This window comes from Bombina bombina, chromosome 4 (genome assembly GCF_027579735.1).
Source record: "Bombina bombina isolate aBomBom1 chromosome 4, aBomBom1.pri, whole genome shotgun sequence".
NCBI classification, from domain to species: domain Eukaryota; kingdom Metazoa; phylum Chordata; class Amphibia; order Anura; family Bombinatoridae; genus Bombina; species Bombina bombina.
The window spans coordinates 821788858-821860946 of record NC_069502.1 but is presented as its reverse complement, the minus strand read 5'-3'; the positions used below and the strand labels follow the sequence as shown (position 1 = coordinate 821860946).

At 41.9% G+C, this 72089-nt stretch overlaps 6 protein-coding genes across 6 annotated transcripts; 4 read left to right on the top strand and 2 right to left on the bottom strand.

The window, feature by feature from the left end:
* The first annotated feature begins 36543 nt into the window (after positions 1-36543).
* On the top strand, positions 36544-37941 carry LOC128657116 (histone H1A-like). The gene has a single exon (XM_053711365.1). The coding sequence runs from the start codon at positions 36550-36552 to the stop codon at positions 37204-37206; it is 657 nt and encodes a 218-aa protein (XP_053567340.1). The 5' UTR covers positions 36544-36549; the 3' UTR covers positions 37207-37941.
* LOC128657121 (histone H4-like) lies at positions 37876-40103 on the top strand. Its single transcript, XM_053711370.1, has 2 exons — positions 37876-37908; positions 39786-40103. The coding sequence occupies exons 1-2, from the start codon at positions 37888-37890 to the stop codon at positions 40101-40103; spliced, it is 339 nt and encodes a 112-aa protein (XP_053567345.1). The 5' UTR covers positions 37876-37887.
* Positions 40104-42294: 2191 nt separating this feature from the next.
* LOC128657119 (histone H3) lies at positions 42295-42779 on the bottom strand. Its single transcript, XM_053711368.1, has one exon. The coding sequence runs from the start codon at positions 42765-42767 to the stop codon at positions 42357-42359; it is 411 nt and encodes a 136-aa protein (XP_053567343.1). The 5' UTR covers positions 42768-42779; the 3' UTR covers positions 42295-42356.
* A 9426-nt stretch (positions 42780-52205) lies between these two features.
* Positions 52206-52598, bottom strand: LOC128657117 (histone H2A type 1-like). The gene has a single exon (XM_053711366.1). The coding sequence runs from the start codon at positions 52596-52598 to the stop codon at positions 52206-52208; it is 393 nt and encodes a 130-aa protein (XP_053567341.1).
* A 295-nt stretch (positions 52599-52893) lies between these two features.
* LOC128657118 (histone H2B type 1-J-like) lies at positions 52894-53268 on the top strand. Its single transcript, XM_053711367.1, has one exon. The coding sequence runs from the start codon at positions 52894-52896 to the stop codon at positions 53266-53268; it is 375 nt and encodes a 124-aa protein (XP_053567342.1).
* A 1723-nt stretch (positions 53269-54991) lies between these two features.
* On the top strand, positions 54992-56940 carry LOC128657120 (histone H4-like). The gene is made up of 2 exons (XM_053711369.1): positions 54992-55024; positions 56623-56940. The coding sequence occupies exons 1-2, from the start codon at positions 55004-55006 to the stop codon at positions 56938-56940; spliced, it is 339 nt and encodes a 112-aa protein (XP_053567344.1). The 5' UTR covers positions 54992-55003.
* The last annotated feature ends 15149 nt before the right edge of the window (positions 56941-72089 follow it).

The following is a 72089-nucleotide window of genomic DNA, read 5'->3' as shown; positions in this document are numbered from 1 at the left end:
TGGAGCCATCTCCAATCAAGACTGCCCCTCTATTTGAAGAGCTTGGCAAAGAACAGAAGATGAATGCCTGGTTCACTGATGGTTCAGCTATTGTGACCCACAAAGGCAGACATTGGACTGCGGTAGCATACAATCCATGCCAACAGATTGTAATTCAAGAAAAAGGGACAGGAGGTTCCAGCCAGTATGCTGAACTGACTGCCATAGCCATACTGATGGAAGAGACTACAGATCCAGAAATTTACATCTACACTGACAGTTGGGCAGTATACAAAGCATGTACAACATGGATGCCGAATTGGAAGAACAACAGGTGGTTAATTCATGGAAAACCAGTTTGGGGAGGTGAAGACTTATGGGAGAAGATTTGGAAAACAGCCCATTTACGACTAATCCACATTGGACATGTGGACGCTCATATGAAAGACAGCATTGGAGAAGAGAACCCCAACAAGACTGCAGATGAATTAACCAGAATAAGAGCAGTGAAAAATATTGATCCAGTGGATCCAGTATTGCTTCGGATGGCAGAGTGGGCTCATGAAACATCAGGCCACAGGGGAAATACAGCAACACTAGAGTGGGCACGAGCCAGAGGGCTACCCATTACTCTCCCAATGGTTGTGCAAGCACAAATAGCATGTGAGACATGTAATGAGATCAAGAAGTGGCCACTCGCTAAACATGCCCGTGGACATTTGAACAGAGGAACCAAAGCGGGGCAGATCTGGCAAATGGACTACATTGGCCCATTACCAAAGGGCAGAGGAGGTTTAATGTATTGTTGTACCGCTGTGGACACATTCTCTGGGATATTGAGAGTACTACCCTGCAAGCATGCGAATCAAGCCTCAACCCTTCAAATGCTTCAGACTCTAGTAGCTGCCTATGGACTACCATCCGAAATCCAGACAGATAATGGAACCCATTTCACTGGACAACTTGTGCAGCAGTGGTCACATGACTCGGGCATTAAATGGATCTTTCACATCCCCTATCACCCTCAAGCCTCGGGGTTGATTGAAAGGTGCAATGGGCTTTTAAAAGATCAAATTCGGAAGCTATCCCCAAGTAGGACATTAAGGGGGTGGGATAGGGTCATTACACAGGCAGTTATGATGCTTAATAACAGGCCAATAGGGAGGTTCTCCCCATACGAGAGACTGACTGGACAGATGGAGACACTGACTGTGAATTTGCGACTGTGGTTCCATGGAACATCTCCCCAACAAGTGGGGAAGAACAAATTCAAAATAGTCAACCAACATTTATTAGAGGTTGCAGAGGGTGGTGGAGGGGGCAAGCACACCCTTCCCATGGGAGGTACCCTACCGGAGGAAGCTGAGGTAACATTTACATTAGCTGATGATTTAAGAGATAATGAATGGTTGACCACAGGGACTATTAGTGTAACAGAAAATCTGTGGGAGATCTTTTTGTCCAGGGGGTCACCAGGGCAGATCACACCAGGCACTGTTCTGGGTCTGGTATCTATCTGGATACCCCAACCAATCCTTGTTACTTGGGAACAAGGCAGCACTGTGCAGTCAGGATCCAAAGTGTGGGTATTACCCCGTGTGGGTGAACAGGTCAGGCAGAAAGGAGAAGTTTTATCAGATGGGCCTGGGGATACTAAAGTTGTATTGTTAAGTGGAGGTACACACCCTGTCTTTTATCCTTCCAACAGGTTAGTGGCAATATAGACCGGTCAGATTCATGGTCCTCCAACTCATTCTTGAACCTGCTGGCGAGATACTCAAAGGTGTCGAACAGCACTGACTGCTGGATATGTGGGGCCATCTCATTCAGTGAGGAGAGTGGATACCCTTTCATTGGAGTGCCATGGTCATTGGAGGAATTAAAGCACTATAATGCAACAGAATTTGGCTGGTACAGAGAAGTAGGGGAGCCACACTCGGAAGGAAGACTCCACATCATAAATATCCCACAGGAAGGTGCTGTTTGCATCAGCTCCCATAAAAATGGACTTAATGCCACTAGGTTGGGATATTCTAATTGCACATCTGCTTGGGTAAAAGGCTATGGTAATGACAAACATTGGGGAATGTCAGTGAATGAGTCTTCCCCTGTAATCAAAATTGTAACTTTCACTCCCCATGGTGCCATTAAACGCATGAACTTTCCTTTTATAGCCACTATCATGGATACGTGTTTTAGTGGGCCCCCTGATAATAGCTATAGTATCCTTCCCCGAGGCGTATATTTTCTATGTGGATCTTGGGCCTACAGGTGGTTACCACGCCAATGGGAGGGGGAGTGCTACATTGGATCTATCATCCCAGCAATAAGGAAAAGAGATCACCCTCCAGAATGCCTTATTAGAAATAAAAGATGGAGTGAATTCATAGGAACCCATGAAGCCAACTCAGGTGTGGTATTTCCAAGCTGGGGGGTATATTGGGCATTCAACAGAATTGAGGCACTCGTTAAATTGTTTGAAGATGCTCTGGATGCCTCAGTGGACTCAATCAATAAGCTAACCCAAGAAAAGGTGCAGATTAGGGCAGTGGCATTACAGAACAGACTAGCGCTGGATTATATTCTAGCTGCAAAAGGAGGGGTGTGTGCCTTGAAAGGAACTGAGTGCTGCACATACATTGTGAACAATGCTGGAGACATTTCTCATGACTTGTCCAAGATAACGGACATTAAAAAGAAGCTCCAAGAACCACCAAATATCGGGCTTTTTGGGTGGTTGGGGAATCTAGGGGCTACATTTATTCAAGGAGTAATAATGATTTTTGTTATTTGTGTAATTTTGTATGTTTTTGTAAAGTGGGTAACATGTATCGGGAAACAGATGACACATAGGGCTAGGCCCATAAGAGAGGTTTATGATTTATAGAGATTGCATACATATATAATGGGACCAACAGGTGGTTTGTATTGCCATTAGAAAATCCATTGCTCCCTTTATAGCATGCAATATTATGTCCCACCACTAGGTGTCCCTACTGAACAAAGGATGAGCTGTACATTTTCCAAAATGGAGATTCTTGGATCGTGCAGATGCCAAGTCCTACCAGAAAAGCTAAAGAACTGAGGGCCCAAGATGTGGCACGGAGTCACCCTCACATGTGTGTTTGTCTATTTCCTGCTATTTGGTGTAAGCTGCTGAACTCAATCGAAGCTAAGTAACTTAATGTTTTTCATTGTATTTAGATGCTATTTTTTCTAGATTTAATTACTTACAATCATATGTTTAATGTCTAATCACCATTTTATTAAAAATTGTTATTTTTAATCTTTACTGAGTTGTCTTCAATCCATATTAAATATAGCTGTTAATATATATATATATATATATATATATATATATATATATATATATATATATATATATATATATATGTATATAAACATATATATTTATATTTATTTATCATATGCGATTGGCTGAAATACCTTTTTTGGTAGCAGTGAACAAGTGCTACCATAGCACGAAACATGTATGCTCTCTGTGCGCCTGCAAAGCACAACATGGATTAGTCCTATACAGGACAACTTTTGTTTTTAAAAATGTTCTAATAAAAGTTCTCTTTTTATATCCTATAATTGGACTTTGAGCGCTTTTTGTGGCTTTACATTCTTGGACTCTCTCTCTCTCTCTCTCTCTCTCTCTCTCTCTATATATATATATATATATATATATATATATAAACATATATATATATTTATATTTATCATATGCGATTGGCTGAAATACCTTTTTTTTTTGTGTTACTGACTTTTACAGTTTCATATATTTTTCTTCAACCCCTTGAATTAAAGATAAGTCTGCACTTCAATTGCATCTTGGTTGTTTCATTTCAAATTCATTGTGTTGGCGTACAGTCAGAATTATGACAGCTGGGTCAGTTTCCAATTATTTATGGACCTAACTGTATATATACATGATTATACATAGGTGTGTGTGTATATATATATATATATATATATATATATATATATATAAATAACTATTTAAAAATACTTAAAACATATTCTGCTATGTGAAATATTTAAAGTAAATTCACAGTATAAGACTTTATTAAAAATGAATATTGAATAAATATTGTTTTTCATGTTTTCATCTACTTAATTGCAAAGGGCTCTAATGCACTTATGTGTATATACGTACAGTATACATATGTGTATATATTTATGTGTATATATGTCTGTAAATACATATATACACATATAAATACATATTTATATACCGTATTGTGCCGCATATAGGCCGCAACCTTAAAGCTTGGTGCCATTTTGAAGAAATTAAATTTTTTAAAGAAAACACACAAAATGTGCAAGCAATGAGTCCCAATGCAGGGTGTCAGCTCCCAAGGAATACTTGTTACAGAAGCATTAGTTATTTTGTTGTGAAGAGCTTATTTCCCAGCAGCAATGCCTGAACCAGCAAGCCAGCGCCTAAGAAGGGCTCCCAAAAAACCGTAACAAGTATCATTTCATAAAGAGTTAACTCTTTTTTTTTTCAGCTTTTAGAAACTATTGTCTAATCACCTCTGGAGCCAGACTGCTAATTGATAAGATGAACTTGTAAACTTGTTATCTTAAGTACTGTAATCCTATTGTGGCCTGTCAAAGGACAGTGCTCTCTATCTAAATGTGTGATGGGGGATTTTGTGCTTCCCCCCCTCTCCCCCTGGGAGTGCCCTGTGTGCATGTAACCTTAATAAAAAGCAGGCTGGGCATCCCAGTCCTGAGTTCTTGTTTGACCCTCAATCGCAGCGTTGACTCGTTTTTGTGGGCAGAAGGGTATCCTAGCTGTACTGCAGCTAAGGGAGATTATTCTATATTTGCGAGACTCATATAGAATACTATGGAAAGCAGCTTCTCCCCTCTTTAGCAATAGGGATCCAGGCTACTAAGCGGTCCATCTCTCAGCGAGACTAAGGGTAACCGTAACATTTGGCGGCAGCGGCGGGATCTTCCTGGATTTCCTAGGAGAGGTACAGAACGGATGGAGAGCGCTTACGAAAAATTGAAGCGTACAACCCTAAAGGATTTACTTGAAAGCAGAGGGGGGTACGCCAGCAACCGGCCAAGGAGAGAGCTGATCGCAGAATTGACCGAACTGGATCAGAGCTTCACAATGGCGGAAACACCGACCACGATTAGTGACGAAAAAACCAGGATTGTTCGGGAAAGGCTCTCATTATACGGGCCGAACCCCTCCATGGAATTGGTACAGCAGTTGATGGCGGAGGCGGACGAGGATATACGAGAGACTCGAGCCCACGAACTCAACCTAGCGAACGCACACCGCAATGCTGAAGCCCCGCAGGTAATCATCCCTGTCGAAAATGCTGGGAGGCCCAAGATACCCTATGCGGCATTTCGACCCTTCCTAGAGAGCGAGACAGGGATTGATGAATATTTGGCGGACTTCGAAAGGCAATGTGCCCTGCACCAGATTCCCAACAGAGAGTGGCCCACGATATTGTCTGGGAAACTATCTGGGCGAGCCCTGGAAGCCTTTCGTACTCTGGGTGCTGAGGAAGTGACACAGTATGAGCTAGTTAAGGAGACACTGTTGCGACGGTACGCTGTAACTCCGGACACGTATCGCCGACAGTTTCGGGGCACGGAAAAGAAGCCTAACGATACCCATATGGAATGGGCGCACCGAATGCGCAGAGCGGCAAATCACTGGCTGAGCGGAAGTAAAGCGGTGACTGGGGAGGAAATTTTACAATTGTTTCTCTTAGAACATTTTTATAATGGCATGGAACAGCAAGGGAAGGAATGGCTGCGAGACAGGCGGCCTTCTACCTTAGAAGAAGCAGCCAAATTGGCCGATGAACATTATGACTCCCGTCTTCACGAACCCATGAACTACCGAGCTCCAGCACGGGTCGAACCCAGAGAGGTTTACCGTGCACCCCCTCGTGCTGAATTCCGAGCCCCAGTGCCCACAGGGCCCGTCCGACACTCAGGACCACCCAATAACAGCTCTGAGCGTCCCAGACCGACTTGCCACCGATGCAAGCAACCAGGGCATTTCATGGCTAGCTGCCCCCTTAATACGCACCAGACACCCAGGAATTACAATTACCCCTCTGGGTCCTATCGTCCGGCCCGGGCCCTCTGTGTTAACCAAGAGGCCCCTATGGAGGGATATGTGGGGCCGCTTCACGAGGCAGACCCTGTATATGCTGCCTCAGATAACCGCCAGCACCATCGGCAGAGGGTATGGCTCGAGGGGCGATCTACCGAGGGATTGCGAGACACAGGGGCTACTATCACGCTGGTACAGAGTCATTTGGTGCCAGAGCACAAGCGATCCGGACAGACTGTGGCCGTTAGAGTGGCGGGGGGGGATGTGTACAAAATTCCAACAGCTACAGTGCATCTTGATTGGGGAGCGGGAAAGGGGGCTGTGAACGTGGGCCTAATGGATAATTTACCTGCCGAAGTACTACTGGGCAACGATTTGGGCCCCATGACTTCTGCCTATGCTCCAGTATGCAACAACGAGGCGGACCCAGTGACTACACGGGCCCAAGCCCGGACGGAGCGAGAGCTCTCACCAGTGCGGGAGACACAGGTAAGACCTACCCCGACCTTGCCTGACAGGTTAGGCCCCATACCCTGGGACACCCCAGATGCTTTCGAGGCAGAGTCTAAGACTGACCCGACCTTACAAAAGTACCGGGAACGAGCAGAGACCGGAGGGGGCGGGGCAGATAACGAAACATTCTTATGGGAAAAAGGGAAACTATACCGCTGGACAGAGAAAAGGGGACAGCGTAGGCGACAGCTGGTAGTGCCCCACAAATACCGTCAAGAAATCCTCAAAATAGGCCACGACATCCCCTTAGCAGGCCACCTAGCCGTTACCCGTACCCTACACCGCATTACTCACACGTTCTTTTGGCCAGGGGTGCACGCTGACGTTAGAACTTACTGTAACACCTGCGATGTGTGTCAACGAGTAGGAAGGCGAGGCGATCACCCTAAAGTCCAGCTAGTAAATATGCCCATTGTAGAGGAACCCTTCAGCCGGGTTGCTATTGACCTAGTGGGACCACTGGCTACCCCTAGTCCCTCCGGTAAGCGATACATTCTTACCGTAGTGGACTACGCTACCAGGTACCCAGAGGCTGTCGCCCTATCCAACATACAAGCGGATACGGTAGCGAATGCACTAGTACAGGTGTTCTCCCGGGTAGGATTTCCAAAAGAAATCCTATCCGACCGAGGCACCCAATTTACGGCTGAATTGACCCAACAACTCTGGCAGGTTTGCAAAATTAAGTCCCTCCTGAGCTCCCCATACCACCCCCAGACGAACGGGCTGTGTGAGAGGTTCAATGGGACCCTCAAGCAAATGCTCAAGACGTTCACTCAGGAATACCGAGACTGGGAACGCTTCCTGCCGCACCTCCTATTTGCTTATCGGGAGGTGCCCCAGGAAACGACAGGGTTCTCTCCCTTCGAGTTGCTCTACGGAAGAAAGGTACGGGGACCCCTAAACCTGATCCGGGAGCACTGGGAGGGAGAGATGGAGGCTGACGGTGTCCCAATTGTGCCATACGTGCTGGAACTCAGGGACCGAATGGAGCAATTAGCCAAATCCGTGCGGGCTAATCTCCAGTTGGCCCAGAGAAGACAGAAAGTATGGTACGATCGGGGGGCCCGAAAGAGAATCTTCACCATAGGACAAAAGGTGTTAGTACTTAAGCCGGTGAAGACAGACAAATTGCAGGCGTCCTGGCAGGGTCCCTACCAGATCGTAGAGAAAAGGGGAGACACCACTTATGTGATAGCTAGCTGCCACGACAACAATCTTAGAAAGACATTCCATGTAAACATGCTCAAGGAATATTTTGAGCGACCAGAGAACGTGACGGCCGTATGTTGTTCCCCTCAGGAAGACCCCGACAGTTTACCCATTCCAGACCTATTAGAAAAGAGCCTCCCCACAGGTATAGTGGCGCAGGTTCAGATAGGGAACCGACTTAGCCCCACTGAAAGGGAGCAGCTCAACCAACTCCTCCAGTCCAAACACCTCACCTTCTCCCCGAAGCCAGGGTACACTACTTTAACCACCCACCAGGTAGATACTCCGGGACAAGCTCCCTTGCGCCAGGCTCCATACCGAATCCCCGAAGCAGTTAGGACAGGAATGAAGAAGGAGATCGATGAGATGCTCCAGCTCAGGGTAATTGAGCCCTCCGATAGTCCCTGGGCCTCCCCAGTTGTCTTGGTGCCCAAGAAAGATGGGACCACCCGGTTCTGCGTAGACTATCGGAGGCTCAATGAAAATACCGTGACGGACGCTTACCCTATGCCCAGGGTAGACGAGCTACTCGATCGTATAGCCAGGGGAAATTACCTGACCACTATTGACCTCTGCAAAGGTTACTGGCAGATTCCCCTGGCCCCGGAGGCTATCCCCAAGTCGGCATTCGTCACCCCATTCGGCTTATATCAGTTTAGGGTAATGCCGTTTGGGATGAAGAATGCCCCAGCTACATTCCAGCGCTTGGTGGATAGGCTCCTGGATGGCTTCCAGAGTTTTGCTTGCGCCTACCTGGACGACATAGCGATCCACAGTGAGTCCTGGGAGGACCACTTAGCTCATGTGGGAATGGTTCTGGATCAGATCCGGGCTGCTGGCCTGACTCTGAAGCCAGAAAAATGCCACTTTGGGATGGCCGAGGTACAGTACCTGGGTCACCAGGTGGGGTGTGGAAAGCAGCGACCAGAGCCGGCCAAAATAGAAGCTGTCGCCAATTGGCCCACCCCCATCACTAAGACTCAGGTCCTAGCCTTCCTGGGCACGGCAGGGTACTATAGACGGTTCGTACCAGACTACAGCACACTTGCCAAACCCCTGACTGACTTGACCAAGAAGAACTTACCTCGACAGGTCCTGTGGTCTCCCCACTGTGAAACGGCTTTCCAGGCTCTCAAAAATGCTCTAATTAACGCTCCTGTCTTGGCGGCCCCAGCCCTCAACAAACGTTTTATCGTCCATACAGATGCTTCCATGTTCGGGCTGGGAGCCGTCCTCAGCCAAGTAGGCGAAGATGGAGGGGAGCATCCAGTTGCCTACATCAGCCGGAAGCTCCTGCCCCGTGAAGTCAGCTATGCAGCGGTCGAAAAGGAGTGTTTGGCTTTGGTGTGGGCATTAAAGAAATTGACTCCCTATTTATATGGTCAGGAGTTCACTCTGGTCACCGACCATAACCCGTTGGTGTGGCTGAACCGGGTCTCTGGAGATAACGGCAGGCTATTACGTTGGAGCTTATCGTTGCAACCCTTCAATTTCACCATTACTTACAGACCTGGGAAACAGAATGGCAACGCCGACGGGTTGTCCAGACAAACCGACCTCAGCCCCGCATAACCAGCGGTCTGGACAGCCTTAGTCTGCCCCGAAAAGGGGTCAGACCGTGTCTGCCAGAGTGTTCCACAGAAAGGGAGCACTGTTACAGAAGCATTAGTTATTTTGTTGTGAAGAGCTTATTTCCCAGCAGCAATGCCTGAACCAGCAAGCCAGCGCCTAAGAAGGGCTCCCAAAAAACCGTAACAAGTATCATTTCATAAAGAGTTAACTCTTTTTTTTTTTCAGCTTTTAGAAACTATTGTCTAATCACCTCTGGAGCCAGACTGCTAATTGATAAGATGAACTTGTAAACTTGTTATCTTAAGTACTGTAATCCTATTGTGGCCTGTCAAAGGACAGTGCTCTCTATCTAAATGTGTGATGGGGGATTTTGTGCTTCCCCCCCTCTCCCCCTGGGAGTGCCCTGTGTGCATGTAACCTTAATAAAAAGCAGGCTGGGCATCCCAGTCCTGAGTTCTTGTTTGACCCTCAATCGCAGCGTTGACTCGTTTTTGTGGGCAGAAGGGTATCCTAGCTGTACTGCAGCTAAGGGAGATTATTCTATATTTGCGAGACTCATATAGAATACTATGGAAAGCAGCTTCTCCCCTCTTTAGCAATAGGGATCCAGGCTACTAAGCGGTCCATCTCTCAGCGAGACTAAGGGTAACCGTAACAATACTTTTACACTTCCCCAAGAGTATAGAAAAAACAAAACAAAGGAAAGATGCTGCACTCCTCAGTAATTTAAAATGTGAAAAAAACCTTTATTCAACCATTAAAACTGTAATGGCTGAATAAAGGCTCTTTTCACATTTGAAATTACCAGTACTAAGGAGTACAGCATCTTTCCTTTTTTTATTTTAACATATTAAAGCTGCAATTTGGTATGTACTGGTACATTATTAGCAGGTTTCGCAGGTAGGATGTGATGGGGGGGAAAAAAAGCACTTTCTTACCTGACAATATCAATAGCAAAACTGACTCACATGAACTATTACAAGACGTTACAGAACTATCCAATCTGGTGGACTACAATCCCCATAAGGCCACAGGGTGCACCGGAAGTTTGGCTGTACAAGCCTGTTCTCCGAATTACACTGTGCTCAGCACAGTATTACCACATCTTCACACACCTTCACAGCGGTGGCTCCTGCATATGAGCATTCTGCTCATCATTCAAACCAATCAACTATTGCAAAACGTTGCAAAACTACCCAACTCCGGCAAACTACAATCCCCATAAGGCCACTGGGTGCACCGGAAGTTCGGCTGTACTGCGCAAGTGCAATTTTGCCGATAAGCACTCGACTATAGGCCGCGCCCTGCATATAGACCGCACTGCACATTTAAAGCTACAAATCAAGGGAAAAAAGTGCGGCCTATATGTGGAACAATACGGTATACAGTGGGGCAAAAAAGTATTTAGTCAGCCACCAATTGTGCAAGTTCTCCCACTTAAGAAGATGAGAGAGCCCTGTAATTTTCATCATAGGTATACCTAAACTATGAGAGACAAAATGTGGAAACAAATCCAGACAATCAGATTGTCTGATTTGGAAAGAAGTTATTTGCAAATTATTGTTATATAGCCTTTGCTGGCAATGACAGAGGTCAAACGTTTTCTGTAAGTCTTCAAAAGGTTGTCACACACTGTTGCTGGTATGTTGGCCCATTCCTGCATGCCTATTGTGACGAAACCAATCTCGCCACTGTACATTGGAGGGCCTGTTATGGAACATTCTTTGGGCTGGAGGTACATGGGCTTAAGGATACCCAGAGACTGCATGGAAATATGGAATTTTATATGCTGGACACCGCATGTACTTTCATAACTCTGTCTTATGTCTATGTCACCCTGTATCCATAAATACAGGATGGGTACAGGGTGTGAGTGCACCTTTTGGGAGCAATTGTGACTCTATAAAGCAATTGGGCATAAAAGACTTTATAGCTAATAAGAACTGTTCCTACATTCTGTAATAAGATGTATTCTATGTATGTTTCAGATCTGATTGTGTCTCAGGAGTCTGTCTGGGTAAACTGATTGTGTCCTTGTGTGATTATGTTAACTAGACTGCCCAACATCAGATTGTCTGAGTAAACGTTCTTCCCTAGTTAATTAACTTAATATGTTAATCTGTTTTACCTGTGAATAGACAATTGTTAGAGGTTTGATGCATTGTTCATATGTTTGCTTTACTGTTAAACCAATGCCCTTTGTAACCTGAACCCAGGGTGTATAAATCTGTGTGCTGCCTTGAAATAAAGGATATATTCTGTTTAAACCTGAAAACTGGCTGGTTTGTGAATTGCTGATTCCCTATGCAGGACGTTGTTCCCTGGTATTAACCCTTGGTACACTGTTGGTACCGTAACATTGGTGGCAGCGACGGAATGAACCTTATCGCCCAGAAGAGCAACTACACAAGCCAGTAACCTCAGGAAGAGGGGGATTATTACAATACTGACTAAGATGGAAAAGAGAAAAGTAAATTTTGCAGCTTTTAAAAACTTCCTGGAAACAGAAGGAGAGATTGATGGGTACCTTGCGGATTTTGAGAGGCAATGTGCACTACACAAGGTACCCGCAGAGGACTGGGTCATGATATTATCTGGAAAATTATCCGGCCGGGCCAGAGAGGCTTTTTGGGCCATTCCAGATGAGGAAGTCGGGGATTATAATACTGTAAAAGAGGCTCTGCTCTCCAGGTATGCGGTTACACCGGAGGCATACCGGAGACGGTTCAGAGACACTGTTAAATTAGCTGGAGATTCCTACCTTGAGTGGGCATGTAAGGTGCACCACACAGCAGCTCACTGGATAGCGGGGTGCCAAGCCATATCTGGGGAAGAGGTGCTGCAGCTATTCCTGTTGGAACATTGCTTCGACAAATTACCCGCAGGAGTTCGAGAGTGGGTTCGGGACCGTAAACCCTCCACCCGGCAGGAAGCGGCTCGCTTGGCAGATGAGTATACGGATGCCCGCAAACTGGACACTGCTACCACTAAGCCCCCTGCTAGAGTGGAGTACAGACCCCCAGTCACCCCAGCAGCTGCCAGTTACCAAACCCCGGCGCACCACTATACCACACGGCCTCCGGCCACGAACTACCCTCAGAGAGCCCTGCGGTGCTACTCACAACCTATTCGGTGCTTTAGATGTAAGCAACTAGGGCACAAAAGACCAGAGTGTCCCCTAAACGCAGCGAACCAAGCGCAGTCCTGGAGAAGACCCGCCGGCGGAATCCCACGTAATCCTCAGCCTGCGGCCCGCTACGTAGAGGCGCAAGAATGCTGGAGCATCCTACATGAGGCAGACCTTGTGCAAGCTGCCCACCGGAATAACCGGCAACTGGTTAAAGTGAATGGGAAGAAGGTCAGTGGTCTACGGGATACTGGTGCTACCATGACCTTGCTTCAAAAGAACTTGGTGTCTGAGAAACAGTACACTGGAGACACTGTGGCTGTGAGGGTAGCAGGGGGCGATGTGTTCAGCCTACCTGTTGCCAGGGTACATTTGGATTGGGGAGTGGGCGCTAGACCTGTGAATGTGGGGGTCAAGAAGGACTTACCTGCTGATGTTCTTCTTGGAAATGACTTGGCCCCCCTTGTTTCTGCCTACGCTCCTATGGGTCCCGCTGATGTTAACTCTGTGACTACCCGTGCTCAGATCCGTGCAGCAGAGACTGACCCACCTGCTGCTAAGCCCCAGGACGCTGAGCTCAGTAAATCTCTATCCGCTATTGATATGTGGAGGTCCCGTTACAATGCGCTGATGAAGGAGAAGAGGAGCGCAGAGGAAAAAGCATGTTTAGAACAGGAATCTCTGCTAGACAAGCTGCACCGACAGACTGCAGAAAACACCAGCTTGAGAGTGGAACATAAAACATTAAAGACAAACTTAGTGACACTGGAGGAGAAGCTGACGCTGGCTCATAGTGAGGTGCAGCAACTCAAGGGCACCCTATGTCAGTATGAAGGGATTGTGGATACCTATAAAGAGCAGGTACAGAAAACTCGTAAAGAAGCTGATGGGATTTTGAAGGACTGTTTGGCCCTGGTCTGGGCACTGAGGAATTTGAACCCTTGTTTGTATGGACAGGAATTCTCTCTCATAACGGGAATACAGATGGATTGTCCCAGCAAACTGACATGCCTACCAGGCGCTCTGGTGGTATATGGCACAGTATATACCCTGGACAGCCGAGCATGACAAACCAGAGGGAGAGGAGTTTGATGGTCCTGTCCCCCAGCAACACGGCTGTTTAGCCAAAGGGGAGACGATTGGTATCCCCCTCCAGCAGCACAGCTATGTATCCGAAGGGGAGACAGTCGGTCTTCCCCTCCAGCAACCAGGCTCCCACCAGGCTACTTCCATGGTAGTGCTGGCACCCGGGCAGAGTACAGCTGGTCTCTGCCCACCTCGCAACCCACCAATTCAGCGTACCAGTCCCCCACACAGCTGTGGTGAGGCACCTGGACATGGACAAGTTTTCCCCGTACTCAGGTGTAGTAACCATTTATTGTGGGTGGGCTGTACTACTAATTGTGTTTTATGGGTGGGTTGCTGGACTAACCAGGGCACTGACCGGCAGGAGGTCGGATACCCTGTTAGTCTGTTTGGAAAAGGGGAGAGATGTGACGAAACCAATCTCGCCACTGTACATTGGAGGGCCTGTTATGGAACATTCTTTGGGCTGGAGGTACATGGGCTTAAGGATACCCAGAGACTGCATGGAAATATGGAATTTTATATGCTGGACACCGCATGTACTTTCATAACTCTGTCTTATGTCTATGTCACCCTGTATCCATAAATACAGGATGGGTACAGGGTGTGAGTGCACCTTTTGGGAGCAATTGTGACTCTATAAAGCAATTGGGCATAAAAGACTTTATAGCTAATAAGAACTGTTCCTATATTCTGTAATAAGATGTATTCTATGTATGTTTCAGATCTGATTGTGTCTCAGGAGTCTGTCTGGGTAAACTGATTGTGTCCTTGTGTGATTATGTTAACTAGACTGCCCAACATCAGATTGTCTGAGTAAACGTTCTTCCCTAGTTAATTAACTTAATATGTTAATCTGTTTTACCTGTGAATAGACAATTGTTAGAGGTTTGATGCATTGTTCATATGTTTGCTTTACTGTTAAACCAATGCCCTTTGTAACCTGAACCCAGGGTGTATAAATCTGTGTGCTGCCTTGAAATAAAGGATATATTCTGTTTAAACCTGAAAACTGGCTGGTTTGTGAATTGCTGATTCCCTATGCAGGACGTTGTTCCCTGGTATTAACCCTTGGTACACTGTTGGTACCGTAACACCTATCTCCTCTAGAGCAGTGATGTTTTGGGGCTGTCGCTGGGCAACACAGACTTTCATCTCCCTCCAAAGGTTTTCTATGGGGTTGAGATCTGGAGACTGGCTAGGCCACTCCAGGACCTTGAAATGCTTCTTACAAAGCCACTCCTTCGTTGCCCGGCCGGTGTGTTTGGGATCATTGTCATGCTGAAAGACCCAGCCATGTTTCATCTTCAATGTCCTTGCTGATGGAAGGAGGTTTGTACTCAAAATCTCACAATACATGGCCCCATTCATTCTTTCATGTACATGGATCAGTCATCCTGTTCCCTTTGCAGAGAAACAGCCCCAAAGCATGATGTTGCCACCCCCATGCTTCACAGTAGGTATGGTGTTCTTTGGTTGCAACTCGGCATTCTCTCTCCTCCAAACACGACGAGTTGTGTTTCTACCAAACAGTTCTACTTTGGTTTCATCTGACCATATGACCTTCTCCCAATCCGCTTCTGGATCATCCAAATGCTCTCTAGCATACTTCAGACGGGCCTGGACATGTACTGGCTTAAGCAGAGGGACACGTCTGTCACTGCGGGATCTGAGTCCGTGGCGGCGTAGTGTGTTACTGATGGTAGCCTTTGTTATGTTGGTCCCAGCTCTCTGCAGGTCATTCACTAGGTCCCCCCGTGTGGTACTGGGATGTTTGCTCACCGTTCTTGGGATCATTTTGACCCCACGGGGTGAGATCTTGCGTGGAGCCCCAGATCGAGGGAGATTATCAGTGGTCTTGTATGTCTTCCATTTTCTAATTATTGCTCCCACAGTTGATTTCTTCTCACCAAGCTGCTTGCCTATTGCAGATTCAGTCTTCCCAGCCTGGTGCAGGTCTACAATTTTGTTTCTGGTGTCCTTTGACAGCTCTTTAGTCTTTACCATAGTGGAGGTTGGAGTGTGACTGTTTGAGGTTGTGGACAGGTGTCTTTTATACTGATAACAAGTTCAAACAGGTGCCATTAATACAGGTAATGAGTGGAGGACAGAGGAGCCTCTTAAAGAACAAGATACAGGTCTGTGAGAGCCAGAAATCTTGCTTGTTTGTAGGTGACCAAATACTTATTTTCCACCATAATATGCAAATAAATTATTATTAAATCAGACAATGTGATTGGCTGGATTTGTTTCCACATTTTGTCTCTCATAGTTGAGGTATACATATGATGAAAATGACAGGCCTCTCTCATCTTCTTAAGTGGGAACTTGCACAATTGGTGGCTGACTAAATACTTTTTTGCCCCACTGTATGTGTATATATATATATATATATATATATATATATACACTGTGTATGTATATATATATATCAAGGACATGCAGTCATAGGAGGCAGGGCCTCCCCTGCCATTTTGGCCCCCAAAGTTTATTTAAATTTAATATAAATGAAAAAAAAAATTGTGTTAAAAAAAAAAAATTACTTTTTTTTTCTCCCCCATGTTACGCTATGGAGATGCAGACAGTGTACTTTACATACTCCATTGCGCAACATGGGTGCATATTTTGGGCATTAGAGCAACAGCTTCTGGCTAACAAACAAAAAATATTAACCTTTTTTTTCTCCCCATGTTACGCTATGGAGAGGCAATGTACTTTTCTACTTCTCCATTGCGTAACATGGGTGCATTTTTTAAATTACACAGTAAGGAAGAGAACACCACCCACTGGCTGCCACAGGCTGACCGAACGTCAGTGTGGAAAAAATAGGCCAATAGGAGGCATCACTCGTAATGCCTCTTAGCGAGGGAGCCAATCAGAGACGGACATGTTCTCCTGGTGATTGACAGCACTAGGAGAACGTGAACGTTATAGATTGGCTCCCTGCGCATGCGCAAGATAGCATGATTTTGAGCGCAGCGCAGTACTGGCGGCAAAAGGGAACTGGGGAGGAGAGACTGCTGCAACCTGAGCTGTCATCCCATCTAGAGTCTGGACGGAGCCATCTACCTGGTCACTTTGGAGTTGGACTTGCTATACCGGATCGGTAAGCCAGGTGAGTAACTGAGACTGAGTGAGCGACCCCCTGGAAGAAACTTTGAAAGATCACTGCCAGCCGCCCTGGGGACATCTGAAATTTCTGTATCGCAGAGCATCTGCTGCAGGGATTCTCTTAGTGATAAGTGAATGACGTAAGGTAACGGTTATTACTATTATTTGTGCACATTATTTTTATTATAATTTACCTTGATGACATAAAGATATATTATAATAAAAATAATGTGCACAAATAATAGTTATATTCATTTCATTAGTACATTTAATTTTGGGTTAACAGTAGCACTGTAAGAGCGCGCTCCCTTTACATAACTTAACATGTCATGTGTCAGGCTGTCAGCTCTTATTTAGAGATATTTATCCACCGTGCTGCTATTAAGTCACGCTCCCAATTTGTGTTAGACTGTTAGTGCACTTCATGCATAGCACTCTTAAACTTAGATTTCTTCTGCTGACACAACTTTGTGCACCTTCATGTAAGGGGAACAATTCATTAAAGGTAATGTTAGTGATAGAAATGTGAGTGCCTGTGCCTGTCATCGTATCTGGATTATAATACAGATGTGATTGATAGGTAGTGGACCCGGTACTGTATTTAATGCATTGCATAGTATTGGAAATGAAAACCGGGAGATTAAAGACATGGGTGCACTGCAGGGGGAGGGAAATTTAATAGATTCATTGATTATTATTCACAGTTTATGGTAAGCTAAGATGAATGAGTGCACTGGTGACTGACACATACTATGGTACTGTACTGGTGCAATTTTTTTTTTCTCAACTTTTTTTTTTCTTGCGCCCTCCCCCTCTGTCTCTTTATCCCTCCCCATCTGTCTCTTTATCCCTCCTCCTCTGTCTCTCTCTCCTCTCTCTCTCTCCCTTCTGTCTCTCCCTTTCTCCATCCCCCTCTGTCTCTCTCTCTCCCCTCTCTCTCTCCCTTCTGTCTCTCCCTTTCTCCATCCCCTCTCTCTCTCCATTCTGTCTCTCCCTTTCTCCATCCCCTCTGTCTCTCTCTCTCCCATCTCTCTCTCTCCCCTCTCTCCTCTGTCTCTCTATCCCCCTCTGTCTCTCTATCCCTCCCCCTCTGTCTCTCTATCCCTCCCCCTCCGTCTCTTTATCCCTCCCCCTCTGTCTCTCTCTTTCTCTCTCACTTTCTCTCTCTCTCTCTCTCTCTCCCTTCTGTCTCTCCCTTTCTCCATCCCCCTCTGTCTCTCTCTCTCCCATCTGTCTCTCTCTCCCCTCTCTCTCTCCTCTGTCTCTCTCTCTCTCCCCTCTGTCTCTCTCTCTCCCCTCTGTCTCTCTCTCTCCCCTCTGTCTCTCTCCCTCCCCCTGTCTCTCCCTTTCTCCCTCCCCCTCTGTCTCTCCCTTTCTCCCTCCCCCTCTGTCTCTCTCTCTCTCCCCTCTGTCTCTCTCTCTCCCCTCTGTCTGTCTCTCTCTCTCCCCTCTGTCTTTCTCTCTCTCCCCCTCTGTCTCTCTCTCTCCCCCTCTGTCTCTCTCTCCCCCTCTGTCTCTTTCTTCTCTCTCTCTTTCTCCCCTCTGTCTCTCTCTCTCTCCCCTCTGTCTCTCTCTCTCTCCCCCCTGTGTCTCTCTTTCTCCCTCTCCCCCTCTCTCCCCTCTGTCTCTCTCTCTCTCCCCTGTCTCTCTCTCTCCCCCTGTCTTTCTCTCTCTCCCCCTGTCTCTCTCTCTCTCTCCCCCTGTCTCTCTCTCTCTCCCCCCTCTGTCTTTCTCTCTCTATCACTCCCCCCTCTGTCTCTCTCTCTCTCTCTCCCCCTGTCTCTCTCTTTCTCCCCTCTGTCTTTCTCTATCTCTCCCCCCCCTGTCTCTCTCTCTCCCCTCTGTCTTTCTCTCTCTATCTCTCCCCCTCTGTCTTTCTCTCTCTCTCCCCTCTGTCTGTCTCTCCCCCTCTGTCTCTCTCTCCCCCTCTGTCTCTCTTCTCTCTCTCTCTCTCTCTCCCCTCTGTCTCTCTCTCTCTCTCCCCTCTGTCTGTCTCTCTCTCTCCCCTCTGTCTGTCTCTCTTTCTCCCTCTCCCCCTCTCTCCCCTCTGTCTCTCTCTCTTCTCTCCCCTGTCTCTCTCTCCCCCTGTCTCTCTCTTTCCCCTCTGTCTTTCTCTCTCTATCACTCCCCCCTCTGTCTCTCTCTCTCTCCCCCTGTCTCTCTCTCTCTCTCCCCCTGTCTCTCTCTTTCTCCCCTCTGTCTTTCTCTATCTCTCCCCCCCCCGTCTCTCTCTCTCCCCTCTGTCTGTCTCTCTCTCTCCCCCCTGTGTCTCTCTTTCTCCCTCTCCCCCTCTCTCCCCTCTGTCTCTCTCTCTTCTCTCCCCTGTCTCTCTCTCTCTCCCCCTGTCTCTCTCTTTCCCCTCTGTCTTTCTCTCTCTATCACTCCCCCCTCTGTCTCTCTCTCTCTCCCCCTGTCTCTCTCTCTCTCCCCCTGTCTCTCTCTCTCTTTCTCCCCTCTGTCTTTCTCTATCTCTCCCCCCCCCGTCTCTCTCTCTCCCATCTGTCTCTCTCTCCCCTCTCTCTCTCCTCTGTCTCTCTCTCTCTCCCCTCTGTCTCTCTCTCTCCCCTCTGTCTCTCTCTCTCCCCTCTGTCTCTCTCCCTCCCCCTGTCTCTCCCTTTCTCCCTCCCCCTCTGTCTCTCCCTTTCTCCCTCCCCCTCTGTCTCTCTCTCTCTCCCCTCTGTCTCTCTCTCTCTCCCCTCTGTCTCTCTCTCTCCCCTCTGTCTGTCTCTCTCTCTCCCCTCTGTCTGTCTCTCTCTCCCCCTCTGTCTCTCTCTCTCCCCCTCTGTCTCTTTCTTCTCTCTCTCTTTCTCCCCTCTGTCTCTCTCTCTCTCCCCTCTGTCTCTCTCTCTCTCCCCCCTGTGTCCCTCTTTCTCCCTCTCCCCCTCTCTCCCCTCTGTCTCTCTCTCTTCTCTCTCTCTCCCCTGTCTCTCTCTCTCCCCCTGTCTTTCTCTCTCTCCCCCTGTCTTTCTCTCTCTCCCCCTGTCTCTCTCTCTCTCCCCCTGTCTCTCTCTCTCTCCCCCCTCTGTCTTTCTCTCTATATCACTCCCCCCTCTGTCTCTCTCTCTCTCTCTCTCTCTCCCTGTCTCTCTCTCTCTCCCCCTGTCTCTCTCTCTCTTTCTCCCCTCTGTCTTTCTCTATCTCTCCCCCCCTGTCTCTCTCTCTCTCCCCTCTGTCTTTCTCTCTCTATCTCTCCCCCTCTGTCTTTCTCTCTCTCTCCCCTCTGTCTGTCTCTCTCTCCCCCTCTGTCTCTCTCTCCCCCTCTGTCTCTCTCTTCTCTCTCTCTCTCTCTCTCTCTCTCCCCTCTGTCTCTCTCTCTCTCTCTCTCCCCTCTGTCTGTCTCTCTCTCTCCCCCCTGTGTCTCTCTTTCTCCCTCTCCCCCTCTCTCCCCTCTGTCTCTCTCTCTTCTCTCCCCTGTCTCTCTCTCTCTCCCCCTGTCTCTCTCTTTCCCCTCTGTCTTTCTCTATCACTCCCCCCTCTGTCTCTCTCTCTCTCTCCCCCTGTCTCTCTCTCTCTCTCCCCCTGTCTCTCTCTCTCTTTCTCCCCTCTGTCTTTCTCTATCTCTCCCCCCCCCCGTCTCTCTCTCTCCCCTCTGTCTTTCTCTCTCTATCTCTCCCCCTCTGTCTGTCTCTCTCTCCCCCTCTGTCTCTCTCTCTCCCCCTCTGTCTCTCTCTCTCCCCCTCTGTCTCTCTCTCCCCCTCTGTCTCTCTCTCTCTTCTCTCTCTCTCTCTCTCTCTCTCCCCTCTGTCTCTCTCTCTCTCTCCCCCCTCTGTCTGTCTCTCTCTCTCCCCCCTGTGTCTCTCTTTCTCCCTCTCCCCCTCTCTCCCCTCTGTCTCTCTTCTCTCCCCTGTCTCTCTCTCTCTCCCCAGTCTCTCTCTCTCCCCCCTGTCTCTCTCTCTCTCTCCCCCCTGTCTCTCTCTCTCTCTCTCCCCCTGTCTCTCTCTCTCCCCCTGTCTCTCTCTCTCCCCTCTATCTTTCTCTCTCTATCTCTCCCCCCTCTGTCTCTCTCTCTCCCCTGTCTCTCTCTATCTCTCCCCCCTCTGTCTCTCTCTCTCCCCTGTCTCTCTCTCTCTCTCCCCTCTGTCTCTCTCTCTCCCCCTCTGTCTCTCTCTCCCCCTCTGTCTCTCTCTCTCTCTCTCTCCCCCCTCTGTCTGTCTCTCTCTCTCCCCCCCTGTGTCTCTCTTTCTCCCTCTCCCCCTCTCTCCCCTCTGTCTCTCTTCTCTCCCCTGTCTCTCTCTCTCTCCCCAGTCTCTCTCTCTCCCCCCTGTCTCTCTCTCTCTCCCCCCTGTCTCTCTCTCTCCCCCTGTCTCTCTCTCTCCCCCTGTCTCTCTCTCTCCCCTCTGTCTTTCTCTCTCTATCTCTCCCCCCTCTGTCTCTCTCTCTCCCCTGTCTCTCTCTCTCTCCCCTCTGTCTTTCTCTATTTCTCCCCCCTGTCTCTCTCTCTCTCTCCCCCTGTCTCTCTCTCTCTCCCCTCTGTCTTTCTCTCTCTCTCCCCCCTCTGTCTTTCTCTCTCTATCTCTCCCCCTCTGTCTCTCTCTCTCCCCCCGGTTTCTCTTTCTCTCCCCTCTGTCTTTCTCTCTCTGTCTCTCTCTTTCTCCCCTCTGTCTCTCTATTTCTCCCCTCTGTCTCTCTATCCCTCCCCCTCTGTCTCTCTATCCCTCCCCCCTCTCTCTCTCTCCCCCTCCCCCTCTCTCTCTCTCCCCCTCTCTCTCCTCTCTGTCTCTCTCTCTCTCCCCTCTGTCTCTCTTTCTCCCCTCTGTGTCTCTCTCTCTCTCCCCTCTGTCTCTCTCTCTCCCTTCTGTCTCTCTCTCTCCCTCCCCCTGTCTCTCCCTTTCTCCCTCCCCCTCTGTCTGTCTCTCTCTCCCCCTCTGTCTCTCTCTCTCCCCCTCTGTCTCTCTCTCTCCCCCTCTGTCTCTCTCTCCCCCTCTGTCTCTCTCTCTCTCTTCTCTCTCTCTCTCTCCCCTCTGTCTCTCTCTCTCTCTCCCCCCTCTGTCTGTCTCTCTCTCTCCCCCTGTGTCTCTCTTTCTCCCTCTCCCCCTCTCTCCCCTCTGTCTCTCTTCTCTCCCCTGTCTCTCTCTCTCTCCCCAGTCTCTCTCTCTCCCCCCTGTCTCTCTCTCTCTCTCTCTCTCTCCCCCTGTCTCTCTCTCTCCCCTCTGTCTTTCTCTCTCTATCTCTCCCCCCTCTGTCTCTCTCTCTCCCCTGTCTCTCTCTCTCTCCCCTCTGTCTTTCTCTATTTCTCCCCCCTGTCTCTCTCTCTCTCTCTCCCCCTGTCTCTCTCTCTCTCCCCTCTGTCTTTCTCTCTCTCTCTCCCCTCTGTCTTTCTCTCTCTATCTCTCCCCCTCTGTCTCTCTCTCTCCCCCCGGTTTCTCTTTCTCTCCCCTCTGTCTTTCTCTCTCTGTCTCTCTCTTTCTCCCCTCTGTCTCTCTATTTCTCCCCTCTGTCTCTCTATCCCTCCCCCTCTGTCTCTCTATCCCTCCCCCCTCTCTCTCTCTCCCCCTCCCCCTCTGTCTCTCTCCCCCTCTCTCTCCTCTCTGTCTCTCTCTCTCTCCCCTCTGTCTCTCTTTCTCCCATCTGTGTCTCTCTCTCTCTCCCCTCTGTCTCTCTCTCTCCCTTCTGTCTCTCTCTCTCCCTCCCCCTGTCTCTCCCTTTCTCCCTCCCCCTCTGTCTCTCCCTTTCTCCCTCCCCCTCTGTCTCTCCCTTTTCTCCCTCCCCCTCTGTCTCTCTCCCCTCTGTCTCTCTCTCTCCCCCTCTGTCGCTCTCTCTCCCCCTCTGTCTCTCTCTCTTCTCTCTCTTTCTCCCCTCTGTCTCTCTCCCCTCTGTCTCTCTCTCTCCCCCCTGTGTCTCTCTTTCTCCCTCTCCCCCTCTGTCTTTCTCCCTCTCCCCCTCTGTCTCTCTCCTCTCTCCCCCCTGTCTCTCTCTCTCCCCCTGTCTCTCTCTCCCCTCTGTCTTTCTCTCTCTATCACTCCCCCCTCTGTCTCTCTCTCTCTCCCCCTGTCTCTCTCTCTCTTTCTCCCCTCTGTCTTTCTCTCTCTATCTCTCCCCCCCCTGCCTCTCTCTCTCTCCCCTCTGTCTTTCTCTTTCTATCTCTCCCCCCTCTGTCTTTCTCTCTCTCCCCTCTGCCTGTCTCTCTCTCCCCCTCTGTCTCTCTCTCCCCCTCTGTCTCTCTCTTCTCTCTCTCTTCTCTCTCTCTCTCCCCTCTCTCCCCCTCTGTCTCTCTCTCTCCCCCCGGTTTCTCTTTCTCTCCCCTCTGTCTTTCTCTCTCTGTCTCTCTCTTTCTCCCCTCTGTCTCTCTATTTCTCCCCTCTGTCTCTCTATCCCTCCCCCTCTGTCTCTCTATCCCTCCCCCGTCTCTCTCTCTCCCCTTCCCCCTCTGTCTCTCTCCCCCTCTCTCTCCTCTCTGTCTCTCTCTCTCTCTCCCCTCTGTCTCTCTTTCTCCCCTCTGTGTCTCTCTCTCTCTCCCCTCTGTCTCTCTCTCTCCCTTCTGTCTCTCTCTCTCCCTCCCCCTGTCTCTCCCTTTCTCCCTCCCCCTCTGTCTCTCCCTTTCTCCCTCCCCCTCTGTCTCTCCCTTTTCTCCCTCCCCCTCTGTCTCTCTCCCCTCTGTCTCTCTCTCTCCCCCTCTGTCGCTCTCTCTCCCCCTCTGTCTCTCTCTCTTCTCTCTCTTTCTCCCCTCTGTCTCTCTCCCCTCTGTCTCTCTCTCTCCCCCCTGTGTCTCTCTTTCTCCCTCTCCCCCTCTGTCTTTCTCCCTCTCCCCCTCTGTCTCTCTCCTCTCTCCCCCCTGTCTCTCTCTCTCCCCCTGTCTCTCTCTCCCCTCTGTCTTTCTCTCTCTATCACTCCCCCCTCTGTCTCTCTCTCTCTCCCCCTGTCTCTCTCTCTCTCTTTCTCCCCTCTGTCTTTCTCTCTCTATCTCTCCCCCCCCCTGCCTCTCTCTCTCTCCCCTCTGTCTTTCTCTTTCTATCTCTCCCCCCTCTGTCTTTCTCTCTCTCCCCTCTGCCTGTCTCTCTCTCCCCTCTGCCTGTCTCTCTCTCCCCCTCTGTCTCTCTCTCCCCCTCTGTCTCTCTCTTCTCTCTCTCTTCTCTCTCTCTCTCCCCTCTGTCTCTCTCCCCTCTGTCTGTCTCTCTCCCCCCTGTGTCTCTCTTTTTCCCTCTCCCCCTCTCTCCCCTCTGTCTCTCTCTTCTCTCCCCTGTCTCTCTCTCTCTCCCCTGTCTCTCTCTCTCCCCCCTCTCTCTCTCTCTCTCCCCCTGTCTCTCTCTCCCCCTGTCTCTCTCTCTCCCCTCTGTCTTTCTCTATCTCTCCCCCCTGTCTCTCTCTCTCTCTCCCCCCCTGTCTCTCTCTCTCTCTCCCCCCCTGTCTCTCTCTCTCTCCCCTCTGTCTTTCTCTCTCTCTCCCCCCTCTGTCTTTTTCTCTCCCCCGTTTCTCTTTCTCTCCCCTCTGTCTTTCTCTCCCCTCTGTCTTTCTCTCTCTGTCTCTCTCTTTCTCCCCTCTGTCTCTCTTTCTCCCCTCTGTCTCTCTATCCCTCCCCCTCTGTCTCTCTATCCCTCCCCCTCTCTCTCTCTCTCCCCCTCCCCCTCTCTCTCCTCTCTGTCTCTCTCTCTCTCCCCTCTGTCTCTCTCTCTCTCTCCCCTCTGTGTCTCTCTCTCTGTCTCTCTCTCTCCCCTCTGTCTCTCTCTCTCTCCTCTGTCTCTCTGTTCCTCCCCCTCTGTCTCTTCCTTTCTCCCTCCCCCTCTGTCTCTCCCTTTCTCCCTCCCCCTCTGTCTCTCCCTTTCTCCCACCCCCTCTGTCTCTCTCTCTCCCCTTTGTGTCTTTCTTTCTCTCTCCCCCTCTGTGTCTTTCTTTCTCTCTCCCCCTCTGTGTCTTTCTTTCTCTCTCCCCCTCTGTGTCTCTCTTTCTCTCTCCCCCTCTGTGTCTCTCTCTCTTCTCTCTCTCTCTCTCTCTCTCTTTTTCTGTCTCTCTCTATCTATCATCTCTCTCTCCCTGTCTCTCCCTCCCCCTCTGTCTCTATCCTTATGTGTCTCATTCTCCCCCATGGTCTCTTTCTCTGTGTCTCTACCCTCTGTCTCTCTTTGTCTCTCTCTCCTCTGTCTCTTTGTCTCTCTCCCTCCCTCTGTCTATCTCTATCTCCCTGTCTCTCCCACCCCCTCTGTCCAACTTAAATCTAATTTCCTTCATTTTCTTGATATCCTTTGTTGAAAATCATATCTAAATATGCTCAGTAGCTGCTGATTGGTGGCTGCACAATAGATACCTCATGTGATTGGCTCACCCATGTACATTGCTATTTCTTCAACAAAGGAAATCTAAAGAATGAAGGCATATCCTAGCCAGTGCCTCACCTGCCTCTGACCTCACTGCACATCACTGATATATATATATATATATATATATATATATATATATATATATATATATATATATATATATATATCAAAAAGAATAAGAAAGGCACTCTCCGTGATCAATAGTGAAATAACTTTACTTCGGTGAACATTTTCGGGGTCGCCCCCTTCCTCAGACCTTACAAAACAACTAAACAGTGAACTATTTAAGTGCTTACCCGGTGACGATCCTGCCAGAGTCTGTGGCGTCCTCCTAGCGCAACTGCGCATGTGCAAGAGTCAGTACAGAAGCCCTGGAGGTACAAAAAAGTCACCCAAGCAATATATATATATATTCCAAATATCTTTTACCTAAATGCTGTTTTAAAGGTTGTGCTGCATTCCCACTGGGAAAATGTGATTTTTCATTTTGAATGATTAGTATTCCTTTATGAACCACAATACAATTTAACAGCAGTTTATAATAGTGCTTTGAAGGGTCCAATAAAATAATAGAAACAAGGGGTTGACAAGAAATAAAAGCTATTAAAATGATTTTGCACTGTTTCCTCCATTTCAGTGTGTTCATAATGTGATCCATTTTACCTGATGGATTGGATTAAAATGGAAATGGCTGTTTTTTTTTTCTGTTGAAACCACAACCTGTACTTCAAAATTCCAAAATGCACATTTCTATTTTACTTTTATTATTATGTACTGCATTATTTTGGTATCCTTTGTTGAAGAGCATACCCAAGTGGGATGTGCACTTGTGTTTCTTGTGCACCGTATTGCAGCAGCTGTGTTCGCAGTATTGATAACTTTGTGTAAAACTTGTATGGTAAATTATTTCTATTTTTTTTTTTTTTTTTTTTTTTTTTTTTTAAGTTTAATAGTTTTTATTTGATTTAAAAGAAGAAGGTAACAATTGGGGACGCGCAGGACCCCTGCTCAAGTATCTGTAAACATGAAGTTCATACAAATATATCCAGGGAGGAATAACGTACATTAAACACACAGGAAAACAACTTTATATAAATCGTAGTTCCATACCCAATGAATAAGCAATAAAATTCAATTCTGTGAGAACGCATATTTTATAAAATAAGAAAGATTGAGGCGAAAGTAGTCCGCCTAGTTTGAACCCTGGAGTGGGTTCTGCTTTAGGGGGGGGAGGAGGTGGGCTAATGCTGGGTATCTCATGTCTATAAACATAAGGGTTGTTAGGCTGAACAGAGTATAAGAGGTAAAGATAGGTGTTGCTTGTTCTAGGCATAAAATAGTTTCCATAACTTTCTTTAAAACTAAAACGCATAACAAAAACCTGGGCATCCTACAAGGCTGAGAGCCCTTCTACCGTACTATGGGGCTTAGCTGTATAGCCTCTCTAGATTACATAGTTTAAGCTAAAATCAGTCTTGAGTGGATGTGTTTGTAGTACAATGTTCAGCTGCCGTATGCAACTTAGGGATCTCGTGATAATTAACAAAACGTGTGTATGTTCATGGGTTATGCTTCCTTTACAAGGACTCCCTCAGGGCCCTGGCCACTGGCCCAGAAGGAGAAACAAACATCGTGTAATTGTTATCTTGGGCTAAGTGTAATAATGATACTTAGGTTACGACACTGCTAGAAATATACTCGGCCCCCTCTCACCCCCAGAGCGGACAGACTCATAAGGATGATATGACAATTATCATTAAAAGTGTTGTGCTTATGACCCACAGTTGGTAGAATTATAATATCGCTGCCATGACATCAATTTCACAAATTTACGAAACTTCTCCCCCAGGGCTCTCCCCCAACCCACGGGAAGGATAAACAGATAAGATGTCCGCAACCTATATTGGAAATAGCCAACGGCAAACTGCATAGGCAAAGCAAACTACAAGATAGAGCAACATCAAGGTCCCACAATAATACCATCAGGGCTGACCCTAGGTGGGACTATATCATGCTCCCTGGGATGCCACCAACAAGTAAAATGGGGTGACCCAGACTGTATTATTATGCGCTTGAAACACCTATTTTTGGGGCGCTTAGTATGGTGAGCCAGAACATAGAACATGTTAACACTAGCATATTAAAAATGTAACACAATAGGAATGAACCTGAGCTAATGGTATCGACATAGGGACTTAAGGAAAGTTCCCGTAACAAATAATGGCATAGTGAGACAGCATTGGGGTAAGGGTTGTGAGCAGCAATAAACATGAAGTATGCTTACAGTAATTATGCAGGTAACATATATACAATAACAATCTGTATGAAGTGCACAATAACGTTATGCTACTAATATCTATGAGCCAGTATAAGCTCCTTATTGGGCAGTACCCGTTATGTAGCCAGGGAGACAGACCACTGAAATATCATTGTCATATATTTTAACACTAAATGTCTAGGTAGCGGGGGCTACATCCTCTGGCTAAAACATAGTGCATAAGACAAATGACCTCTTATATAAAACCAGGACTTACTAGTATTAATACAAACATTAAAGGCTTGATTCCTGCCTAGTCTCCCTCAGATAGGGCATATTCCTATATTATAGCCAAAGCATTTTTCTTCTCTTGCATATATAGATTATCCAGACTGAGCTCTAAAATAGGTCTTCAGAGCAGCAAGTAAGGCTATACAAAACATAAAGAGTAGACTGCAGTGCGGTCAATGTAAAAACAGCTGGGTTTAGAAATGTCCAACTTCTAATGAGGCATATTAATATAACCCCCGACGATTGCCTCATGAATCAGACACATAGGTCTTTATCGGGAGTAGAAAGTTTAAGCAGTAAGTACCTCAGCTGTCAAAAGGATGTTGGGGCAATACTTGACTCACACCGCCACCGGGATCGAAAGGCCAAAATGTACTACCTGCAAGGCCCTCTAACACAGGCTTCAGAAATTGGGCCATTAGATCTCGATCACTGAGGTTGTTGCGATATTCCATGACTGGACATGTTATAGGAATTGAGGCCGTTGTCACAGATGGAACCAGAAAGAACGTCTCTGCTTCACCCCGCCCTGGGGCCCCTTTACTTACATTCGTGGCAAAGCTAACATCAGTGTTCAGCAGTCCTGTGTGATTTTCCATAGCCGGTAAGAACTTCGCGATGATAACCTCTCTCAGGGGCTGCCTGTCCCCCACTTCAAGACACATAGCCTCCATAGTCGCAGGTTCACTCACTTTCCCTATAGTTGGCTGCCGGGACATGGTTGTGCGCTCAGCTGTGGCCATATTAGATCGCTGAATCAGAGCATCTTCCGTTCCCCCATCTGCTAGTAAGGCTCTCTCGGTGGTTTGCCCCATGCTCCGTTGGGGAACAATGAGGTCGGCCCGCTCCTGCTCTGACAAGACATGTTGTTTAGTAAAGCTTACCCTGATCAGTCGGTGGAGCTTTGCAAAATGATCCTCTAGCAGCCGAGTCAGAGTTGCTTCGAGGTTCTGCACCTCCATGGTTGTGGCGGATCTCTTTTATTTCAATGAGATTGTCTCATTAACTCCCACTTCTGGATGAGTAGTTATCCTAGTGCAGGATACAGTAGGTTAGACTTTAGCTGGGTTCATTCTGTACTTTTAATTGCTGCGTAGGCTAAAGAAGAAAGATGGCCGTTCTCAGGCGTCTCCACAGCAAAACATGCTCCGTGAAAGTGAGAAACCGTCTATCTATCATTCCCTGTTTGGAGCTGGGTTGTGCAGGTTTCATGGGCATCCAGAGTTCCCCCTTTTGAAGTCAAATATGAGCTTGAATGGGCACTAAGGTTACTTTTTTAGCATAACTTAGCTGGAGCTCTTATGATACACGTCCATTCAGCTCCACAGTTAGCTCCGCCCCCAATTATTTCTATTTTTACAATACAGTAGTGAGTAGAGAAGAGATTGTTTATCATTCTAATTGCTTAGTGTTACGGTACCAACAGTGTACCAAGGGTTAATACCAGATGAACAATGTCCTGCATAGGGAATCAGCAATTCACAACCTATCCAGTTTCCCTGCAAACATGAGACCAAGCTCCACATTTCAGGTTTTAAAAAAGAATAACTACTTTATTTGAAGGCAGCACACAGATTTATACACCCTGGCTTCAGGTTACAGAGGGCATTGGTTTAACAGTAAAGCAAACATATGAACAATGCATCAAACCTCTAACAATTGTCTATTCACAGGTAAAACAGATTAACATATTAAGTTAATTAACTAGGGAAGAACGTTTACTCAGACAATCTGATGTTGGGCAGTCTAGTTAACATAATCACACAAGGACACAATCAGTTTACCCAGACAGACTCCTGAGACACAATCATATCTGAAACATACATAGAATACATCTTATTACAGAATATAGGAACAGTTCTTATTAGCTATAAAGTCTTTTATGCCCACTTGGTTTATAGAGTCACAATTGCTCCCAAAAGGTGCACTCACACCCTGTACCCATCCTGTATTTATGGATACAGGGTGACATAGACATAAGACAGAGTTATGAAAGTACATGGGGTGTCCAGCATATAAAATTCCATATTTCCATGCAGTCTCTGGGTATCCTTAAGCCCATGTACCTCCAGCCCAAAGAATGTTCCATAACAGGCCCTCCAAGGCACAGTGGCGAGATTGGTCTCGTCACATATCTCCCCTTTTCCAAACAGACTAACAGGGTATCTGACCTCCTGCCGGTCAGTGCCCTGGTTAGTCCAGCAACCCACCCATAAAACACAATTAGTAGAACAGCCCACCCACAATAAATGGTTACTACACTTGAGTACGGGGAAAACTTGTCCATTTCCAGGTGCCTCACTACAGCTGTGTGGGGGACGGGTATGCTGAATTGGTGGGTTGCGAGGTGGGCAGAGACCAGCTGTACTCTGCCCAGGTGCCAGTACTACCATGGAAGTAGCCTGGTGGGAGCCTGGTTGCTGGAGGGGGAGACCGACTGTCTCCCCTTTGGATACATAGCTGTGCTGCTGGAGGGGGAGACCAATCGTCTCCCCTTTGGCTAAACAGCCGTGTTGCTGGGGGACAGGACCAACTGTCCCTACCCCTTGTAATGCAGCCTGCCGCTGGGGAATGGAGTCTGGGCTCCCAATTCCCTGTATATTCCTCTGCTGCTGGGGGACAGGACCATCAAACTCCTCTCCCTCTGGTTTGTCATGCTCAGCTGTCCAGGGTATATACTGTGCCATATACCACCAGAGCGCCTGGTAGGCATGTCAGTTTGCTGGGACAATCCATCTGTATTCCCGTTATGAGAGAGAATTCCTGTCCATACAAACAAGGGTTCAAAATCCTCAGTGCCCAGACCAGGGCCAAACAGTCCTTCAAAATCCCATCAGCTTCTTTACGAGTTTTCTGTACCTGCTCTTTATAGGTATCCACAATCCCTTCATACTGACATAGGGTGCCCTTGAGTTGCTGCACCTCACTATGAGCCAGCGTCAGCTTCTCCTCCAGTGTCACTAAGTTTGTCTTTAATGTTTCATGTTCCACTCTCAAGCTGGTGTTTTCTGCAGTCTGTCGGTGCAGCTTGTCTAGCAGAGATTCACGTTCTAAACATGCTTTTTCCTCTGCGCTCCTCTTCTCCTTCATCAGCGCATTGTAACAGGACTTCCACGTATCAATAGCGGGTAGAGATTTACTGAGCTCAGCGTCCTGGGGCTTAGCAGCAGGTGGGTCAGTCTCTGCTGCACGGATCTGGGCACGGGTAGTCACAGAGTTAACATCAGCGGGACCCATAGGAGCGTAGGCAGAAACAAGGGGGGCCAAGTCATTTCCAAGAAGAACATCAGCAGGTAAGTCCTTCTTGACCCCCACATTCACAGGTCTAGCGCCCACTCCCCAATCCAAATGTACCCTGGCAACAGGTAGGCTGAACACATCGCCCCCTGCTACCCTCACAGCCACAGTGTCTCCAGTGTACTGTTTCTCAGACACCAAGTTCTTTTGAAGCAAGGTCATGGTAGCACCAGTATCCCGTAGACCACTGACCTTCTTCCCATTCACTTTAACCAGTTGCCGGTTATTCCGGTGGGCAGCTTGCACAAGGTCTGCCTCATGTAGGATGCTCCAGCATTCTTGCGCCTCTACGTAGTGGGCCGCAGGCTGAGGATTACGTGGGATTCCGCCGGCGGGTCTTCTCCAGGACTGCGCTTGGTTCGCTGCGTTTAGGGGACACTCTGGTCTTTTGTGCCCTAGTTGCTTACATCTAAAGCACCGAATAGGTTGTGAGTAGCACCGCAGGGCTCTCTGAGGGTAGTTCGTGGCCGGAGGCCGTGTGGTATAGTGGTGCGCCGGGGTTTGGTAACTGGCAGCTGCTGGGGTGACTGGGGGTCTGTACTCCACTCTAGCAGGGGGCTTAGTGGTAGCAGTGTCCAGTTTGCGGGCATCCGTATACTCATCTGCCAAGCGAGCCGCTTCCTGCAGGGTGGAGGGTTTACGGTCCCGAACCCACTCTCGAACTCCTGCGGGTAATTTGTCGAAGCAATGTTCCAACAGGAATAGCTGCAGCACCTCTTCACCAGATATGGCTTGGCACCCCGCTATCCAGTGAGCTGCTGTGCGGTGCACCTTACATGCCCACTCAAGGTAGGAATCTCCAGCTAATTTAACAGTGTCTCTGAACCGTCTCCGGTATGCCTCCGGTGTAACCGCATACCTGGAGAGCAGAGCCTCTTTTACAGTATTATAATCCCTGACTTCCTCATCTGGAATGGCCCGAAAAGCCTCTCTGGCCCGGCCGGATAATTTTCCAGATAATATCGTGACCCAGTCCTCTGCGGGTACCTTGTGTAGTGCACATTGCCTCTCAAAATCCGCAAGGTACCCATCAATCTCTCCTTCTGTTTTCAGGAAGTTTTTAAAAGCTGCAAAATTTACTTTTTTCTTTTCCATCTTAGTCAGTATTGTAATAATCCCCCTCTTCCTGAGGTTACTGGCTTGTGTAGTTGCTCTTCTGGGCGATAAGGTTCATTCCGTCGCTGCCACCAATGTTACAGTACCTACAGTGTACCAAGGGTTAATACCAGATGAACAATGTCCTGCATAGGGAATCAGCAATTCACAACCTATCCAGTTTCCCTGCAAACATGAGACCAAGCTCCACATTTCAGGTTTTAAAAAAGAATAACTACTTTATTTGAAGGCAGCACACAGATTTATACACCCTGGCTTCAGGTTACAGAGGGCATTGGTTTAACAGTAAAGCAAACATATGAACAATGCATCAAACCTCTAACAATTGTCTATTCACAGGTAAAACAGATTAACATATTAAGTTAATTAACTAGGGAAGAACGTTTACTCAGACAATCTGATGTTGGGCAGTCTAGTTAACATAATCACACAAGGACACAATCAGTTTACCCAGACAGACTCCTGAGACACAATCATATCTGAAACATACATAGAATACATCTTATTACAGAATATAGGAACAGTTCTTATTAGCTATAAAGTCTTTTATGCCCACTTGGTTTATAGAGTCACAATTGCTCCCAAAAGGTGCACTCACACCCTGTACCCATCCTGTATTTATGGATACAGGGTGACATAGACATAAGACAGAGTTATGAAAGTACATGGGGTGTCCAGCATATAAAATTCCATATTTCCATGCAGTCTCTGGGTATCCTTAAGCCCATGTACCTCCAGCCCAAAGAATGTTCCATAACAGGCCCTCCAAGGCACAGTGGCGAGATTGGTCTCGTCACACTTAGTAACTGGTACTGTGCCACAGAATTGTGTGAGTGTGTATGTGAGCAGAGTGTGTGTGGGTGTCAGTGAGCAGAGTATGTGTGCTTTATTCTCCAGGTAATCAACACATTTCAGATGAACTAGTGCTTTAGTTTCTCAACCATGGTCCTCAAGTACCCTCAACAGGCCAGGTTTTCATTAAAGCTGAACCAGTGCACAGGTGAAGTAATCAGCTGATCAGTAACACAGTGGTTACTAACTTGCTCTCACCCATCAGCTGATTACTTCACCTGCGCACTGGTTCAGCTATAATTAAAACCTGCTCTGTTGGGGGTACTTGCGGCCTGCGGTATATGTGTTTCTTCGGCATATCGTATCTAGTGCCTCACCAGCCTCTAACTTCACCGCACGTCACTGATATATGGTATTTGTGCCTTTACTGTCTCAATATCTTAATTGAACCTCTACAGCTGTTTTATATATATATATAACGGTTTTCACAATTTTCACAATTAATGCACAGAATGTTGCATATCTGGATACACTATAACGCAAAATGCTTTTATTTTTAATTATGCAAATAAAATCTAATGAATACCATCACCTGCGTGGGGATATATATTAATACTATATTTATTCTATCCACATGTATTTAATCTTTAGTTATTACAATTTACAGGTCAGATTGTGTAACAATTGTTCTGTTAAATTACATATGAGCTTTAAATACTAAAAGTCCCAGCTATGTTTAAGGTTTTAGAATATAAACATATTGAAAAACTTCCACTTTTAACTTATGAGACACAAATCTCTGTATTATTGTGTGTATATTACATCTGTATAATCATTATATTCTAGCACCCAGCAGCTCTGCTATTGGTCCCAGTAAATGCACCAATGTATTTTAGTCACTGTGTGCTACTATATGACAAACAAACATGTGCTTAGTTGTACATTGTACTTTTTATGGCAGATTTTCCAAATTATATAGAAAATAAAGTCACCTAAATAGCGAGATGCACTGAGCAGCCTTCACATTCCTGACACATTAACTCATCTTATGGCTGTTTATTGACAAACTTCTGTGCTTTACAGACAGGGAACCTGCAGAGTGGGACATATAATACCTGTGTGTGTGAGGGAGACACCACCAGATCAATAAGTAACAAAATAATATAAATTTACTGCAGCTCAAGAAACACAAACACAGAATTATTTGTCAGAGCTGAGAGGCAAAGGCAGCTGAGTTACAGTAACCAATAAGAATGTAGCTCTATCAGGCGCTAGCCAATCATAGACAGTCCGGTCTCTATATAAACAACAGCTGAGCTTCCTTTACCAGATATATCAGCGTTAAACAGAGAATTGTGATGGCAGAGACCGCACCAGCTGCACCTCCTGCAGAAAGCGCCGCTCCTGCCAAGAAGCAGCAGAAGAAGAAGGCGGCTGAACCAGTGCACAGGTGAAGTAATCAGCTGATCAGTAACACAGTGGTTACTAACTTGCTCTCACCCATCAGCTGATTACTTCACCTGTGCACTGGTTCAGCTATAATTAAAACCTGCTCTGTTGGGGGTACTTGCGGCCTGCGGTATATGTGTTTCTTCGGCATATCGTATCTAGTGCCTCACCAGCCTCTAACTTCACCGCACGTCACTGATATATGGTATTTGTGCCTTTACTGTCTCAATATCTTAATTGAACCTCTACAGCTGTTTTATATATATATATAACGGTTTTCACAATTTTCACAATTAATGCACAGAATGTTGCATATCTGGATACACTATAACGCAAAATGCTTTTATTTTTAATTATGCAAATAAAATCTAATGAATACCATCACCTGCGTGGGGATATATATTAATACTATATTTATTCTATCCACATGTATTTAATCTTTAGTTATTACAATTTACAGGTCAGATTGTGTAACAATTGTTCTGTTAAATTACATATGAGCTTTAAATACTAAAAGTCCCAGCTATGTTTAAGGTTTTAGAATATAAACATATTGAAAAACTTCCACTTTTAACTTATGAGACACAAATCTCTGTATTATTGTGTGTATATTACATCTGTATAATCATTATATTCTAGCACCCAGCAGCTCTGCTATTGGTCCCAGTAAATGCACCAATGTATTTTAGTCACTGTGTGCTACTATATGACAAACAAACATGTGCTTAGTTGTACATTGTACTTTTTATGGCAGATTTTCCAAATTATATAGAAAATAAAGTCACCTAAATAGCGAGATGCACTGAGCAGCCTTCACATTCCTGACACATTAACTCATCTTATGGCTGTTTATTGACAAACTTCTGTGCTTTACAGACAGGGAACCTGCAGAGTGGGACATATAATACCTGTGTGTGTGAGGGAGACACCACCAGATCAATAAGTAACAAAATAATATAAATTTACTGCAGCTCAAGAAACACAAACACAGAATTATTTGTCAGAGCTGAGAGGCAAAGGCAGCTGAGTTACAGTAACCAATAAGAATGTAGCTCTATCAGGCGCTAGCCAATCATAGACAGTCCGGTCTCTATATAAACAACAGCTGAGCTTCCTTTACCAGATATATCAGCGTTAAACAGAGAATTGTGATGGCAGAGACCGCACCAGCTGCACCTCCTGCAGAAAGCGCCGCTCCTGCCAAGAAGCAGCAGAAGAAGAAGGCGGCTGAACCAGTGCACAGGTGAAGTAATCAGCTGATCAGTAACACAGTGGTTACTAACTTGCTCTCACCCATCAGCTGATTACTTCACCTGCGCACTGGTTCAGCTATAATTAAAACCTGCTCTGTTGGGGGTACTTGCGGCCTGCGGTATATGTGTTTCTTCGGCATATCGTATCTAGTGCCTCACCAGCCTCTAACTTCACCGCACGTCACTGATATATGGTATTTGTGCCTTTACTGTCTCAATATCTTAATTGAACCTCTACAGCTGTTTTATATATATATATAACGGTTTTCACAATTTTCACAATTAATGCACAGAATGTTGCATATCTGGATACACTATAACGCAAAATGCTTTTATTTTTAATTATGCAAATAAAATCTAATGAATACCATCACCTGCGTGGGGATATATATTAATACTATATTTATTCTATCCACATGTATTTAATCTTTAGTTATTACAATTTACAGGTCAGATTGTGTAACAATTGTTCTGTTAAATTACATATGAGCTTTAAATACTAAAAGTCCCAGCTATGTTTAAGGTTTTAGAATATAAACATATTGAAAAACTTCCACTTTTAACTTATGAGACACAAATCTCTGTATTATTGTGTGTATATTACATCTGTATAATCATTATATTCTAGCACCCAGCAGCTCTGCTATTGGTCCCAGTAAATGCACCAATGTATTTTAGTCACTGTGTGCTACTATATGACAAACAAACATGTGCTTAGTTGTACATTGTACTTTTTATGGCAGATTTTCCAAATTATATAGAAAATAAAGTCACCTAAATAGCGAGATGCACTGAGCAGCCTTCACATTCCTGACACATTAACTCATCTTATGGCTGTTTATTGACAAACTTCTGTGCTTTACAGACAGGGAACCTGCAGAGTGGGACATATAATACCTGTGTGTGTGAGGGAGACACCACCAGATCAATAAGTAACAAAATAATATAAATTTACTGCAGCTCAAGAAACACAAACACAGAAGTATTTGTCAGAGCTGAGAGGCAAAGGCAGCTGAGTTACAGTAACCAATAAGAATGTAGCTCTAGCAGGCGCTAGCCAATCATAGACAGTCCGGTCTCTATATAAACAGCTGAGCTTCCTTTACCAGATATTCACTATCAGCGTTGAACAGAGAATTGTGATGGCAGAGACCGCACCAGCTGCACCTCCTGCTGAAAGCGCCGCTCCTGCCAAGAAGCAGCAGAAGAAGAAGGCGGCTGTATCTGGGGGAGCCAAGAAAAGCCGCCCAGTAAAGTCCGGTCCCAGCGTGTCCGAGCTGATTTTCAATGCTGTATCCGCTTCTAAAGAGCGCAGCGGGGTCTCCCTGGCAGCTCTCAAGAAGGCTCTGGCTGCGGGAGGTTACGATGTGGAGAAGAACAACAGCCGCCTCAAGGTGGCGCTCAAAGCCTTGGTGAGTAAGGAGCGGCTCGTCCAGCTGAAAGGCAGCGGCGCCTCCGGCTCGTTCAAGCTGAACAAGAAGCAGCTGCAGAGCCAGGAGAAAGCGGCCAAGAAAAAGGCGCCAGCAGCAAAGGCCAAACCCAAGAAAGCAGCAAAGCCAAAGGGGACGGCGGCCAAGTCCCCCAAGAAGGCTCCATCTGTGCCAAAGAAAAGCCCCAAAAAGGTCAAGAAACCTGCGGGCAAAGCCAAGGCCGCTCCTGCAAAAAGCCCGAAGAAGCCTAAAGCCGCCAAGCCCAAGAAGGTAGCAAAAAGCCCCGCTAAGAAAACTGCCAAGAGTCCGGCTAAAAGGGCCGCTAAACCCAAAGTGACCAAAGCCAAGAAGGCGGCTGCTAAAAAGTGATCCATCTCACTGCTTGCTCCTCACACCCAAAGGTTCTTTTAAGAGCCAGCAATTCGTTCAAACAGAGCTGTGATCTTTCCATTCACTGTAATGTAATCAAAGTGAATTTACTAATTATTTTAAACAATCAGCAATGAAAATTAGCATCAGTTTATTAACTAATAGCATCCAAACACTTTTCTATTACACAACAGAAAATATTCTATTCAGTGACAAATACATTGTGTCTCTCACACATAGGTATTATATGTCCTACTCTGCTGCTCCCCGGTCTGTAAAGCACAGAACTATGTAATTGGTTAGTGATAATTATGTAACAATATTGTATGTGATCTCTGACATCCTTAGGGTAAATACGTTCTGTAGTTAAAAGTGCATATGCTGTAAACATAAATCTATCTCCATGTATTTTATATAAAACAAATGCTCATATACGTAATGTTATGGTTTCATCTCTAGTAGTTTTAGTGTCTAATTGTTTTTCTTGGATAAGATCTGATATAGTTTACGTTTATGAATATAAATTTACTTCTAGACTGCAAACAATACAGTTTAGGTATCTATACAATAAGAACAGATAAAGAGGCTAGAGGAGACCACAGCAAGAAGACAATGTGAGCTTCTGTGCATTGTGTTATGGGATGGCGCCTTCTATAACATAATTCTGGGTCACATTCAGTAATGAGTTTCCTATCTGCTCTCATTGATACCAAATAAACCGTTTATGTTATTCTATGGGTGTATATATTGTTGTTCTTTTAAATGGTCACATTATGGCTTTTCCTTCCAAATGTAAAATCTATAATAAGTAGCATATTTGTTTGGAGAAAAGACTGAAGTATATTGAAATGTATCGGGGGTTTTAAATGGAAAAAAATAAGCCAGTTACAGTTGACTTATGATTATTAGAAAACAATGTATTTTTAAATAATTTAGCAACATGAAATAAAACAATTTGCACATAAAGTGAGAGAATCGCTTATACATTTGACCCATATCTTCTCTGCACTTTGATTAGAAAAATAGCGATGTAAAACCAAAAGTGTACAAGAAAAATATTTGAACATAACAATATCCTGTAGGTGGCGCTGCAGGATAAGAAAAGGAATTACAGTAGAAAAAAATATTTCTAGTTTCCTGGAATAATTTCTATTAACTAACTTTCAATGTTAGAATTTACAGAGGTTTTTATTTAACAAATTTAATTCTATGTAACTTATAAACTACTGATCCATAGTAACTTTTTTTTCTGTTTAAATATAAATAATGCATGGATACAAATATAACTGCATATAGAACTGTCAGTATTTATAAGGAGACATTTTAATATGGTTAGGGATTATGATATAGTAATAAATAAAAATAAGGTTTGTTAATAAAACTAGTAGACAGAACCTACAAAGTAAAATAAATAATGAAGACAATCACGAGCCCGGACTTTCCCCCCAAAACTTACAAAGGCTCCAGTTGCCAACCACAAAATAACAGGGTTTAATCAATGAATATGAACTTAAGCTCCAGACCCAAATCATGTTCTCTTCCTTTCCATATAGTGACAGCTGTTTCCTTTTGAGATTTATTAAAAACGAAGATGCACTAAATCATTTTGAAACAAACTTTGATACATTGTTCTTTTGTTATATTATTTATCTTTTCTTTATTAAGACACATTTATGCTTTGTTCTGTAATCTATGTGCTCATCTTTAAAATGGGAATTTAACTTTTATGACTTCTGTAAATATTGTAATGTTCTTATAAATAAGGCTGCACATTCATTTTCTTTCTGTTGGTTCCTTACTTCATCAGTAACAATTCCCCTCACATTCTGCCATTCAGCAGATATTACTTAGACACTGTGTATTGTAATGTAAATTATAGCTGGTTAGCTCTGGGAAGGAAAGTGCTGGGAAAGGCTTTAGATTATTTACTTTATATTTATTTTTCTTTTCTTTATCAGACTTTATGCTGCCAGAAAAGGGACAGAGAATTTATTTGCTAGGAAATAATAATAATAAAAACCTTATTTATTAGAAGCTGAGCTGTGTCGCATTTCTTTGCCTTAATTCCCAGCTCACTTTATTTCCCTAACATCATCATCATTATTATTCATGAATTACTCGATATTTAATTCTATTGTGAAGATGAATTCTAAAGAGAAGGTTAAAACTATTTGAAAGAATCTCTGGAGCCCGCGCTTTTTCCATCACAAAATGGCGTCTGTTATTACAGAGGCTGCCTGGAGTCTTATACGATATTTATACATAAGGATTTATACATTTGTGTCGCCAATTGCTTTCATTTTTGTTTTCCCAGACATTTCAATTGATTTTTACTGTGATTTAATTATAGACATATTTATTTTTCAATAATTATTATAAATGTGATAAAATATTAGATAGAACAATGGGAGCCCATTAAAAACCCACTAACGAGCCAATCAAAGGAGGATACACTAAGTCAGCCAATCATTTTGAAGTGTTACAAACTCCGGCCACTAGTTCCCATTCAGGTTCTCATAAACACAATATAAAGAGCGTTGCCTCCTTGCTGAGGTTATTCATCTACTTTTGGAAGAAACCTGAATATGTCCGGACGTGGTAAAGGCGGGAAGGGATTAGGTAAAGGAGGCGCCAAGAGGCATCGTAAAGTGCTCCGAGATAACATCCAGGGCATCACTAAGCCGGCTATCCGGCGCTTGGCACGGAGGGGAGGTGTTAAGCGAATCTCCGGCCTCATCTACGAGGAGACCCGCGGAGTGCTCAAGGTCTTCCTGGAAAATGTCATCCGAGACGCCGTCACCTACACCGAGCACGCCAAGAGGAAGACCGTGACCGCTATGGATGTGGTGTATGCTCTGAAACGCCAGGGCCGCACTCTCTACGGCTTCGGGGGTTAAACGCAATCTCTTCCCAATCACACAACAACCCAAAGGCTCTTTTGAGAGCCGCCCACGTATTCACTATCAGAGCTAAAGCTTTATTTGTTCAGTATTAGCGCTGAATAAGCTAAAGGGAATTAGTGGCATTGTTGCTCGTGACGAAAATTGTAGGAACCAAAATGTTTTTGTTTTTTATTAGTCACAAGGTCTACTATGTTTATAATATATGTATGATATATATATATATACACACTATTCTAGCACGTAGCGTATTGGTGTAATATAGTATTTGTTCCTCTTTCGGATTAATTACTTTATATAGCTTGTGCTGAGGCTAGAATGTTGCAACATATACATAATAAACGTATAAATTGGAAACACTGTATTCATTAGTTTTGCAATATGAAATGATACAATCTCATACTTTATCTGTCACTTTGTTACGTGATTTAGTAATGATGCAGCGTCTGAAATAAATATTTGAACAAAAATCAATGTCCAGTAGGTGGCGCTGCAGGATAAGAAATATTACACAATGTTCTTGATATTTGTTTTAGGCTTTCAGTGATTTAATTGACCGTACTTTTCATTGACAGATCTGTACATTTCTAAAACCTCTATAGTAAAGTACTGATCCATAGTTATACTTCATTTAGAAACTCCAGATATTAAAAAGGAGTTTTAGGCTTTCAGTGATTTCATTAACCGATCTGTACATTTCTAAATATTCTATAGTAAAGTACTGATCTATAGATATACTTCAATTAGAAACTCCAGATAGCAAAAAAAATAATTTCTACAAATGTTTAGAAATTAATCCTTTGACTAAAGGTGGAGCTGTGGGATGCGATGTAATTATTGGGTTATCTTCTTGAGTGGATGCTAAGAGCTTGATTACTCTATTGTTTAATAGAATTCCTGTAGACTATAAGGTTGTAAGAGCTACAGAAACTGCAGTTGAGAAGACAGTACAAATTGTAATTTGCTCTCAGACCCCCCGGACATTCTTTTTGCAGGGTGATATCTTTGTTGGGTTTCCAGATCACTGACACCATGGGGTATTTCACCTACTCTCTTATGTTGTGTAAAACTTGAAACAACATAATACAAATTATTGTCCAATCAATTTATCCTCATTTTCTCTATCTCAAATATATATTTGGTTTATCTAAATTTCATTATATTATGGAATCACACATTGGACACAGGTTGCATTAAACAGTAAAAAAACAAATAAAGGAGTCTGTTGCTGAAAAACCACCTGATGTGTAGAACTGAAGTACAACATGAGAAGAGAGAGGCTTATGGTGAGTGAGGTCATCAGTCAGGACTTATTTATCTCCAGGTTAGTGCTGTATACACAGTAGCTGTCATGATGTCACTGTATTTAGTACACAGGATGTTGTAAGGGGCACAATCTGACTTTATGTCTAGGGGATCACTGCAGGGAGTGAATGCAAGAAAAGGTAGGCTATCAATGAAAAGAAAGCTTCAGTCAGCTTCCAGTCTAACTATATCGTGCTTCAAACAAAAAATACACTTTATTCCCATTACTTGAAATAGGAGCAAACGTTTAAACCCATCAACCTATTCATGTGACACCACTCGCTTATTAACTATTAATATACCATTAGATTTGAAATCTGGATATGTAGCGTTTGATCTTCTATGGTTTTATTACATTTATTCACATCTCAAAAAAGGAAAGTGCTACAATGTCTGTACTTTAAATCATTATTACATTAGATAATTATGCATGGGATATGTAATAGGATTTTAAATAAATAACAATTGGTGTAATAATTCAGGGATTGATGCTGCTAATTTGGAGTCCAATTGACGATTTTATTACAATGATTTATTGATAAATTGATGCCAATTATTTTTTATTGCTGCATGTTTAGAGTATTTATAGCATCTCATTACTTCTCTATAAAACGACGAAAATAATGTTCGCTTTGCTAAATGGTTTTCAGTAGCAAATATCTGCTCAGTTATTTATGGTTTATAAGCTACACTTACACTGGGTTTATGTAAGAACATGAGTTGTAGAATATTAACCCAAATATCACTAAATGGTTATTCGGGATCTGATTACAGTTTACCGGTGCTATTTTTTTCGCATGCTAAGAGAAAGATCTCATTGCGGGAATTAAACCAGATTAATGTCTGTAAGAAGAAAATAAAATAGTGAGTACAGCTCGTTATTGATAATTTGGTGGCTCTTAAAAGAGCCTTTGGGTCAGTAGTTATTCCGGGCGTGCAGTGGGTCTAAGCCCTCTCCCCGCGGATCCTGCGGGCCAGCTGGATGTCCTTGGGCATGATGGTGACTCTCTTGGCGTGGATAGCACACAGGTTGGTGTCCTCGAAGAGCCCCACTAGATAAGCCTCGCTGGCCTCCTGCAGCGCCATGACCGCAGAGCTCTGGAAGCGCAGATCGGTCTTGAAGTCCTGGGCGATCTCTCGGACCAGGCGCTGGAAGGGCAGTTTGCGGATGAGCAGCTCGGTGGATTTCTGATAGCGGCGGATCTCTCTGAGAGCCACAGTCCCGGGCCGGTAGCGGTGAGGCTTCTTGACTCCGCCGGTAGCCGGGGCGCTCTTCCTGGCAGCCTTGGTGGCCAGCTGCTTGCGGGGAGCCTTCCCTCCGGTGGATTTGCGGGCGGTCTGCTTGGTGCGGGCCATAGCGAGCTCTGTACTCGTCTGATGCTAGAAATGGTCTGTATGTGCCAGAGAGCGGCTATTTATACACTGTACTGAGTGCTGTGATTGGCTGCAGTCCCTACTTACTGATTGGCTGCAGACCCTCCTTACTGATTGGCTGCAGTCCCTCCTTACTGATTGGCTAATGTGATCTTGAGCACATTTTAAAAAGCCCGCCTGTTTTATGTATTTTATTTCTATTATTTGTCTTAATAACTTTATGATAATAAAACTGAGCCTGATACACAAACAGCAGATGTTAAACGATTAAATATAAAGCCCCCCAGCAGCTGATGTGGTACCGCTATGTCTGTGTGTTATGTGATCGTGTAATAGGATCTAATAACAATCTGTACACAGACAGGTTACACGGAGCTGCACATAAACACATCACATATTACTCTAAAGCTTTAGCGACCGCTACACATTTTATAATGAGGGGAAATAAACTAAATAAAATGTTACCGTTTCTCTGTAGATAAAAGATATAAAGAAAAGTGACAAATAAAATGCTACAGCTCCTCTATTGATGTCACATAAGTAAATCTTAGCTATAATTATCAGCTACACAAACGATGTAACAAATATTTCAGTCTATACCAAATGTATCCTTTATATTTACTAGACACCTTGTTCCTCATTATATTATAACTAATAAATGTAACCTTTATATTTACTAGACACCTTGTTCCTCATTAGATTATAACTAACAAATGTATCCTTTATATTTACTAGACACCTTGTTCCTCATTAGATTATAACTAATAAATGTAACCTTTATATTTACTAGACACCTTGTTCCTCATCAGATTATAACTAATAAATGTATCCTTTATATTTACTAGACACCTTGTTCCTCATTAGATTATAACTAATAAATGTAACCTTTATATTTACTAGACACCTTGTTCCTCATCAGATTATAACTAATAAATGTATCCTTTATATTTACTAGACACCTTGTTCCTCATTAGATTATAACTAACAAATGTATCCTTTATATTTACTAGACACCTTGTTCCTTATTAGATTATAACTAATAAATGTAACCTTTATATTTACTAGACACCTTGTTCCTCATCAGATTATAACTAATAAATGTAACCTTTATATTTACTAGACACCTTGTTCCTCATTAGATTATAACTAACAAATGTATCCTTTATATTTACTAGACACCTTGTTCCTCATTAGATTATAACTAACAAATGTATCCTTTATATTTACTAGATACCTTGTTCCTTATTAGATTATAACTAATAAATGTAACCTTTATATTTACTAGACACCTTGTTCCTCATTAGATTATAACTAACAAATGTATCCTTTATATTTACTAGACACCTTGTTCCTTATTAGATCATAACTAAAAAATGTTACCTTTATATTTACTAGACACCTTGTTCATCATCAGATTATAACTAATACATGTAACCTTTATATTTACTAGACACCTTGTTCCTCATTAGATTATAACTAATAAATGTAACCTTTATATTTACTAGACACCTTGTTCCTCATTAGATTATAACTAATAAATGTAACCTTTATATTTACTAGACACCTTGTTCCTTATTAGATTATAACTAATAAATGTAACCTTTATATTTACTAGACACCTTGTTCCTTATTAGATTATAACTAAAAAATGTTACCTTTATATTTACTAGACACCTTGTTCATCATCAGATTATAACTAATACATGTAACCTTTATATTTACTAGACACCTTGTTCCTCATTAGATTATAACTAATAAATGTAACCTTTATATTTACTAGACACTTTGTTCCTTATTAGATTATAACTAATAAATGTAACCTTTATATTTACTAGACACCGTGTTCCTCATTAGATTATAACTAATAAATGTAACCTTTATATTTACTAGACACCTTGTTCCTCATTAGATTATAACTAATAAATGTAACCTTTATATTTACTAGACACCTTGTTCCTCATCAGATTATAACTAATAAATGTAACCTTTATATTTACTAGACACCTTGTTCCTCATTAGATTATAACTAATAAATGTAACCTTTATATTTACTAGACACCTTGTTCCTTGTTAGATTATAACTAATAAATGTAAGCGGGTTATATACAGCTGTGATCACCTGACTAATTGCTAAATATTCTGCCTTACTCAGTTGCTATAGAAATAGATTTACTTGATAAAGTGTCTCATGGGGTTAACCCATAAAGCTCAGATTGTAATTACAGTTTACTCAGTTACAAATATAAGGAGATAAAGGAAATGACAAAGTGTTTGGTTCTATGAACATCATAATCATTAGAGCTGAATGTTTCTGGATTGTGTAAAAAACTATTTATAATTTCCCAGATAAAAAATGTTTAAGTGGTGAAATTACATTTAGTTTTATTGACAAACTATCATTGTAAAGCAAGAAAACTCTGAGTCTATAAAGCGAATACTCAGTGAGAGCTGTGATTGGCTGCTACTTTCTGCATCCTTCTTACTGATTGGCTATTATGACCGTTTATATTTATTTTAAAAAGCCCGCCTGTTTCACACCGTGTTATTCACAGTCTCTGACTATAACATTTTTATAACATTTGATTTAATAATTTATACAAATGTACTCAGTGCTGCATGGACCGGTGAGATCTGTTTCACTGTTTGTTTTCAGGGGGGGGGGGGGGAAGCTCCAAATTAAACTATTTCTACCTAAGATGTCTGATGAATTATACTGATTGCATCTAGTGGTAACTTTGTGCAGCTGATCTGACTAAAATAAGCAACAATGTTTTAGATTAGTGTCTCCTGAATTGTACTTATTAGATACATTGTTGTTAATTACATAAATATTCCCCCAGTGGTAAAAGGCAGTGAAATACATTTTATACATTTCTACAACCAGTAGAAAGAGGGTACAGAATCATCCATTACTTCAACTTTACCTATTTAACACATAGTAATAAAAAATAAAAAAAACCTTTCCACATCTTTAATCTTCCTACAATTCTATGAATGACAATTTAATAATCCATATCTCTGTCTCTCTCTCACAATTTCCATAGCTCAATTTTCAATTTTCTATTGTTTGAAATACCATAACATTAATAACAGATGTACAATATATCACAATATTACACCATAATGGATCTACTTTTACATTTTTAGTGGACAATATAACTTAGTAATTTCCGCTAATCACATCTTATTTACCCATAAAATGTGAATCCTTCGTAAGAACAGATCTCTTTTAGGAAACTCACCAAATCACTAAAAATAATAATAAAAAAAAAAAAGAAAGAAAAAGGGAAAAAAGGGGAAAATTTAAAAATTATTCTCTCTCTCCCATCCCGCTCCTACCCCCCCCCGCCCCGTGGTCCTCCCCCATCCTCCCGCTCGCCGCATAGTTTAAATACGCTTTTATTTACTTTAGCCAGTGTATGGGTAATGCTTCTGCTACAATTAGTTCAATGAATGGAGCTGAATTTCTAAGTGGCTCTGTAAATTGTATTTGCTGATCTATTGGCCATGAACATATATACTTCTTCCATTTCTTAAAATATTTTATATATGTGTTTCGGGCATCCGCTCTCAGGTTTTGTCTTTCAATAATCATCTGTAGCTTAATATTATTAACTAGTTCACTTAAACTAGGAGCTTGCTTATGTTTCCACCTCTTGAATATTAAATTGCGTGCAAGTAAAATCACAATTTTTAATAATTGCCTATCTCCCGGTTTCTCCTTTTGACACAAAAAAAATATTTCCATAGAGTCTAGTACCTCCCTATCACTAAGATATTTATTGACCCAGAATTGTACTTTTAACCAGTATTGATATACCTTGGGGCAGCTCCAGAAATAATGTAATATATTCGCCCTATCTTCGCTGCATTTGTGGCACACATTTTGTTGTGTCATTGCCCATTTACTCATCCTTTCCAGTGTTAAATAATAACTATTTATTAACTTACATTGTGATTCTCTCAGATTAACTCTATCTGTAGTCTCCTCTACTCTTTTAATGCTATTCGTTATATCCTCTTCTTGTATATTACTAAAATACTTCCTAAATTTGTGTTTCAGTTTATTCACCTGTTGCTGTCCTGTATTTTTAAGTATCTGCTGGTACTAGTACGATATTGATCTAAAACCTGCCTTGTATATTTTTAGACCTGGATCCGTGAACTCTTGTCTCCAATCCATACCAAATTCACTGTTTTTTGTTGCTATATAATGGCGAATTTGTAGGTATGCATAAAAAAATTTCGCCGGGAGACTATATTCTGTTGCTAAATTTTCAAATGTTTTAATCCCGGTATTATCCAGCATCTTAAGTTGTATGAATTCTTTAATACCTTTCTCCTGCCATTCCTGAAATACTTTATTCTGAAGCCCTGGTTGGAAGTCCACACAGCCAATTATTGATAATATTCTGGAGACCTGATATTTTTGTCCTAAAATTTTACAATACTTCTGCCATGCCAATACTATATTTGAGCATGTTAGTAGGTTGCTAATGTTACTTGGTAGCTTCTTGTGAGGACAGTGTAATATAGCATTTAAATTAAATGGTTTAACCATTTCTGATTCCAGCTTGTGGTATGTAACATAGTTCGATTCTGTAAGCCAATCAAGGCCAAACTTTACTAGCGTGACAATATTGTAATATCTGATACTTGGTAAAGCAAATCCCCCAGCCTGCTTATTTTGCGTTAGTTTATCCATTGACATGCGCCCTTTCTTTTTCCCCCAGATAAACCTCCCACATGCCCTGTTATATTTATCCAAATCCTTTTTTAAGATGAAAATGGGAAGATTTTGCATTAAAAATAATATTTTAGGGAAGAAGATCGTTTTCAGCAACATAACCCTCGCAGATAAGGATAAATAATACATATTCCATTTGTCTAGATTTTGTTGTATGTTATCAAAAATATCTCTATAATTTAACTGGTACCATTCTCTGGGGTCCCTACTTATTTTAATTCCCAAATAATTGATATGGTTTACTTCCTTAAAGATACAGTTTCGACTATGTCTATTTTTTTTAATCCACATGAGTCCTGATTTATTAGGATTTATTTTATACCCCGTAAAAGAGCTAAAGTTGCCTATAATTCCCAACACCACAGGAATACTTCTAGCGGTATCTTTCAGGAACAGTAATATATCATCGGTGTATAAAGATATCGTCATTTTTTGGCTACCTATGTCTACCGCTTGTATTTTTTGTCTGATGAAGATTGCTAGAGGTTCAAGCGCTAAATCAAACAACAGGGGCGACAATGGACACCCCTGCCGTGTACCCTTGCCAAGCGTTATATATTGCGATAATTCCCCGTTTACTAGTAATTGAGATCTTGGTTTACTATATATTAACTCTATCAACCTTGTAATATTTCCCGAAAACCCAAATTTTTCCAGGGCTGAGAACAGGTGGTCCCACACGATGGAGTCAAAGGCCTTTTCGGCGTCGATTGTAATGACTGCTAGATCCCCGTCTCCATCGTATGCATCCCACCGTCCCCAGCCCTTACCGAGATAGTTATAATAATCCAAGATTGTTAGGACTCTTCTCATATTTCGTAACGCATTTCTTCCTGGAATGAAACCTGCTTGGTCCGGATGTATTAATACCCCTATAACTTCTTTCAATCTCTCTGCTATAATCGACATTAGGATCTTGTAATCTTGGTTCAACAGTGAGATTGGACGATAAGAGGCTAAGTCCTCTGGGTCCTTACCTTTCTTGTGGATTAGTGTAACAACTGAGTCTGCGAAATATTGTGAGCGCATCTCGTTGTTCATATAATATTCATTGTATAACTTACTAAGCGTCGGGGTCAGAAATTCTACTGTTGATTTATAAAACTCTGCAGGGAGACCGTCTGGCCCTGCTGCTTTCCCTACTTTTAACTTTTTGATAATTTTTAGAACTTCTGTCTCTGTAATTGGTGTGTTAATTTTAGATAGTGCCTCTCTTGTAATTTGGGGTAACTTAATCCCTTGCCAGAATTTCTCTTTCTCCTCCTGATTTATCTGCTGTCTAGAATAGAGCTTTGAATAATAATTATAAAATGCCTGCCTTATTTCCAGGGAGGAATTTAACACTCTATCCCCTGTTCTGATAGTTGTTATTATATTCTTTTTACTACGAAATGTAATTAACTTAGCGAGATGTTTAGCGTTTATACCTTGCTGGCCTTGATAGACCACCCTTGCTTTTAGATCTTCCCTGGCCCATTTTTCTTTAAAAAAATTCTCTCGCTCCGTCTTTTTATCTCTATAGCTGCCCCATGTATCCTCATTTGGATTTCCTTTATATTGTTCAAATGCGTTTCTGAGCTGATTGGCCAGCTGCCTTTCCCTAGCCTTAAGTTTGCGGGTAAAAGACACCATATACGCCTTTACCTCCCCTCTGAGAACTGCCTTACCTGCCTCCCATAAAATTTCAGTTCTATTTATATACTCCTTGTTATTTGTGAGATATTCTTTCCACGTTTTCCGCAGCCAGTTTACAAAGTGTGGGTTTATACATAAACCCTGGGTAATGGAATGTATTTCTGTTTTTACCTGGTCTAGATGTGGTTGAAATCTTAAGTGAGATTATTGCATGGTCTGACAATATTATATCTGCTATATTTGTTTCTATTTCTAGTTTCAGTAAATGTTCTTCTACTAGGAACATGTCGATGTGTGAGAAATTTCTATGTGCCTTGGATTCACATGTGAATGTCCGTTCATCCGGATGTTGTAGCCTCCAAATATCATTTATTTTTAGTGTCTTGGCGAAATGTCTCATATACTTTGCTTCCCTGTAGTTTACCTGTTTATTTCTTATTTTAAATTTGTCAATATCAGGATATAATGTCATGTTCATGTCCCCAGCAATTATCAGATTTTGTCCCAGATATGGTGTTACTTTTTGTTTTATCTTTTGCCAGAAACCCTTATCTAGACCATTAGGGCCATATATATTACATATGGTCCATATCTCATTTCCGGTCTTAATTTGAGCAATTAAATATCTCCCCTCTGAATCTAATTCTTGTTTCAATATACTGTAGCTCAAATTTTTATTGAAGAGTATCGCTACCCCCCTTTTGCGTTTGTTACATGGTGTAGCTATTATCTCCGCTATCCAGTTTGTCTTTAATTTCTCTAATTCTGGTCTTTTCAGATGTAGTTCCTGTAAGCATATAATATCAGGTTTACCTTTTTTTAGCATTTTTAGGACATTTTTACGTTTAGCAGGTGAAGTGATCCCTCCCACATTCCATGAAAAAAGGCTCAGTGTATTGGATGTGACATTCATTCCTTAACTAAATTATATATTCTAGCTTGTAGATGGCAATCAACCATACGGAGGGGGAGAGAGAGAGGAGAGAGAGAGAAAAAAAAAAAAAAAGGGGGATCCCTACTATGTATACCTGTGACTTTTATTATAATATTCTTTCTAAACATTTAAAAAAATAATATTGTGTTTCACTCAGTCTACAAAATTAGATGTAATTTTACACTGTAATATTGTTTTCATCACAAAAGGCTTTTGCTTCATTCACCGAGTTTAAGACAATGGTGCCTTCCATACCTAAAACCGTTATTTGGGCTGGATATCTCATATTTGCTTTAAGCCCAGCTTTGATCAGCCCTGTACAAAAAGGCGCCATTGCCTTACGCCTGGTGGATGTCTCCATAGAAAAATCTTGAAATAAGTAAATCTGTTTATTCTCTATCATAAAAGGTTGCGTTCTTCTATAGTGACTCATTACATTAAACTTGTCTTGGAAATTTAGGTATTTGATCAATACCATTCGTGGGCGTGCAATACCATCTCTGGACTCTTTACTGGTCCCAATTCTATGTGCTCTTTCTACCTGCAGCTTCATATTGCCTAACTGTATACCTAGTAAAGTAGGTAGTACTTTATTATAGTACTCAGTTCTAATTCGCTACTTTCCGCTACTTTTCTATACAGCAATTATCTATTTTAATCAGACTTTAATAATCTGCAAGAGTCTGTCCGCCACTCTATGGTGCAACTGTTCATTAGTTCCAACAAGAAAGTTCACTGCGTGCTGTACTTATTTATAGTCATCCCTTCCACTGTGTTTACTTTCACTTTAAGTCCACATTGATTTTAACGTTGTCTTGTAGGACACGTCTTTATACAGTCAATAAGCCTTTTGCGCTAGTAAATATATGGTATCTCTAAAAAAATCACATCATAGATAAATCTGAGAGTATCCGTGCGTAGTGAGAGTATCCGTGCGTAGCGTTCATACTTTTTTAGGGTACTGTCCTGTTGTTGCCTTTACCCTTTTCTTCCACTTTATTATAGTACTCAGTTCTAATTTGCTATTTTTCGCTACTTTTCTATACAGCAATTATCTATTTTAATCAGACTTTAATAATCTGCAAGAGTCTGTCCGCTGCTCTATGGCGCAACTGTTCGTTAGTTCCAACAAGAAAGTTCACTGCGTACTGTACTTATTTATAATCATCCCTTCCACTGTGTTTACTTTCACTTTAAGTCCACATTGATTACAACGTTATCTTGTAGGACACGTCTTTATGCAGTCAATTAGCCTTTTGCGCTTGTAAATATATGGTATCTCTCTTCACCTCAGACACACACTGTTCTTCCTTGCCATATACAACACAACTTTTTGTAACGTTCTGTAAATTGTGGGATACTTGCGGTTTTACAGCTCAGGTACTTGCGTGTCTGCCCCTGACTTTTAATCCTCGACTCCGGACCACTTCACCGTTAGTTTACATCCTCCCCACAATGGGCACGATACCTCGCATCCGGTGTTGGGCTGCTCCGTCACACGGGTCATAGAACGGAATTATGAAGATTCGTATGGTCTTCCGATTAGAGTCGTGCCTGCAGACCGTTGGCTTGCCGACCTCGCCTGTAAGTTACGTCCTCTCATCCACTTCGTGTATCTTGGCTGCGTGTGTGTCTGGGCCAGTACCGCCCGGCCTTTGTGCGGTTCCAGTGGGACTTCCGGCCTTTCCGCTCGCCTGTACTCAAGCTGCTCCCTGTGCAGAGTTTGTAGTGCCCCGCAATAGGAGTCTGCGGTTTAGGCTACGATCTTCTCTGGCTTGTGTTTTAGGTGTCGGTTCCTCTGCGGGACGCTCCAGCGTCCTGCTTGCTGCTTGCCACGCCTACCAGAAGTCGTGTTTTCAGTTCATTTTATACATTTCTCATGTGTGTAAAAGAGTAAAGTTTATTTTAAGCACTGGTTGTTATTGCATTTTTATAATATAATTTAGTTTGCACAGAGCTATTTTTACATTTGATAAATATTTACACAGATATTGTTGTATTTATCGTGTTGGTGTAAAACTTAGTAATTCAGCTCATTTAGGAGGTGTTGGGGGGCTCTGAAAAGAGCCTTTGGGTTGTGCTAAGAGATCTGGGTGTTCGGTTCTCACTTGGCTTTGGCCGGTTTGCTGCTCTCGGTTTTCTTGGGCAGCAGCACAGCCTGGATGTTGGGCAGAACACCGCCCTGAGCGATGGTGACCCCACCGAGCAGCTTGTTCAGCTCCTCGTCGTTCCTCACAGCGAGCTGCAGGTGCCTGGGGATGATGCGGGTCTTCTTGTTATCCCTGGCAGCGTTGCCGGCCAACTCCAGGATCTCAGCGGTGAGGTACTTGAGCACTGCAGCCAGATAGACGGGAGCACCGGCTCCCACCCGCTCAGCGTAGTTCCCCTTCCGGAGCAGCCTGTGCACACGGCCGACTGTGAACTGCAGACCAGCCCTAGATGAGCGAGTCTTGGCCTTAGCACGGACTTTACCGCCTTGTTTGCCTCTTCCTGACATGATTAGAAAGTTTACTGGTAGCAGAGAAACAGTAACTAACTCCCCTCACTACTCTGTCATTTATACCCATGGAGAACAAGGACCTCACTGTGATTGGTCAGTTTTGGAGGCAACCAATGAAGTTCAAAATTTATTATACACCACTCATAAACTACATTAGATATCACATGACATTCCCAGCTAATCAGAGATCAGCACACAGACCCGCCCCTATTGATCCCTGACAATAAATAGAGCTCTTGGCGGCGCTGTCAGTTATTAGTTCTCTGTGTTGTGAAGAGCTCATTTTCTAGCAATGCCTGAACCAGCTAAGCCAGTGCCCAAGAAGGGCTCCAAGAAAGCGGTGACGAAGACTCAGAAGAAGGACGGCAAGAAACGGAAGAGAAGCAGGAAGGAAAGCTACGCCATCTACGTGTACAAGGTGCTGAAGCAAGTGCACCCAGACACCGGCATCTCCTCCAAGGCCATGGGCATCATGAACTCCTTTGTCAACGACATTTTTGAGCGTATCGCAGGGGAAGCCTCCCGCCTGGCTCACTACAACAAGCGCTCCACCATCACTTCCCGGGAGATCCAAACTGCTGTCCGCCTGCTGCTGCCGGGAGAGCTGGCTAAGCACGCCGTGTCTGAGGGCACCAAAGCCGTCACCAAGTACACCAGCGCCAAGTAAACCCCCCCTGTACTGTATTGTGTCATATACACCCAAAGGCTCTTTTAAGAGCCACCCTTACATCCACTATCAGAGCTAAAACTTATACTGTAAACAAAAATCAATCTTCATGTATTAGAGATAAAACAACGATCATATAGGTGGTTTTAAGTTTCAAACGTTTGTAATTTTAGTGTTTAATTGATTTTTTTGGATAAGATCCATTTATGAATATAAAGCAACTTGTATTATAGTTAACTATAAATTAAAAACGGATAAAGGGGCTGTGTATGGCGTGTTTTATAAAATAAGTCTGGCTAACGTATTTGGCTTCAAATCGGCTTTCATTGATTCCAAATTAAAGTGTTTTTTTTATTCTTTCTGTGTGTATATATACTGTATATATATATATGTGTGTGTTATCGTCAGCCTTCTCCTCAAAATTTAAAAACTAGTAAATACCATATTTGTTAGTTTGTAGAAAAGACTAAATTATACTAACATTTCAGAAGATTTTAAAAAAGGAAAAAAATCCAGATACAGTTAATTTTTTATTGTTTGAAAACAATGTATTTTTAAATAATTTAACAACATGTGAAATGGTACAATTTGCACATCAAGTGAGAGAATCACTTATACATTTTTCCCCGTCACGTCTCTGCATTCTGATATGAAAAATATTGATATAAAAGTGAACATAAAAATATCCAATAGGTGGCTCTGCAGGATAAGAGATGGAATTACAGTACAAAAAATACTTTTTAATTTCATGGGATAATTTCCAATAACTAACTTTCAATGTTAGAAATAGCAGGTGTTTTTTTTATTTTAACAAATTTAATGTTATATAAGTTTATAAAGTACTTATCCATAGTAATTTAAAAAAAAATAAATAATATATATACATATATATATATAAATACAGTAAATTTGTGTGTATATATATATATATATATATATATAATATATATATATATATATATAAAGCACATATACAAATATACATAACTGCACATAGAACTGTCAGTATTTATAAGAACATAAATTAATGATTGGGGATTATGAAATAGAGAGGAATAAAAATAAGGTCGGTTAATAAGATTTGTTAGTAAAGAGAACCAAGACAAATAAAATAAACGACAATCACGAGCCCCCGGACTTTTAACCCAAAACTTACAAAGGCTCCTGTTGCCAAACACCAAGTAACAGAGTTTAACAATGAACAGAAGCTAAAACAAGCTCCAGTCCCAAACCACGTTCCTTCCTTTCTATATAGTGACAATTGTCTCCTATTGAGATCATTTAAAATCTAAAAGATGCACTAAATACGCAATTAATACACAATAGGCAAATCTTTATAGCCAATTTAGTTAATATTTGATAACTATAATAATTATGCAGCTTTTGTTTTATAGGTCTTGTATATTTATACAATTACTTAACTGTTTTGCTTTAATTCTAGCAGGGCACATTAACACAGCTAAAACTTGTGTATGAAATATAATATACAGTAATGTTATGGTTTCATCTCTAGTAGTTTTAGTGTCTAATTGTTTTTCTTGGATAAGATCTGATATAGTTTACGTTTATGAATATAAATTTACTTCTAGACTGCAAACAATACAGTTTAGGTATCTATACAATAAGAACAGATAAAGGGGCTAGAGGAGCCCACAGCAAGAAGACAATGTGAGCTTCTGTGCATTGTGTTATGGGATGGCGCCTTCTATAACATAATTCTGGGTCACATACAGTAATGAGTTTCCTATCTGCTCTCATTGATACCAAATAAACCGTTTATGTTATTCTATGGGTGTTTATATTGTTGTTCTTTTAAATGGTCACATTATGGCTTTTCCTTCCAAATTTAAAACTATAATAAGTAGCATATTTGTTTGGAGAAAAGACTAAAGTATATTGAAATTTATTAAAGTACAAACAAAAATATTTCTAGTTTCCTGGAATAATTTCTATTAACTAACTTTCAATGTTAGAATTTACAGAGTTTTTTACTTAACAAATGTAATTGTATGTAACCATGTAAGTTATAAACTACTGATCCATAGTAACTTTTTTTTCCTGTTTAAATATAAATAATGCATGGATACAAATAGAACTGTCAGTATTTATAAGGACACATTTTAATATAAATAAAAATAAGGTTAGTTAATAAGACTTGTTAGTAGAGAGAACCTACAAAGTAAAGTAAAATAAGTGATGAAGAAAATAACAAGCCCACACTTTCCCCCCAAAACATACAAAGGCTCCGGTTGCCAACCACAAAATAACAGGGTTTATTCCATGAATATGAACTTAACAAGCTCCAGACCCAAATCTTGTTCTCTTCCTTTCCATATAGTGACAGCTGTTTCCTTTTGATATTTATTAAAAACTAAACGATGCACTAAATAATTTTGAAACAAACTTTGATACATTGTTCTTTTGTTATATTATTTATCTTTTCTTTATTAAGAACACATTTATGCTTTGTTCTGTAATCTATGTGCTCATCTTTAAAATGGGAATTTAACTTTTATGACCTTCTGTAAATATTGTAATGTTCTTATAAATAAGGCTGCACATTCATTTTCTTTCTGTTGGTTCCTTACTTCATCAGTAACAATTTCCCTCACATTCTGCCATTCAGCAGATATTACTTAGACACTGTGTATTGTAATGTAAATTATAGCTGGTTAGCTCTGGGAAGGAAAGTGCTGAAATAGGCATTACAATATTTACTTGATATTTAATTTTCTTTAGGGACAGAGAATTTCTTTGCTTGAAAATAACAATAATAAAAATCTTAGCTTGTTTATTAGAAGCTGAGCTGTGTCGCATTTCTTTGCCTTAATTCCCAGCTCACTTTATTTCCCTAACATCATCGTCATTATTATTCATGAATTACTCGATATTTAATTCTATTGTGAAGAAGAATTCTAAAGAGAAGATTAAAAGTATTTGAAAGAATCTCTGGAGCCCGCGCTTTTTCCATCACACAATGGCGTCTGTTATTACAGAGGCTGCCTGGAGTCTTATACGATATTTATACATAAGGATTTATACATTTGAGTCGCCATTTGCTTTCATTTTTCTTTTCCCCGGAAATTTCAATTGATTTTTACTGTGATTTAATTATCGACACATTTATTTTTCAATAATGATTATAAATGTGATAATAGATTTGATAGAACAATGGGAGCCCAATAAAAACACACTAACGGTTATTGTAGCCAATCAAAGGAGGATACACTAAGTCAGCCAATCATTTTGAAGTGTTACAAACTCCGCCCACTAGTTCCCATTCAGGTTCTCACAAACACAATATAAAGAGCGGTGCCTCCTTGCTGAGGTTATTCAGCTACTTTTGGAAGAAACCTGAACATGTCTGGACGTGGTAAAGGCGGGAAGGGATTAGGTAAAGGAGGTGCCAAGAGGCACCGTAAAGTGCTCCGAGATAACATCCAGGGCATCACTAAGCCGGCTATCCGGCGCTTGGCACGGAGGGGAGGTGTTAAGCGAATCTCCGGCCTCATCTACGAGGAGACCCGCGGAGTGCTCAAGGTCTTCCTGGAAAATGTCATCCGAGACGCCGTCACCTACACCGAGCACGCCAAGAGGAAGACCGTGACCGCTATGGATGTGGTGTATGCTCTGAAACGCCAGGGCCGCACTCTCTACGGCTTCGGGGGTTAAACGCAATCTCTTCCCAATCACATAACAAACCAAAGGCTCTTTTAAGAGCCGCCCACGTATTCACTATCAGAGCTAAAGCTTTTATGTGTTCAGTATTAGCGCTGAATAAGCTAAAGGATATTGGTGTCCTTGTTATTCGTGACGAAAATTGTAGGAACCAAAATGTTTTTGGTTTTAATTAGTCACAAGGAGTGACTGGAGAACTATTCAATCCAAATGAACTGTTTCTAGTATGTTTGTAATATTAATATATTGCAGTATATACTATTCCAGCAAGAAGCGTATTGGTGTAATATTGTATTTGTTCCTCTGATTAGTTGCAGCTCTACTTTATATAGCTTGCACTAAAGCTAGAATGTTGCAATATATAAATATTGAATAAACGTATAAATTTGTAACACTATTCATTAGTTTTGCAATAAGAAATGATACAATCTCATACTTTATCCGTCACTTTGTTGCACGACTGTTTAGTAAACGGGTGATGCGGCTTCTGAAATAAATATTTGAACAAAAACAATGTCCAGTAGGTGGCGCTGCAGGATAAGAAATAGAACAGTACAAAATGTTCTTTATTTGTTTTAGGCTTAGTTTCAGTTATTTCATTGACTGATCTGTACATGTATACTAAATATATATTTTGTTTATTTAAATTTCATTATATTATAGAATCACACACTGGACACAGATTGCATTAAACAGTAAAAAACAAATAAAGGCATCTGTTGTTGCTAAAAAACCACCTCATGTGTAGAACTTAAAGGGACAGTTTACCATAGAATTGTTATTGTTTTACAAGGTAGATAATCCCTTTATTACCCATTCCCCAGTTTTGCATAACCAACACAGTTATATTAATTTACTTTTTACCTCTGTGATTACCTTGTATTCCTTCTTCCAGCCCCCTGATCACATGACTGTGACTGTTTATTATCTATTGTCTTAAATTAAGCATTGTTTTGTGCTAAATCTTAAATAACCCCCTGTGCCTGAACACAGTGTTATCTATATGGCCCATGTGTACTTTCTGTCTCTTTGTGTTGAAAAGAGATTTAAAAAGCATGTGATAAGAGGCAGCCCTCAAAGGCTTAGAAATTAGCATATGAGCCTACCTATGTTTAGTTTAAACTAAGGACACCAAGAGAAAAAAGCAAATTTGATGATAAAAGTATATTGGAAAGTTGATTAAAATTAAAAGTCCTATCTGAATATTGAAAGTTTAATTTATACTAGACTGTCCCTTTAAAGGGACAGTACACTGTAAAATTGTTTTTATATGAATGTATTTTCAATGACCTGTTATACCAGCTGCAGAATATAAAATGTAGGAGAAATTACATTTTTCAGTTTATTTGTGTATATGAAGCTGCTGGTTTTGTGCTTGTAAACCACAGCCTATTAGAATGGGTTGAGCTTCAGGTAATATCAGATCTCATTATGTTATCACTTTGTGTACACACACTTGCTTCCTTATCTTATATTTGTCTGGAAAACTAAAGCTCAATACAGTGAACAATGGAAAATTATAATTTTAAACTATCCTGCAGCCCACTGGGAGTGTTATTTCTTCTGCAGGCTGTGTTTACTTAGGCTTGTCAATAGCTGAGACTCCAGTATCAAAACTTTCAGTATAGGTTGGGATAGCACAAGCTAAATCAGCTATTTCAAAGTCAGAAAAAGGGGTAAAGGAGCTACTTGTAAACAATTGAATACACTCCAGCAGGTAAAATGGATAATTGGGAACAATTTAAATGGAAGAAATTGTTTGGGTGTACTTTCCCTTTAAGTGTAACATGAGAAGAGAGAGGCTTATGGTGCGTGAGGTCATCAGTCAGGGCTTATTATTTGCAGGTTAGTGCTGTATACACAGTAGCTGTCATGTCACTAGATTTAGTACACAGGATGATGTGAGGGGCACAACTTGCACAATGACTTTATGTCTAGGGGATCACAGCAGGGAGTAAATGCAAGAAAAGCAGCTTGTTCACAGGTGATCAGCCCTTATATCCCCAAACACAAAGTGTCACCGTCTTCTGAATCCTATTCTATAAGCTATTTTATCAATTCAGACAGAAAATAATAATACAAATTACAAAACATCCTCCGGAGCCTGCGCATTCCCCTCACATAACCCTGTGTAGTGCACAGCTACAGAGGGGGCCTATAGTCTTATAGACTATTTATATAATAAGGGTTTATACATTTAAGCAGTAAGTTGCTTCTCTGATCCCAGGGAAATGTCAATATAAAGCCAGAAAAATGCATACATTTGCCCTTGTGCCTGTATTGATCTGAGATAGAGAAAGGCGCCCTTGTCCTGCAAAATACATTTTACATTGGAAAGATAAAAGGGTTAAGGAGCACTTTGTGTGTTTTTTGTACACTCAGGTGACACCTGATTACTAAATACTTTAGCAGCAAAATGTGATTTCTACTGTATAATAATTGGCACCTTTATATAACAGAATATAATACAAAGCTCTCATTTGTATAAGAATACAACGCTTTGGGAGCCCGGGCTTTTTTTTATTGTTTTAAAAGATAGATAATCCCTTTATTACCCATTCCCCAGTTTTGCATAACCAACACAGTTATATTAATATACTTTTAACCTCTGTGATTATCTTGTATCTAAGCCTCTGCAAACTGCCCCTTTATTTCAGTTCTTTTGACAGACTTGCAGTTTAGCCAATCAGTGCCTGCTCCCAGATAACTTCACGTGCACGAGCACCGTGTTATCTATATGAAAAACATGAACTAACACCCTCTAGTGGTGAAAAACTGTTAAAATGTATTCTGAAAAGAGGTGGCCTTCAAGGTCTAAGAAAGTAGCATATGAACCTCCTAGGTTAAGCTTTCAACTAAGAATACCAAGAGAACAAAGTAAATTGGTGATAAAAGTAAATTGGAAAATTATTGAAAATGACATGCCCTATCTGAATCATGAAAGTTTATTTTGGCCTAGACTGTCGCTTTAAATTTGTTCCTAATGATCCACTTTATCTGCTGGAGTGTATTAAAAGAGCAGTCAAGTCAAAAAAAAAAAATTCATGATTTAAATAGGAATGTAATTTTAAACAACTTTCCAATTTACTTTTATCACCAATTTTGCTTTGTTCTCTTCGTATTCTTAGTTGAAAGCTAATTCTAGGGGGTTTGTATGCTAATTTCTTAGACATTGAATACTGCCTCTAATCTGAATGCATTTTAACCACTAGAGGGAATTAGTTCATGTGTTTCAGATAACATTGAGCTCATGTACGTGAAGTTATCCTGGAGCAAGCACTGATTGGCTAAAGTGCATGTCTGTCAAAAGAACTTAAATAAGGGGGCAGTCTGCAGAGGCTTAGATACAAGGTAATCACAGAGGTCAAAAGTGTATTTATATAACTGTATAATTTTTTGCGCCTGTTTTTTTTTTTCCTTTTTGGTATAATGTGTGTTATTTGGCCCTGCATGGCGCAATGTTATGTCATTTGGTTTGCCTGTACCTGCTGCTGGATATAAATAAAATTTATAAAAAACAAACAAACCAAAAAACGGTGTTGGTTATACAAAACTGGGGAATGGGTAATAAAGGGATTATCTTTCTTTTTAAACAATAACATTTTTAGTATTGACTGTCCCTTTAAATTGTTTACAAGATACCAAAATTTTGGTCACACCACTACCCGATACACTATCATTCTACAGCTGACTCCAAAAAGAGAGGGGTTTCCATATTAATTCACAGATCTCTTGACTTTGTGACAGACAAGGTAATTAGGGATAAGGAGGGACGCTTTATTATAGTTCAGGGCTCATTTCAAGGCACTGTGGTTACCCTGTGTAATATATACGCGCCCAATGAAACACAAAATCTGTTCTTCTCTAAGATATCCTCATTGCTTACACAATGGTCACAGACTAGATAACTTTTAGCTGGTGACTTTAATGTTAATATGTCCTCTTATGGGGGGCCAGACTCTCTTAAAATAACAAGCAAGCAACACAGACATAACAGTATCATCAAGGCAATTAGACACTCACTAGAGGAACATGGACTAGTGGACTCGTGGGAAGTGGTAGGCAAACAAGAACATGATTACACTTACTATTCACCGGCACACAAGACCTACACAACGCTTGACTATATTTATGTAAGTCAAATAGTGACACCTAATCTAGTGACAACGGGTACTCAGACATGTGTTTGGTCTGATCACTCACTTATATATCTAGAATTCTCGGGACTCATAAACTTCTCAAGACATCGGTCGTGGTCATATAATCCAACTTTATTGAAAAATCCCGAAATTTATGGTAGAATACAAAAGGCATTAAGGGAATACTGGGACATAAATGTAGGCTCGGTTGAGAACCCACTAGTGGCATGGGCAGCTCATAAGTCTGCTTTGCGAGGACTCCTTATAAAGGAAAACTCGATGAAGAATAAAAAGGTATCCTCACTGGTCAATACATTACAAGGAGAGGTTGAACTATTAGATAGGGAGCACCAGCGTACATTATCTGAGAAAACATATAAGACATTGGTCAATAAAAGAGGGGAACTAGCTAAGCTACTGAATGATGCTTCCGTGAGAGCAGCTTTAAGACTCAAGGCCCATTACTTTGTGTACGCGAACAAACCAGATAGATATTTGGCACATAAGTTGAGGGAGAAAAATAAATTCTTTTCTATACCCAAGTTAGTTACACAAAAGGGAGAGGTCACTTCAAACCCACAGGAAATCGCAGATAATTTTGCCCAATATTATGAACAGCTATACGACGGGAATAAAGTGACAACGGGGAACACTGACACTCAGATATCTAAATTTCTAGACATGGCGAATCTGAGAACTATTGAAGAGAGAGATTTAGAGAGTCTCAACTCAAAGATAACAACCTCAGAAGTGCTGGGTGTAATTAAGGACCTGAAAGCCGGTAAAGCGGCAGGGCCCGATGGTCTGACGGGAGAATACTATAAACTTTTTAAAAAAGAACTGCTTCCCCATCTAGTAAATTTTTGTAACGGGATAATGGAGGGACGAGAGCTACCTAAAGAAATGCTTCAGGCAAAGATTATAGTAATACCGAAAGGAGGGGAAAATGCTAAATTATGTCAAAATTATAGGCCAATATCCCTGATCAACCATGATATAAAAATATTTGCTAAAATTATAGCAAATAGATTGAAAATTCTTTTACCCTCACTGATCCATCAAGATCAGGTGGGATTTGTTAAGGACAGAGAAGCCCCAGACAACGTGAGAAGAACTCTTACTTTATTAGATTATCTGAATGCGACGGGGACACCAGCTCTATTCCTGTCGCTTGACGCCGAAAAAGCGTTTGACAGGATAGACTGGAAATTTATGTTTAGAGTATTGTCAGCCATGGGATTTAGAGGAGCCTTTATTCAGGCGCTTAGTAGCATTTACTCGGGGCCGACGGCGATGGTGGGAGCGGCGGGTTATTTGTCAAGGCAAATCAACATTCTGAATGGGACAAGACAGGGGTGCCCGTTGTCGCCGTTGTTGTTCGCGATCTGTATAGAACCTTTGGCTGCATACATTAGGAACTTAAAGGGACAGTCAACCCAAAAATTACTGTAACTTATTTAGATTAGTTAAATCACTATCTTTACAGTAAACTATAGCCAAATTTTCATCTAAATAAACTTTGGAAGAAAATAAACTTACTAGATCTCATCTGGCAGTTTGGAAATGGCTGCCTGACCCCTCCTTCTCTGACGTCTCCCAAAAGCTTGCACTAGTACAGGATCCTTCTCTAGTCTCGTCCCTGCGCGCTCCTGCAATTTCAGCTCTCTAGCAGCTGTTAATACCCGGCACTCACTGCCTCTCATCCATGCTGTGCGCTGTGTGTTACAGAGAATGAGAGGCAGTGAGTGCCGTGCAGATGTGATGGTCTGTGGCTGTGCTTTAGTTAATAAGAGTCCAATGAGATTATAGAGGCATGTTTTATTTTTATTGTATTTCCCTCACTACTCAGTCCTCTCTGATGCCCTCACCGAGTTAGCCCTTAATTTGCAGTATTGACCGTTGTTCTTAACGAGCGTCTTCCAGGATTTGTCTTTTGAAAATGTGCCCACCCTGTACAAAGGAGCTGGATAAATCTGCCCTCTGGCTTTTGAATGCATTACTCTATTTGTTAGACTTATGGAAGAGTAGTATAGCTGTATTATGTTAATGCATCATCGTAATTTTTGGGTTGACTCAGCTGTCCCTTTAACCCCATGTTGTCCAAAGCAGGCAAGAGATTGCATCCCTTTCTTGCAATTATGTGCTGCAAAATTAATAATACTGTTCATATTTGTCAAAAAGCTTGATGCCCGGACAAACATAACAAGCAGAGACTAATCCACAGATCAGCCCGCAGCCTAGGGCTGGACCTACGAAACTGCGCTGTCATACCACAGTCTCAGTCAGGATCTACTGCGGAGCTGAGAGCACACTGCCGAAAAACCGGATCATTCCGGAGGAATCAGGAGAGGCGACAGGTACTCAAAATTAGCTTACCGAGCAAAGAGGGCATGAAACATATACACGGCCACATGGCCACCTAATTGCAAGAAAGGGATGCAATCTTGATCGTAATTTTTGGGTTGACTCAGCTGTCCCTTTAACAACATGTTGTCCAAAGCAGGCAAGAGATTGCATCCCTTTCTTGCAATTAGGTGGCCATGTGGCCGTGTATATGTTTCATGCCCTCTTTGCTCGGTAAGCTAATTTTGAGTACCTGTCGCCTCTCCTGATTCCTCCGGAATGATCCGGTTTTTCGGCAGTGTGCTCTCAGCTCCGCAGTAGATCCTGACTGAGACTGTGGTATGACAGCGCAGTTTCGTAGGTCCAGCCCTAGGCTGCGGGCTGATCTGTGGATTAGTCTCTGCTTGTTATGTTTGTCCGGGCATCAAGCTTTTTGACAAATATGAACAGTATTATTAATTTTGCAGCACATAATTGCAAGAAAGGGATGCAATCTCTTGCCTGCTTTGGACAACATGGGGTTAAAGGGACAGCTGAGTCAACCCAAAAATTACGATGATGCATTAACATAATACAGCTATACTACTCTTCCATAAGTCTAACAAATAGAGTAATGCATTCAAAAGCCAGAGGGCAGATTTATCCAGCTCCTTTGTACAGGGTGGGCACATTTTCAAAAGACAAATCCTGGAAGACGCTCGTTAAGAACAACGGTCAATACTGCAAATTAAGGGCTAACTCGGTGAGGGCATCAGAGAGGACTGAGTAGTGAGGGAAATACAATAAAAATAAAACATGCCTCTATAATCTCATTGGACTCTTATTAACTAAAGCACAGCCACAGACCATCACATCTGCACGGCACTCACTGCCTCTCATTCTCTGTAACACACAGCGCACAGCATGGATGAGAGGCAGTGAGTGCCGGGTATTAACAGCTGCTAGAGAGCTGAAATTGCAGGAGCGCGCAGGGACGAGACTAGAGAAGGATCCTGTACTAGTGCAAGCTTTTGGGAGACGTCAGAGAAGGAGGGGTCAGGCAGCCATTTCCAAACTGCCAGATGAGATCTAGTAAGTTTATTTTCTTCCAAAGTTTATTTAGATGAAAATTTGGCTATAGTTTACTGTAAAGATAGTGATTTAACTAATCTAAATAAGTTACAGTAATTTTTGGGTTGACTGTCCCTTTAAGAGAAATTTCGGGAGTGCAATTGGCATCTTCTGAATACAAATTGATGTTATTTGCTGATGATGTGTTGCTAACACTCACCAAGCCAATGAGCTCTTTGCCACACCTGTATAAGGTCCTGGGAGAATACGCAGAGATTTCAGGATATAAGATAAATTCTGATAAGTGTGAGGCGCTTGCGGTCAATTTACCCCAGCATACTAAGAAAGCAATTGATCTGAACTTTGCATTCTCATGGGTAAAAAGTCATATTACATATTTAGGAATTAAGATAGGAGATAAATTGTCGGATCTGTATAGATTAAATTATATCCCTATCTACAATGCTATTAGAAATGACTTGAGGAAGTGGAAGAAAAACAATTTTTCATGGTATGGAAGGCTAATGTCTATTAAGATGAATATCCTCCCAAGATTAATGTACCTATTTAGAGCCATACCATTGGACATACCCCTTCCAGAATTAGAAGCTTTACAGGCGGATCTTTTAAATTTTTTAAGAGGAAACGGGGGAACTAGGATAGCCTCGCAGTTGTTAAAAACACACAGGCAAGTTGGGGGAGTCGGGGTTCCAAATCTTGTAGAATATTTTCAGACATCTCGATTGGCACAGACGGTTGTCTTGAGTAAACAGGACATTGGAGTGGTTTGGCCACAAGTAGAGGCGGAGATAGCGGGCAGCTCTAGAGCGGCAAACATAATATGGGATCCTGCTACACAAATTGAACAATGGCACTACTCGGGCTTTTCCTAAATCTTAAATATAACAAAGGGGAGTAGTCAGTAGTAATTCCCAATGTACAGAAAGGAAATGGTGCTTATGCACAAATATTAAGACACAAACACATAAGGAAATGGTTATAAGAAAACAACCATATTCCAAAAGTATGCATAAAGAGCACTCTATACCCTGACTAAATGGTGGGATTAGCACTAACAGGATAAATAAAATATAACTTTTATTAGTAAAATTAAAAAAAACAAAATTGTTTGGTTAAATGACATACAAAATTAAAAGTTGCACCGGTAGAATTATGACGAATACTGAATAACTTAGATCACATAATATTAAGATTCGGCCTCAATGTCACCGTATTACTAGTGATCTAAAAGTGAGATTCTCCTTGGTTACTTAATTCTAATACCTAAACCACACACGATCAATAAAGGGAAAGATTTCCCAGCAAAGTGATGTTACAACAAATAATATCACAAATATTCAAGAATCAGATTTGTATCTATGGTTAAATAATGGATAACTGCAGTGTGTCAGTCAGTTTTGGTCAGTTACCAGAGTGTCTGTCTCAATTGTAGAGTCTATAGTTCAGATGCTAATAAATAGTGGGCTGATAGCCCTAATATCTAGTATTACACTCTGTGGCTGGGTGTTTGCTAGTAAGTACAGTAATATAACTCAATAGGTCTCAAGGTAACTTTAGTCAGTGACTTTAATGTGAACAGAATCTATTTTATTCTGATCACTCTTAACTCTGATCAAAGTGTTGGAAACAGCGTTATATACATGGAAATGTGTTTTGCAAATCTTACAAGATAGTGCTGTACCGCATAGGGATCTATCAGTATACCCATATAATGGCCATAGAAAAGCTGGAACCTGTATTAGATGTGATACGTCTTGGGTGCTCAATATTACTATATTACAAAGCGGACAATGCGTTAACTTCAATCAGCATCAACCTGTGAAGTATCTTCACTTACTGGAATATTGAGTAGAATCAAGCTTATATAATTAGCTGGATAAAGCTGGATCAATGGGCTTCTGCTATCAGATAGTATACTGCGTGTATTCACATGTATCTAGTAGTAACAATGTAATGGATTAGTGACTATGTCACATGTCAGAGAATCATTATTCTCTTGTATGCAGAGCGTCCTAGATCAGGCTTATGTGCAGCATGATCGTAATATCTGTTTAAAGCGAATACCTTCTAATAAGTTATACGAGCTAAGGGGCTGAGATAGTATCGTAAAGGGAAATGTGAATTATTATACACCCTCACTAAATGAAGGGTTAACTAGTCCACATATCAATCATTTCAATCACATTGTAAATACTCAGTTCACATTCTATGTAAATTTCAGCAGCCAACTCCTTCGCTAACTTCTTATGCGGTCTGTGTGGTTTAAATATACTGTTCTATAGCAGCACTCCTCCGTAATCGGAAGTATAGTAACTTCCACTATGAGAGTGAATCAATTCGTATAAACCGTTGTCAGCTAAATAGTATCCGTTGGCGTCTTCGATTCTACTATAGGGTTAAGATCTAAAACAGTAAAGTCACATATAGTCAATTTGAGTCCGATAAGTGTATCTTATAATTTTAAGTGAACAGGTTCCAATTCAAATCAATTGCTTCTGCCTTGCGGTATACAAGTTTGAGATGCGGTCACTCACTCAAACCCGCTGTGTTCAGTCTGGCACAATCTAAACTCGGGTTACATAAACCATGTACAAAAAAATGGAACAGCGCTTCCACTTCTAGTATTCAGAGAAAATAGTGTCACCTATTGGTACTTCTATCATATTGCGAGCAATACTGTATACACTGTTACTGTTTAACACGGTCTATACTATAGACCTGCAGTTATACTGCTTTTTCACGTAGTTAACCTGTCAGTTGTAACCTGCTATTATAACAGGTTCGATAATGAGAGCATGTGTATCAGCTATGCTAGGTCTGGCACAACCCCGACCATCAACAAATTAACTAAGGTGTGTGTTTAGTGCAAAAACATCATAATCGTACCGGGCTATTTAGAATAACATAAAGACAGAGTGTGAACGAATCCACTACTCTCCCCTGACGCGTTTCGCCCAATAGGGCTTTATCAAAGGCATACAAGAGAATAATGATTCTCTGACATGTGACATAGTCACTAATCCATTACATTGTTACTACTAGATACATGTGAATACACGCAGTATACTATCTGATAGCAGAAGCCCATTGATCCAGCTTTATCCAGCTAATTATATAAGCTTGATTCTACTCAATATTCCAGTAAGTGAAGATACTTCACAGGTTGATGCTGATTGAAGTTAACGCATTGTCCGCTTTGTAATATAGTAATATTGAGCACCCAAGACGTATCACATCTAATACAGGTTCCAGCTTTTCTATGGCCATTATATGGGTATACTGATAGATCCCTATGCGGTACAGCACTATCTTGTAAGATTTGCAAAACACATTTCCATGTATATAACGCTGTTTCCAACACTTTGATCAGAGTTAAGAGTGATCAGAATAAAATAGATTCTGTTCACATTAAAGTCACTGACTAAAGTCACCTTGAGACCTATTGAGTTATATTACTGTACTTACTAGCAAACACCCAGCCACAGAGTGTAATACTAGATATTAGGGCTATCAGCCCACTATTTATTAGCATCTGAACTATAGACTCTACAATTGAGACAGACACTCTGGTAACTGACCAAAACTGACTGACACACTGCAGTTATCCATTATTTAACCCTAAGATACAAATCTGATTCTTGAATATTTGTGATATTATTTGTTGTAACATCACTTTGCTGGGAAATCTTTCCTTTTATTGATTGTGTGTGGTTTAGGTATTAGAATTAAGTAACCAAGGAGAATCTCACTTTTAGATCACTAGTAATACGGTGACATTGAGGCCGAATCTTAATATTATGTGATCTAATTTATTCAGTATTTGTCATAATTCTACCGGTGCAACTTTTAATTTTGTATGTCATTTAACCAAACAATTTTGTTTTTTTTAATTTTACTAATAAAAGTTATATTTTATTTATCCTGTTAGTGCTAATCCCACCATTTAGTCAGGGCATAGAGTGCTCTTTATGCATACTTTTGGAATATGGTTGTTTTCTTATAACCATTTCCTTATCCTGGTGCACTCATAAAATCGGGGGCATATAGGTCACCAATAACATCAGAAGCAGTTCGACTATGGAATAAAATTGCGAAAGGGCTACGGCTATGTAGTATAGAATCTTTATTAATCCCTCTCAGGTTATTGCTGCCTAAGGATTTGAGAAAGTTGGTAGATAAATGGGTGAACAAGGGTCTGTATAGGGTGGCCGATTTTATGCCGGGCAACAAAATGCTCGGGTTCAACCAAATTAAGGAGCAAATCGAACCGGAAAATTTACAATGGTTTTTGTACTTGCAGATCAGGTCAGTAATAGCAACATATACGAAACATAAGCAGGTAGGCCCATTTACTGAACTAGAGAGATTAGTAAGGTCATCTTCTAGGGGGAAAAAATTGATCTCTCGGCTCTATATTTTAATACAGAAAGCTAAATATGACCATAAATTAGCTGTGACAGAGAGATGGGAAAGAGACACAACAGAGCTGTGGGGAACAAGTGAATGGAACGATTTGATGATGAATTCTTATGGGGGACTGATTAGCGCGGATATGAGAGAAAACTGTATCAAGGTAATGTTTAGATGGTACCTGACACCCGAGCGGACAGTATCAACACAGAGTGGACAGTGTTACAGGGGTTGTCAGGAAAAAGGCACATACAAACACATGTGGTGGGAATGCCAAGGGGTTCAAGTGTTGTGGGATTAACTCTCGGACCTGATAGGTAGTCTATTGGGGGAAAGAGTGAATCTTACAATGTCGCAGGCCTTATTACATGAAAGAGTAAAACCATTCAACACGTCTATCAACAAGTTTATTAGAATACTTTGCACATGTCTGAGAATTTGCATTGCCAGGCACTGGAAAGTGGGAGTACCCTCATGGCAGGAAGTGGTGGGAAAGATTACAGATACATACATTTTGTCGGAAATGGCAGCATGGGCGCAAGGGCAACCAGAGCATTTCCAGAAGATCTGGTTTTACTGGATTCTAGGTCAGAGTACTAATAGAGAGGGGTAGAGGAACGGTAGCATTGGCTGGAGGGCTATAAGATGCCTGCTGAATTATTTGAATCTCTGAACCCTGAGCAAAGACTTACCCATTGAAAAGAGATAGGAGTATTTTTTTTTAGGATATACTTAGGACTTAATGATTGTTGGTTTACGTGGGAGAAAGTTTGGCACCACCTGGAGCGGGGGAGGGGGGAGGTATATGGAGGGAGGGCCGGGGATAGTTTTGGTTGTTATGTTACTTAGAGTTTGAGACGGACTGAATAATATCAAGGAAGAAAGATGTTATTTTATCTTCTCCGTCATGATATCTGTACAAATGGATACTTTGTTGTTTTTTGTATAAGGCATTTAATTTACGATGAAACTTGAACAAATGTGTCCTTATGATTGATTGTGCTATTGTTCTAAAAAAAAAAAAAAATTGTACTCAATAAAAATTATTTTAACTAAATTGTTTACAAGTATTTCCATTACCCTTATATTGGCATTTGAAATTGTTTATTTAGCCTGTGGTATCCCCACCCATCCTGAAAGTTTTTGGCCTCCAGGCCAAGTTGTGTTAACACAGCCAGTAGAAAAAAATTACACTCCCAGTGGATTATAGAAAAGATAAGGTAATAAAATGTTAATTTTCCATTCCTCTCTCCAAGTATTGATAATTGTTTTATGGACAGATATAAGATAAAGAACCATGTATATGTACACAATGTGATAAAGTAATGAGCTCTGATTATACCTACAAGCTCAACCCATTTTATTAGGTTGAAAACACAAAATCAGCTAATTCATATACACAAATAAGCCTTAAAAAAATCAAATCTCATAGATTTATACTCAGCAGTAAAGTAAGTAATTGGAAACACATTAAGGGAAAAACAATTTTACAGCATACAGTCCCTTTAATTTCTTCAAATGAGGGACATAATTGTGCAGCACTAATGTATGTTCCTCTCACTCCTTATAGCTGATGATACATTATTACTATAATAATATTATAAGGCTCCCAGCCTAATGCAGCCAATATAAAATATAGGCTAGACTGTTGCTCAAAATATGTTATCTACATAATTACATGCAAAGTATGTGGAAAACAATACACAGGTTCTACAAGTAGAAACTTGAAAGATAGTATACGTGAACACCTTACATCTATTGATAGGGATCCCCCTAAAACCCCAGTGGCCAAACACTTTAACTTACAAGTAGAAAATAAGAAAGCTCTAAGTTTTCACGCAATTGATTATATTCCTATAAATAAAAGAGGTGGAGATAGATATAAGAAGCTATTGGATGTTGAAGTACAATGGATCTTTAAACTAGAAATTAAGGAACCAAAGGGAATTAATTTGAGATGGGATCTGGATCTCTATCAGGGTTTATAAGAATATATATACTGTATATGCTATTGTATATAGAGAGCTACATCTAGTTGATAAACAACACACTATTTTAAATAGGAGCCCAGTCTGATACATAGCTATATAAGTCAGATTGTTACATTTTTCCTTTGGTTTATGGAAATGTATCTATTGGTTGGTGTAAAATATTTGCCTTGTAAAGTTTAGAAATACAATGTAACCTTAATATGAGCTATAATATGATTCTCTTCATGTACATTTTATTGCAATTTGTTGTCTGGAATATTTGACCATTCAATTGTTTGCAATAAGTGTCTGTTGTCATTTTTGATAAAAAAAAAATCATTATTTTTTTTTACCTTATATTGTTTTTTCTTTTAACATTAATATTTAGTCTAATGTTGGCTATTACCATACTTCAATGGAACTAACATAAATAGATCATCTAAGTGCGTTAAGCTAGAAATTTGCTCTAATAATTTATTTATTTAGTTTTTATTTTTTTAAAACTGACTTTATTGAATAAAAAGAAAAGCTTACAAGTTACATTCTAGGAGGCGCAGCTCCCTTTAGTCTGGGTAACAATGTCAGTTACATTTTACATAGAAATAGTGGTAATAGTTAAGGAGAGAGTTAAATACCTTCCTTTATGATTTTGAACCATAAGTGCATTCTAAACATTAAAAGAGAGATGGGAAGGAGTGAAAAGAATAAGAAAGTATAGAAATGGAGAAAAAAGTGAAAGAAAAAAAATAAAATAAAAAAAAAAAAAAGAGAGAGAAGTATTCTATTGCCAAAGAGTTGTAACATAAAAATTGGCAACAAGTGTAGCGACAGTAAATTGTCAAATAAACACTCTGTAGCAAATTGTGTAAAACTCGGCGTCTTGCACTCTGGCAAAAGGTGGGCGTTGCCTAACGCGTTTCACGGAAGTGTCTGCTTCGAGAGAATGGGAAACCGAGCAAAAATTTATAAAATAAAGAAAAAACATAATTTATGTAAGAACTTACCTGATAAATTCATTTCTTTCATATTAGCAAGAGTCCATGAGCTAGTGACGTATGGGATATACATTCCTACCAGGAGGGGCAAAGTTTCCCAAACCTCAAAATGCCTATAAATACACCCCTCACCACACCCACAATTCAGTTTAACGAATAGCCAAGAAGTGGGGTGATAAAAAAGTGCGAAAGCATATAAAATAAGGAATTGGAAT

Bases quoted from the DNA above. Each gene is read 5' to 3' on its own strand.
- LOC128657118 (XM_053711367.1), top strand. From the start codon at position 52,894: ATGCCTGAACCAGCTAAGCCAGTGCCCAAGAAGGGCTCCAAGAAAGCG.
- LOC128657116 (XM_053711365.1), top strand. From the start codon at position 36,550: ATGGCAGAGACCGCACCAGCTGCACCTCCTGCTGAAAGCGCCGCTCCT.
- LOC128657119 (XM_053711368.1), bottom strand. From the start codon at position 42,767: ATGGCCCGCACCAAGCAGACCGCCCGCAAATCCACCGGAGGGAAGGCT.
- LOC128657121 (XM_053711370.1), top strand. From the start codon at position 37,888: ATGAGTTTCCTATCTGCTCTC. The intron at 37,909-39,785 runs ATTGATACCAAA...TTTGGAAGAAAC, and splicing joins TGAGTTTCCTATCTGCTCTC to CTGAATATGTCCGGACGTGG.
- LOC128657120 (XM_053711369.1), top strand. From the start codon at position 55,004: ATGAGTTTCCTATCTGCTCTC. The intron at 55,025-56,622 runs ATTGATACCAAA...TTTGGAAGAAAC, and splicing joins TGAGTTTCCTATCTGCTCTC to CTGAACATGTCTGGACGTGG.
- LOC128657117 (XM_053711366.1), bottom strand. From the start codon at position 52,598: ATGTCAGGAAGAGGCAAACAAGGCGGTAAAGTCCGTGCTAAGGCCAAG.